General features: G+C 38.8%; 1 protein-coding gene across 4 annotated transcripts; it reads left to right on the top strand.

Moving 5' to 3' along the window:
- The first annotated feature begins 43,246 nt into the window (after positions 1-43,246).
- Positions 43,247-63,733, top strand: pik3r1 (phosphoinositide-3-kinase, regulatory subunit 1 (alpha)). 4 transcript variants are annotated; one of them, XM_017714131.2, is made up of 15 exons: positions 43,247-43,556; positions 44,961-45,621; positions 54,261-54,356; positions 54,465-54,539; positions 54,627-54,758; positions 55,748-55,949; positions 56,216-56,298; positions 61,290-61,392; positions 61,500-61,598; positions 61,740-61,920; positions 62,031-62,299; positions 62,407-62,583; positions 62,678-62,752; positions 62,857-63,027; positions 63,317-63,733. In XM_017714131.2, the coding sequence occupies exons 2-15, from the start codon at positions 45,288-45,290 to the stop codon at positions 63,504-63,506; spliced, it is 2,187 nt and encodes a 728-aa protein (XP_017569620.1). In that variant the 5' UTR covers positions 43,247-43,556; positions 44,961-45,287; the 3' UTR covers positions 63,507-63,733. The 4 variants fall into 4 exon arrangements, with proteins under 4 accessions (XP_017569620.1, XP_037389280.1, XP_037389281.1 ...); XM_037533383.1 differs by lacking the exons at positions 43,247-43,556; positions 44,961-45,621; positions 54,261-54,356; ... (2 more) ...; positions 55,748-55,949; positions 56,216-56,298 and adding an exon at positions 58,225-58,414; XM_037533384.1 differs by lacking the exons at positions 43,247-43,556; positions 44,961-45,621; positions 54,261-54,356; ... (2 more) ...; positions 55,748-55,949; positions 56,216-56,298 and adding an exon at positions 59,530-59,825.
- The last annotated feature ends 8,356 nt before the right edge of the window (positions 63,734-72,089 follow it).

The following is a 72,089-nucleotide window of genomic DNA, read 5'->3' as shown; positions in this document are numbered from 1 at the left end:
TATTAAAAATACTACCTAACAGTGGAGAACCATGACTTTTACAGCTTGCTTTCAGGTTGGACCACAGTTGGTACAATTCAATAAAAAATTAGCAAAAAATTATTGCTTATGGCCTGAGTCACACTGCTCTTCAGTATTAGTGGTTGGTAGTTACTTTGTCTTTATGTAATGCTTCTGGATGTAGAGCTGAGTCTTTGCATAGGATGGCCAGGAATCTTCCTGAATGGACTGGAGACTAGCTGTTTAACGCAACTCTTCTTATACTGGACCATTATCACTTCTGCCATTATAGATGAGGAAAACCTGTATCAAAACTGTGGTATGTTTATACAGGTGATATCTTATATGCTTTTTTAATTGAATAAAAATGAATAAAGTACCCGTATTTACCTTTTTAAAATAAATTTGAAATCAAAATTGAGCTTCTTTCACCTTGTTATCACTTGTTCTTGTTGATGTTGAACACCATTCATCATATCATACCAATTAGAAGACAAAGTTCTCATTTTCCAGTAATCTTTGACTGAAGTGCAGTGGCTTTTGCCTGCCTCGAAAATGTTACGTCACAAGTGGGTGAGGAAAACTGATAATAATATTAATAAATAATATACGTGTCAATAATATCATAATATCAACACCAACCCCTCCTCCCACTCCCCACACCTATCACCTTGAGAACCGGTTCATCCTCCATAATACTGTTTCATGATACGATACAGAAGAAAAACATGTAATGATTTCCGATTCACTTTGACTTTAAAACATATTGAGGGCCGTATACTTACTGCTGTTGTTCTGTTACAGCCCAACCTTTGTACTGCATATAAAGTCCAGCCCTCTAAAGTAACAACTCTTTTTAAATGGCTTAATGTAGATACAGTGTCCATTACATATTAAAAGTATTTTATGGTTTAAACAATATCAGTGCATTCTCTGTTGCTTCTATCATTTGTTCCCCAAACCAAGCAGAATGAGGAAAAAAACATCCACCTCTACATTAATGGTCATTTCAACTAGATTCTGTTTATGTTAGCATTAAGCTAATACCGATTCACATAAACATTTTTGGCCATCATAGATTAAGCACTGACATTGGAAGGTTGTAAAATACATTCTAACATGATTGAAATGCATTGATCAGACCTGTACTCACAGTCACTGACATATCTAGGACTGTCAGAAGACCTAGAGCAGCTTTTTCATATTAAATTGGTTCTACCCGTTTTAAAATAGAATGATTGCTTGATTGGAAGTTTCCATTGTCTACATGATGATAGTTCTAAAAAAATGAACTAAAAATGATAAAATTAGTTTTCACAGAAATAAAAAAGAAGGCCTAGAGGTTTCCCCACTGCTAACTAATAACCTTGCTAACTATAGCAAAACCCAAATGTGTTGCATGTACTTTCTTTTTATTTTTTTTATTGCTTGCCTGAAAGTGTAACCATGTAAATTGTAATTACGAATAACTTTTTTACATTTTTTCGACCTCCACATAATGTAAAAGTGCTGCCACAGTTAAATGTTTTCCTAGAACTGTATATGCAAGGCAAAAACCATTTAGGGACCTTGTTTTTGCAGAGTACATAGTAAAATCTCTTGTTCCATGGATTGTTGTTTTCCAAAAGTAAGGAGCTTCCATTCTGTACGTCTAATAAGACTTCTTGAAGTTAACCAGTTTCTAAAAGATCAAATGTATGGTTGCTCATGTAAAGTTTGGCAAAGGGCAGCTGCTATTAGGTCACTAACAAAGGATACATTCAGGAGAAATGACGCTTTACTGTAGCTAGGAGCCATCCTGCAGAGTGTTAATCTAATCTGGCCCTGGGCATGTCACTCACACTCAAGTCAAGCACTTTTCATTCGATTTTCATTACTAATTACATTTCCGTTGACTTGCAGGAGAGGGCATGAGGAAAGAACAGTATTCTCAGTTCTTAGAAGAGGCTGAAGTATTCACAGAACTGCAATGAGGGTACATGTATTGCAACATGTACAATATCCATGCATTCTCTGTTGCTTCTATCATTTGCTTCCCAAAACATAGCAGAACACTATAACACTGTAACACTCATAAAAGTCACATTTATCTGCTTTTGGAGTTCTGAAGCACAACTAACGTTATAAAGTCTTCTTCCACATATTGCATGCAATTAAATATTTGCACCAGAGAGATCCCCAAATTTTTAATGTCAAATGGCTACAAAACCTTAGACACACTTGACTGATGAGTGATGACATAATGTAGGTTTGAGCAACATTAACATCAGTCTCAAACATTAAAATTTTAATCATTTGTCCCACAACTGAATCATTACTGCACTCCATAAGTGGCGATAAAACTTCCTACAGAAAATTCTGAAACCACTTTAATTAACACTCTGAACATTTACATCTGAAATACTGAGTGATGCAGAATTTGTTTTATAGATCACTAGAATTCCTCATTAACAGTTTAACGTGAACGTGTTGGGCTAAACTGCTGTAGTGTGTATCAGCATATATATATATATATATATATATATATATATATATATATATATATATATATATATATATATATATATATATATATGCCCTTGTTTTTGTGACATCCCATTAAAAAATGGAATGGGTTTTCTGCAGCTCAGATTCCATACATGGACCATGTAGTGTAACGTACAGAAAACCCAGAATCTCAGACGAGAGAGATGAGAGAATATGGTTTAATACTAAACCACGCATCCAAAGCCAAAAAGGGACAAAACACAGAGCAGTCAGAGTTTGGCCAATTGGTCAAAGCACAAGTCAAAACAATGAGCAGAAGTACCAAAACGGACAGGCAAAAGACGTAGTCAAAATAACGAAACAAGAGTCGCGCAAAGAGTCGCGCAAAGAGTCGCGCAAAGAGTCGCGCAAAGAGTCGCGCAAAGAGTCGCGCAAAGAGTCGCGCAAAGAGTCGCGCAAAGAGTCGCGCAAAGAGTCTTCAGGAGGTACAACTGCTCGCACTGACAGTGCCTAAAGCCCGGGCTTTTGTACTAAACTAAAATTAGACACAGGTGTAGACAGTTAGAATTCGGGAGACTGAGAACGCTGATAGGAGCGCAAGCTGGAGTCCAGAGTCACATGATCTCCCAGCGCATTCTGGGAACTGGAATTTGTGTCCGAATGAGGAGCAGAATGCATGACGCGTAGACTACGGAATTAATACTATGTTTTCGTGCTACATGCCGAAAAAAGATAGGACATTTTCTAATTTAGGTCCTTTCAGGTGGGGATAAATGTATATTTATGTTTGGTACTGCCAACAGCCAAAGGTAAATCTGTCTATACATTCATGCCTTTTCAGGTGAAGTGGAACACTAAAAAGTTTGCCATGTGTTCTGCTATTTGCACATTTCGGATGTGCCTTTGATGTCACTTTTATGAATATTCAGCAGTGTCAGAAATCTGCACAAAGAGATGTTATTTATCTCTGGATGAGCACCGCAGAAACAGGAAACCACAATGTGACACAAAAAACACATAAACGTGCATTCATACACATTCTCATGAAATGGTTCTTGAAATAAGGGCTTCATTTGCTCTTTCTCTGTCGACTGCAGAGTTGATATGCTTTTGAAGTACAGAATGAAGATGACATGCAATCAGTAAAAGTGCAGAACGCAATCATTGCTGACTCCTTCTCAGTGGAGGCAACATGCTTTATTAGTTCATTCTCTTCACAGTCACAACCTCAAGGGTTTTATAAGAGTAAATTAAGTCTCTCTCTCTCTCTCTCTCTCTCTCTCTCTCTCTCTCTCTCTCTCTCTCTCTCTCCACATGATCTACCACTGGCCTCTTTATAAGGGTGTTGGAGTGAGTTTCAGAGATACCATATCTCTGTGTTGTTTTGACTGTGTGTGTGTGTGTAGGGATACAAATGCAATCTTTGCACAGCAGAAACAGGTCAGCCCCCCTTGCTGCACTAGAGGAGTTACCCAGGAGTGTCTTGACAAACCAATCAGGACACAGCTCAGTTTTATGTTTATATGTGGAAAATTGTGCATGCTCAAGCCAAATGCCACATGAAGTGTAAAACGCATTACAATGCAATGTATATTTGTGCCATGCAATTCATTTGAGTACAATTTTTAAGCCCATGTCATGGAAAAACATTTTTGAATGCAATCAAATCCTCACAGTAGTGTTCCAACATCTAACATAAAGCCTTCACAGAAGACTAGAGGGGACAAATGCCCTATGAAATCCTTTGATTTCCAAAGAAACGTTTGGACAATATAGTGTATATTGCCAAATGTACTTGCAATGCTAATGCATTAAGGAAGTGTATAACTGTATCACGGCTTTTGGTAGCTTAGCTTGCCTCATTCTCTACACCTCCCCCTAAAGCACAGTGAGGCACCCATATTTGGACCTTTTGAAGTCTACAGCTAGGCCAGCGCACTCTTCATTTGAAAGGGATTAAGATAAGCAGTGGAGCTGACGTTTCCCCTCCCACCAAAGGCAGTGGCCCAGTTGGGTTCTGAGGAGAACCATGAAAGTGGTGTCACTTTTCAGGCCACCTCATGCTGCCTAGTTACGAAGGTGCTAAAATAATCAGGTTTTTAACGGCATATATTCAGCAACCAAACAACCCGACTGTCTCAGTCATTCCTCGGCATGTGGGCTGGGTGGTGGTGGAGCCCTCAGGCATGCATGTCACACAAGGCCGGGTCACACATGATGCAATACGATGAAACCTGTCTGTCAAGACGAACAGTCACCTAAGTCTCCATCAGCACTTAATATTCACAGTCTACATTTCAAGAAGAGAACCAGTCTACTGTTTGCCTATGCTTGCCTTAGTACATAAAGCCATCATATACTTGCATGAATATTTCAGCAATGTTCTGGGACATTGTCAAAGCTGAATTAGGTCATTGTTCCTGATTCCAGAGACTGTTTCTTCCTGGTATGTGAAACAGTAGGCCAGTTCCCTCCTTGATTAGGACATTTTACATGTTTTTTTTCCTGAAATGTGCCAGTAAATTGGTTACTGATTGTTCATTCATACAAGATACAAATTATTGTATGTGTGTCGTTTGTCAGTAATTAGATTCTTAAAGGAAATGCTTTATCAATGAACAACACTGGACCCCATCAAGTAACAAGAGCACTGAAAATATCCAGGTGCTTAATAATACATTCACAGCTTTTGACTATGTACTGTAGCAGTGATTCTCAGTTTAATCATTGCTACTATTGCCCAGTGTTCTCTGAAGCAAGTAATCTAGGGCCGTCAGTTGCGTGTAGTTAGATTATTCATCAATGCTCAGTACAGAGCCTAGAGAGGCAACATGCCTGCAACTACACAAATTGCCTTTTTCCCCTTCCTGTTGCCCATTCTTCCTGTTTCTACTGAACGTTTAATGCATGAATTGTTGAAGGTGCATGAATCATTGAAAAACACATCTGCATTCCCCAGCACATTGCATGTTTCTCAAGGTAGCACTGTTTTAGTTAGTTATAACTAAATAAATAGTTTTCTGGAATTCTGTGAAGCTGCTTTGTGACAACATCCGTTGTAAAAAAACACTATACCAATAAATGTGATTTGATTTGATTTATAAGGGATTAAGTTGTGGGGAGGGGTACAGGGTGTAGGCACACACGGCTGGATATTTTATGAGTAGAATGAATCATATTCCGCATCGTTTGGAGCTGAACCACCACATCTTATTTAGCACGCAATTTTGACCACAGTTAGTCAGATTTGTCAGTGACTATACACTCTGGTTCTGTAGTGCTTCTGTTGCCAGGGTTTTTTTATGGGCCCAGATGGCCGTCCTCACAAACGCACATACATAAACTCTCTGAGAGCATGGCCACTAAATTATGTCAAACTCTACTTTAGTCTGTGTAACTTTTCTTCTAAGAGCTAGTCAGTTTAACCAGAAGTGGAAAAAGTACTGAACATTCATAATGAGTAAAAGTACAGCTAGTGTAGTTATCACAAAAATGACTAGTAAGAACTGAGAGTAAATAAGTACATAAAATAAAGAAAATAAATAAAGGAAAAGTTGTTTGTTTAAGTACTTAGAATTGTCTAAATGTAATATTCTCCTTACAGAAAGAAGGTCCAGTGCTCAAGGTTTCATTATGTTTATAGGTTAGTGAACCCATTAGCACATGTTAGCTCACCAAACTAAATTAGCTAGCTAAAAAGTACTTGCAGTAGAACGTACAGTATAAGTTAACCAACAGCTTTAGGCTCAGTAAAGAGGTGTCATGCGTCTTATTGTAAAATGATAAAAAAAAAAAAAAAACACTGTAGCTATTTGGCTAAGATTAGTTATCCAGCCAGTTAAGTGCTTCCTGAGATTGGAAGTAATTTTTTAAAGTGAAAACAACACACCTGAAAACTTTACTGAAAATAAACACAAACAAATCTAAAATTAATTTAATTATATTCAAGAAAATGAGGGAAAATATGTGCTGATAAAACTGATCGTTTTCACATGAATAAAATCATAATACAAGATATGTTACATCAGCACTATTTGGCCTTTGTGTTTGCTTAATTTTAATAATGTTGATGCAATATATTTTATTTGTGTGAATATATTGTATGTATCTGAATAAAGCAAATTCAATCACTGTAGCACAGTAATTTGTTACTTTTTGCTAAGTCAAAACAACAGGTTTCAGAATTGCCCAGCCAATCAGTTTCTTCTTACAACAGCTGCAACAACTTTTATTGGGATCTTTCTGGTGGCTGGCAGTAGCGGGAAACACGTAAGTCGGCTAACAAGAATTTTTTTTCTTCTTCTTTTTCTTTTTCATTGGTAAATTTCAGTTTCACCTCTCCATTTCTCTGGTTTGTCGTGGTTCCTATTTTCTTTCATTCACATCAGAAGCACGTCTCAGTTCCCCTGATCATCTGCTCACAAATCAGAGTCAGAATGTGCCAGTGGTGTCCAGCCATGTGGTCGGCTTCCTCTGAGCTAGAGGTCAGGAAGTGAGAGTGTCGAGTGTGTGAGCTGCACATTCAGCTTTAGCTTCAGAATCAGTCCATATAAACAACAGGAGGAAGAGGAGGTGTAAGATTTGACCCTATTTTAGGACTATTGCACAGATTAGTTTATTAGCACAGACAACACATATCATCACTGTCAAATCTTGTATCTCCAAAATGGGAACTTTATAGGAAAAGGGAAAAAAATTCTTACATTCTTACATCTAAAATATACATTTATTTTGTATCATTACTTTTTATCCATTCATCATGAAATATTCACCAAATGAATATAATGCATATAACTTTTATCTTATACTCAAAATGCCATAATGTTCCATACTCAGTATCTATTTTTCTTTTTTCAATGACTTTTCTTCTCTTAGTATTTCAGTTCAGCAGAAACAACTGTTGCTCTGTACTTTGACAGCTGCAAAGAAAAAGTCGGTCAATCGATGGAGTCCTCACTGCATCTCAAGATGGCAATGGATTTTGTTTGCGCCTGATGTTATTTCTTTGGAGCTTTAAGTTGCTCATGTACATGGTGCTCAGTCAAGAACTATTAATGCTTGGAAAAAGGCACTCCAATCAGTGGAATGTTTACTAGGCCCTTGCTAGAGTTATCCATTTGGTTTTGTATTTTAGGAGAAGTCCCGTTATTTAACCCACACATATATTTATGTATAGTTATTTATTTATTTCTTTACTTATTTATTTTCTCACTTTTGTTTTCATGAAGCTATGTTCTGATACATGTATGTGTATGTAGGTGTACCTATGTAGGTATACCTTTTAAATGTACTGTATGAAACACATTGGGGAGGTGGGGAGGGTAAGGGAATGTTATGTGTTCTTATGTTATATGTATGCCAATATACAACCCCAATTCCAATGAAGTTGGGACGTTGTGTAAAACATAAATAAAAACAGAATACAATGATTTGCAAATCCTTTTCAACCTCTATTCAATTGAATACACTACAAAGACAAGATATTTAATGTTCAAACCGATAAACTTTATTGTTTTTTGCAAATATTCACTCATTTTGAATTTGATGCCTGGTTGTGAAGCTGAAGACTTTAAGAATGGAAAAAAATTCCACTTTAAAAATGAATCAGTTAGTGTCTTCAGTCCTCAAATAATTATTTAGTGTTGTTAAGCTGTAAAACTACTTTGGAACTTGTTGTAGACAAAGTTCATATCATGTTTTATATTGTTTTCAATTGAATATACGTCAAACATGATTTAGTAATCAATGGCTTTCCATTGTGGGTTTTTTTTTTATTTCACATACTGTGCCAACTTTTTTGTATTGAAGTTTGTAAAACAACATTGTTCACAAAAGCATTTGGGCTTTCCTCACTGTTGCTGCTTCTTGGTAAGTTCTTTGTAACACATGTTGTGGCCATACCCTGTGACCCCCCACCCGAGAATAGCTGTGGTCTCCTGTCTATTGTGTCCTAAACGCACTGTCAGCATTGTTCCCAGGGGAATTTGATCCCTGGGGGTAATGCTATCTGCCCCTTATGAAACGATTCCACTGCTTTTACTCAACACCCATTGGGCTGTCGTGACACAGGGCACTGATCACTTACCCAGTAGCATGCTATATTTAGACCCAGTTACATTGTGTGTGGCGAGTAGTTATAAGAGGAATTGTGTCACGCAAACTAAAAGAAAGAGAAAGCATATAAGTATAGAATGTTTTTCACCCTGATGTTTTTTTTTGCCACATCTGTAGCGTATGGTTGATATGGTCATTTTGACACATTTCCCTGTACTTAGAAAAGAATTGAAAATTTATTGACTCAAAACACAATAGTAGAAGTTAACGGGCAGCTGCTGAAGCAAACACGTTGAAGATGCTGAAATGCTCTTTTAAGCAAATGTAAATATTTGGTGTCATAGAGATGTCTCTAGATGCAGTGGTCTAATACTCTAACAATGGTCTCAAAGCTAAATCACACAGATTTTTCATAATTTGATTGTTGAGGTTTATTAAGTGTATTAAGCCATTCAGATGATTTTGATGGGAAATGGTGCATTGCAGAGAAACTTTCTTTACAATGATGATAATAAGAACCATGGGTTGTAATGTCTGTTGCCCAAATTAAGCCATTTTGTTTGCTATTTACTAGTGAAACTACATGCATCTTCAGAGTTTGATATGTAATGTGTAATGTAATATGTACAAATGTAATGGTAAATTTACAGTAAATCCAAAAAAAATCCAAAAATTATATTTTCTCTATATACTATTTTGCAGTGCCAAACTATGACTATTAGGTCTTCAATTCAGGATAGAAATCTCAGAACATTATCTCTACATTACATGCACAGCACCCTAGCAACAGTTGGCATTAATTTTTTTTCCATTCTTACAGTCCTGCTTCCAAAAATGTTGGGATGCTGTGTGTTACAGAATGCAATGATGTGCAAATCATTTAAACCCTATATTAAATTGAGAGTAGTTGTCACGGTTGGCCCCTCCCAGTCCTCTCCACGTGTGTTTGTTTTAGTTTTCTAGTCCTGCCCCCTCGTTTCATGACTCCACCCCTGATTGTCTCCACCTGTGTTTGCACCTGTCCCTTGTTACCCTCATGTATTTAAGCCCAATGTTTGCGCCTTGTCTTGGCCGTTCTTTGTTTGCTTTGTTTGAAACTCTGTCTGTGTTGTTGGTTGTACTGGTGTTGTTTGTTTGATTCTGGTTTATGTCATGTCTGGTCCCTGATCTATCCGTGTTGGTTCATTGACCCTGGACCGTTTTGACTGTGACCCTGGATTTGCCCTTAATAAATCTCGCTTATCTCAGCATGTGCGTCTGCCTCCTTGCTCCTCGTTACAATAATACAGACAGCATATCAAATGTTGAAACTACATTGTTTTTTTTTCTGTTTCAACATTTGAATGTCTTTTTACTATTTTTATTTACAGTTTGTACCACATCTCAACTTTTTTGGAAATGGGATTATAGATTATTTTGAAGCTTCTATGACATTCCTTGTTTTATTTGTAGCTTCTCTTCAGCTCTTGAAGTCCTAACCAATAGGCATCCATTTAGATGTGTCTACTTATATACCATGGACAAAAACAATTCCTGATTGGATTCTCTGGGTTTTCTGATGGATGTTTAAAAAATTCAGAATATTTCCAGATGTTTGTCCAGCAACCTGACATGCATACATTTCACCTTTCCATATGGCTCACAAAGTGTAGTAAACCTAGACACAAAAGTGGTGCTATTCACATTTGTGTGCAGTCTGACATAACTGGGGATGGGGTCAGATTTCCAAGCCTTTTTTCATGCGCTCAGCTGTTGTTGTCATCTTTCATGTTTTGTCCATCTTTCACATGTCATTACAAGTATATTAAGTAACATTCATGCAGGGACACATTAAGAGGAGACATGTTCTGATCATTACCAAAGACTGTGCCTGTCTTTTTAAATTTGTTCTTTCTCTTCTCAAAAGCCAGCGCCTTTCCAAGTATTGTGTTCCCTCTGCAGTTCTGACATTCCAGCAAGACATGCCTTTAGTTGTCTGCTCTTAGGCGAAACTGACAGCCCTAAATTGCTAATGCTTGGAACTGGAATTCCATGTATCAATAAAACATGTTTTTGCATCATAAATAGAAAATACAATCTGTCATAGCGAGTGTGTTTTTGGCCATTAGAGATATACATGAAGGGTCAGGAACCTACGTTTGACCTTTTGAGGCGACGTCAAAGTTTTGAGCACCACCATCTCAACCTCAGTGCTGAGTAGAGCCATCTGCATGGCAGGCAGATTTATCTTGCGAGCAATTTGCCCCTCACATTGTCCAATATGCAATTAAAATGATTGATGGAGGCCTTTGGACAGAGGAGATGTGCAATGGCTCATAAACCCCACCACCCCCCTTATCCTGTTCTTGGATGCCTGAAAGAAGATGAGCAAGAGCCAACAATGTGTAAATGGGGCTAAAGGTGTTGGGGAGTTTTTACTACACATATCAGTACCATCATATGGACACAGTGGCTTCTGGTTTCATGGCAGCAGGTTACTTTTTCACTTTCATCTGCCAAACATCCTCCCTTTCTCATGTTGCCCAGGCACACAATGCTTCTCAGGCTGTGTCTCACAAAAGGAGATGAACACTCATCTTTCCCTCAAGCTGTAACTAAAATAAGCTGACCTGTGTGGCATTGTGGCAAGTGGAGGTGGACTTTGTGTACAGAGGAAAGTGAGCTTGGAGCACAGGCCTAGCCTTGCATTGGTGTAATCCCACCAGCAGGAAACATCAGGGGGGCCCCCATGGGCATAAGCAAACCGCCATCTGCAGGCAGCTTCTCCTGTACACAATGTGCAGTGACATGAGGCTTCGCTCTCTCACACACAGTTAACCACTTAAAGGAATACTCCACCATTTTTCAAAATTGTTCACTCTGTCTGCCACATCTGTATGTACTGTTGATTAATACAGAACATTAATTTCAATGAGTTTCTCTGAACAAGCAATTAATCAGAATTAATTCATAAGAGAAGCCAAATGGCAGATGCTGACTTTTGTGACTGCATATTTGAAATAATGCAAATTTGAAATTATAACCTTTACAACACTCTGAAAGTTTGGATTATGTGATGAGACAGACATAAGGAAGTGTTTAACCAAAGCGGTTCTTATGAAGTTTTTCCATGGCATATTACCACAAATCTGGAAAACTAGTACCATACCCAAATTATATGCAGTATCGTGCAAAAGTCAGACCACCCCAATTTTAATTAATTTCCAGTCAGAATTGCCTTTAAGAACAAGTTCTTTATTTTTCATAATGAGAAAAATACATTTTTGCACAGTGTCTTCATATCTTTTACCATATTTTAGTAATTTCTGTTTTTCTCTCTTACTTTCTCACAGCTTACTCTCTCCACCTATGCAAATCTCCTCAGAAATATAATAAATGAAGAAATTGAATAAATAGCTTGTCCTTAATGGACTGTTTTGACTGGAAATCAAATAAATTCAGCTTTAGCTGGTTTCTGATGTTTGCGCGGTAAAAGATTTTAAAAGTTTTTGTAGCTTGAATATGAACTGAGAGAATTCAGCAACTGCCTGTTGGCTTCTAATCCAAGTGCGTTTTTTTGAGTTAACCAGTTTTCTATTCTTTTTTTAAATAGAGGAACTTGCAGGGACCATTGCAATTTACAGGGTTAACTGAACTGCATTGATACATAGTTTCTGCCACTCAATCCTGTATTCTCTGTAGCAGGCATGCATACATGCTCATTCTGCCATTTTTCTGCCACACACACATACACACACACACACACAAACTCACTGGACTTCTTATCTGAACTGTGATTACACCCTTGCCATCACTTTGTATCTTAGTTTCTCTGTCTTTCTCTCTCTCTCTCTCTCTCTCTCTCACACACACACACACACAGACACTAGCTCTTAGTACACTTTCTTACAGTGCCAGTTCATACAAAATGACCCTTCGTTTGGCCAACATGTGTATCATCTGATTTGTTCAATGTGGGAAGAAAAGAAAAGAAAAGCCTGCATACAACACCACAACGCAACACAGTTAATAAGCCTTTTTGATGTGTGCTCAAACTATTTCCTATGTAAAATCCTTTACAGGGACTAATTAGAATCATACTTTGTGGGTCGCATTGGCGCTTGCTGTATAATGAGTCTAAATGGTCACAGTAATCATATGTCTACGTCTGCAACGTGTGTGCTGCTTACAGGAAGGCATCCCCCATAATTATATTTTCCTGCCCAGATGTTTAGGCTTGAGCTGAGAAAAGCATAACATTTTGTGAGTAGATACTTTAGTGATAACTTAGTGATAATTACTGTTACATGGAGTCTGTTAGAAAAATCAGAGGAAAATATGAAATGGATTTAAGACATAAAAACATAGTAATGTGTTTTATAATATGCAATAACACACATTAACTTAGACACCCATGAGCACACACCCAAGTAACTGGTTAATCTAAAGAAAGTATAGCCAAAAATGAAAGTCCTACAATCTGACCATTATCCTAAATGTAGTTGACCAGACAGGCCATGTTTATTGTCTAAAGTTTTTTTTTTAGCTTTACACTGCAGTTATTACAGATGTAGCTACGGTAATGAAAGCTAAACTTCATGCCTAAATCATCCCACACTGTGTTGTTAAGAAATCTCAAAAAGACTTTGACACTGTATGGCACATTTTTGACACTGTTATCTATTTAAAATTGGTCAAAAGTATGTGACAGCCCTAAAAATGAAATCTTGCAACAAGCAGTAATAGCCATCTTGATACCTGAATGTTGTCCATGCATTTTCCACCATTTTTATGAAACAAAGAAAAAGAAAACTGTAAATTTGATACTGAGATGATTTACTCTTGAATTCTTAATGTTATTATAATATTTTTCTATAGGCTCTTCTTTGCCCTACTGTAAAATACATTATTAAGTATGATACATTTGTGAGGAAAGAAAATGAAAGATCTTACCAGCACATACGTGTTAACATTGTGAAACAGACCTACATACCAAGTGTACAGACGTAAGGGCTACACTCAAATTCAACTACACTAATGCTACTTGTTAATGACAAATACAGCGGAGAAAACTGTAATAGACACTCTAGAAAAAAAGAAAAGTTTAGATTTGAAAATGGTTTTATAATCACATTTTGGCACCCTGAACTGAAATCAAATAATGAGATGCCAAGAGATTCCCACCTTATTTAGCCAAACTATTGCTTTACGGGAAATCAGCAATTACCTGTTGGCCACTCTGTGCACCTATATTAGCTACATTTTTCTTACTAAACCACCTTTTTAAGAGTGAAGGCACAATTTTTTGAACAGGTGCGCTGTTGATGACATGTTTAGGCACTGTAGGCAGCATTGCAGCATGAAAACTAAGATTAGCTTCAATTGCTGAACTGACATTTATTTAACTTAGACCGAATTGTGGGCATAGACACCCGGCACCGAATTTAGCAGAAAAGAGGGGTGTCCAGGAATTTTATAGAGCCAAGGTGACAAATCTAGTGAAGCCTTGACCATTAATTTTGTTTCTATAAAGCAAATTGTAACTTACTCAAAGTAATTACTCTAGCAGTTTTTCAAAAAACTTATGCACTCATGATTTTATAATTTATATTTGTATTGAAGTAAATTAGCTCTAAAGCAGCAGTTGCTCTAATTTAAGGAAGGATTTTAGGTGAGTACTCTTTCAGTCTCTGCTGGAAGGTCCAGCTGTTAGTATGAGACTGCAGGCCGATGACATAGCTGAGACTGGGGTGAGAAATGCTTTGCTTGTGCAGGAGGCTTTTGGTTTAGCAAAGCAATGTGGTATGTTAGTTCAGATTCTCTTGCTCTCTCCCTCTTTCTCTGAGCTGAAGCAGGCTCCATCAGTAAACCACTTAGTGACTATCCAGGTCAAGCAAGAGGAGGACAAGCTGCGTCATAAGCAGAGACTGGCCCAGAACCAGCTTGGTTGGCTGGCTTTACTGCCCAAAGGTCAAATAATTCCTGGATCACCTCTCTCCCCATGTCTGGCTCAAGCATTGGAGAAGACCCTCACACTCTCCAGGTGAACATGTTCATGTAAACTGTAAATCTTTCATTGTGACACCGCACTGGAAAGTCTCAGGAGTTTCAGGAGAAGTGATAGGGCCTTTACAGTGAACATGTAAGCCATGCAGACTCTTCAGTACAGTACGTTTTCAGCTCTTAAAACAAGGTGCATGTTGACTTGCGTGTACATTTGACTTGAGGGGAGCCATTACCAGGCATTTGTAGGTCAGCTACCCTAGAAGTATGCAGCATGCCTTTTGCTGAGGGCTGAGTCTACTGGCTGTGTTCCAGGTGTTGCTTAAAATCCCTGTTCCTTCCGAATATGTTCTTCTGGTGAAAGGCAATTACTTGCGGCTGTGGTGTTTACATCGAGTTTTGGAGGACCACTTACCATACGGACAAAAACAACTGTCCAGAAAAGACTCATAGTGTGCATCAAAACCGGGGTGTTAGCTGACACCAGCTCGTATTTTCCAGTGAACCCGAGATAAAGTGGCCACATAACAAGTTGACAGTGGTAGCTAGAGTATGTGAGTGATTTTAGGAAATGAAGAGAGGGAAGACTGGTGGCCTTTTGGTGGAGTGATTCAGGGAGGGGGGGCACGTCGGAATCTAGTTCTTTTACTTGCGGTCTGAGACTTTGATCCGTGCAGAGGCCTGTGAACCTCTGAACCACTCAGGCGCTTTCTGGGGGATCTGAGTCGTGATAAACACTCAACCACACATACATAGAGGTTGTTCCGGTAAACAGGAGGAGCTATATTTACCCCCCGTGTGAGACATGTTTGATTCCTGGTTGCCTTGGTTACATAATGAACACAGTGAATGGACCAGGAGTTGTCTGTAATTACAAAATGATTTATCTCTTAGGCTTAAATCTAGGGGATGGTTAGATCTTCCCAACGTTTTGGCTGTAGTTTTCCCCCTAGCATCTGTGACAGTTACACGTCATATGCATGCCACCTATTCTCTCAGAGTCCCCCTAAAAAGAACATGGAAATGGCTGGGATAGGGAAAACATCTTCTCAGGCTGCAATTTTAAGATTCTTATTTATTTGGCAACAAGGGATATCCCCTTTTCTCCAGTGCAATGTATTGTATTTGCATGTGAAAGCGTTTGACTGGGGAACTTTATCCTTGGGCACAGTCAATGCCAACAATAGGGCTTGTGAAAGGGGCTAGAATAAGCTAGAAAAAAAATCTGTAAAGGCTTAACAGAGTGCACCCCTCCATCTCCAGCTCCAGCCTTAGTGCCCTCCGTTTACCCCACGGTAGACTGCCCTCCTAGGGCAAAATACCAAGAACAGTATATTTAGTTTATAGCATGCTACAGTGGCCATTTACAATATTAAGAAGAACCAGAGAAACTATGCTATAGAAGAAACACCTTTGGGTCCCTAAAGAACCTTTCAGTGGGTGGTTCTTCAAAGGAACACTCAAACAATTTTCAACTTAATTTCTATCTGCTGCATATATAGCCTATGGTCACTTACCACAGACAATTATTTATACACTTTTCATGTACTTAGTAAAAATACTTGGCTCACTGGCTTCTATTATAAGTGCATTTTGAGTTAAGTGTCAGTTGCCCATGGTAATCAGCTTTACGCTAAATTTGAAACACATATAGATAGGACTGAAAAATCATGCTGTGTCCCTTTAAAGAACCATTTTTTGAATGTTTTTTTAGGGAACCAAAGGTGATTCTTCTATAGAATTGTGTAGGCATCTCCTTTCCATCGTAGTAAAAATCTCAAACATTAAATCTTAATCAAAGTATTAGCAATGCATTCAGTGATTTAGACTTTTTATCCTCATTAAAACTCATTAAAATCATTAAAAGTAGAGTCTGCGGCCAGAGCAGTTGGGATGCATGTATGTCAACAATGAATCATATGAATTGATATGATTGTATAGTGAAATGTGAAATTGTGATATGAAATGTATAGTGAATCATATGAATTGATCAAAAAGCAGATTATAGCTGTTTTTGCCTCAGCATTAAAGAGTTAATATGATTAAGCTGTCCTGAAAAATCTCTTCCTTGGCCATGTGAATAGCAAGTTAACAACTTATTTGGACAACACAGGCACTGGCCCTGCAAGCCATCCATACCCATTTTTTCAGTTTTGAATTTACCCTTTTTCATGTCTCTCTCCAGGCCCACAAACTGGTGAGCAGAGATAAAAAAGAAAAAAAGCGAAAGCTGCTCTCAGGGGGTTGCCAGCTATTTGACGTCATCAGTGCATTAGCCTTTAATACAGTAACGATTAGTTTTAATTAGACTTCGAGAGGATTGGATCATGAAGCAAATATGCAAATTAATCTGCTTTTTGGCTGTTTGTCATTCTCATTGCAATAATGATTTCACAGGTCTCGTATGCTTTTTCAAACATAGTGAACTGACTACCTCGTTCAAATCAATTGAATAATTGATTAGCAGTGTCGCCTGTGCCTAACAACTCGCTGCCTGCATTGCCAAGGTCAGCATCTCCACACAAGCCTTTAATAGGCTCTTATACATCACGTAGCTTAAATGAAATGAAACAAAATAAAATATGAAATAAAAACTACCAGATGTCTCTGAATGCAAATTAAATGCAATTTGAGTCTAAAATAAAAACTGGCAGTGATGTCACTGAATGCAAATAATAAAAATGGGTCTTGAACTCTTATTTACATGACTGATTTTGTTAATTGAATCCTCAGCTCAGTCCAGAGAATCCAAAGAAATCTCAGTGCGTCAAGGGCCAAAAACTAGAACTGAAAACCCATGACCTTTAGTACTTCAGACGGCACTGTATTTAAATCTGGAATGCTTCTGTGATGGATATTACCTCATGGGGTTGATTGACAAATCATTATCAGTAAAAACCCCTTGCCAGTTAATAGTGGAAGACCTATGTCAACGATGTCCAGAAATGCAGCTGTCTTCTTGGGGCTCATGTTCATCTGAAATGGACTGATGCACAATGAAAAGGTGTACTAATGATTCAACCATTCAGATCGGATGTAATGGACATTGTGCTCTTTGGGCCAAAGAAAAAAACATCCAGATTATTACCAACATAAAGTTTAATAGTTAGGGCCTGTCATGGAATGATCATGTATTAATGGGTAACTTGCAGATCTGTGAAGGCACCATTAATAGATATATTGTATATAATATACAGTGCTCAAAAAAATAAAGGGAACACTTAAACAACACAGTATAACTCCAAGTAAATCAAACTTCTGTGAAATCAAACTGTCCACTTAGGAAGCAACACGGACTGACAATCAATTTCACTTGCTGTTGTGCAAATGGAATAGAGAACAGGTGGAAATTATTGGCAATTAGCAAGACACACTCAATAAAGGAGTGGTTCTGCAGGTGGGGACCACAGACCAATTCTCAGTACCTATGCTTTCTGGCTGATGTTTTGGTCACTATTGAATGTTGGTGGTGCTTTCACACTCGTGGTAGCATGAGACAGACTCTACAACCCACACAAGTGGCTCAGGTAGTGCAGCTCATCAAGGATGGCACATCAATGCGAGCTGTGGCAAGAAGGTTTGCTGTGTCTGTCAGTGTAGTGTCCAGAGGCTGGAGGCGCCACCAGGAGACAGGCAATACACCAGAAGACGTAGGAGGGCAACAACCCAGCAGCAGGACCACTACCTCTGCCTTTGTGCAAGGAGGAACAGGAGGAGCACTGCCAGAGCCCTGCAAAATGACCTCCAGCAGGCCACAAATGTGCATGTGTCTGCACAAACGGTTAGAAACCGACTCCATGAGGATGGTATGAGGGCCTGACGTCCACAGATGGGGGTTGTGCTCACAGTAACATCCTTCAACATGACCGCTTTGGCAGTGGGTCAGTAATGGTGTGGGGTGGCATTTTAGCTGGCAGGTATCGACAGGCCAAGCGATCTGCGGCTTCAGTCGTCGCCAAGGCAAAAACCCGGGTGTGGGAGGAGTTTGGTGAGGCCTTGGAAAGTGACTTTAAGTTGGCTCTGAAAAGATTCTGGCAAACTGTCAGACGACTCAGAAGGGGGAACAGTATGCCACTAGCACTGTATACAGTGGAGATGATGTGCTGCTGACTTTGACTGAAGACGTAATTGGGCGGTGGAATACTATATAATATTGAGGACCTTCTCAATCCCACCAACACATTCTCCAGTTAGGAGGCAGAGTATGGGGACACAGGAATATGCTTGTCCATTACTGAGGCCGAAGTTGCTAAGGTAGTTAAAAAGCTCCTTGGTGGCAAGGCTCCAGGGGTGGATGAGATCCGTCCTGAATTCCTCAAGGCTCTGGATGTTGTGGGGCTGTCTTGGCTGACACGCCTTTTCAACATTGCGTGGACATCGTGGGCGGTGCCACTGGACTGGCAGACTGGGGTGGTGGTGCCTCTTTTTAAAAAGGGGGACCGGAGGGTGTGTTCCAACTACAGGGGAATCACACTCCTCAGCCTCCCTGGTCCTTGTAATATTACCTATGTGTTAAATAAATGTTAGATCTGAATCAATCATCACACCAAGATTTTTAGCTACTGAACCAGGTATTACAGAGAAGTCAGCAAAATTTAACATTAAATCTGAGCATTTATTCTGAGTAGCCATTGGACCAAGAAGGAGAACTTTCGTTCTATCTGGGTTTAAAAGAAGGAAATTCTGCAGCATCCAGTTTCTTATATCAATCTTCTATTTTATTTAATTTGGATTTATCATCTCGTTTGGCTGATATGTACAGCTGTGTATCATCAGCATAGCAGTGGAAACTAATTCCATATCTATTTATAACTAAGCCTAATGGTAACATGTATAATGTGAATAACAGAGGGCCTAAAACAGAACCTTGTGGAACTCCATATTTCACTTTTGTATAATTAGATGATAAATTATTTAATTTTATGAACTGAAACTGGTCAGTGAGGTAGGATGTGAACCAGGATAACGCTATTCCTCTAATTCCAACCATGTTTTATAGTTGTTCTAAGAGAATAGAATGGTCTATAATGTCAAAAGCTGCACTTAGATCGAGTAGTACCAGCAGAGATACATAGCCTTGATCAGAGGCAAGAAGAAGATAATTTGTTATCTTAACTAGAGCCGTCTCTGTGTTATGGTGGGGCCTAAGGCCAGATTGGAATTTTTCATATATGTTGTTCTTATGTAGATAGGAACAGAGTTGCTGGGGTACAGCTTTTTCTAAAGTCTTAGAAATAAATGATAAGCTGGAAATTGGTCTGTAGCTTGACAATTCGCTGGGGTCAAGATTTGACTTCTTTATCAAAGGTTTAATCACTGCTAGTTTGAATGATTTGAGTACATGACCTAGGCTAAGAGAAGAATTCATTATTGTTAAAATGGGTTGTATTATAGCTGGTAGTACCTGTTTAAATAAGTTTGTTGGAATCATGTCAAGTGTGCATGTTGCAGAATTTGAGGAAGATATTATTTTTTCTAGTTCGGACTGCTGAAGTGGACAAAAAGTTTCCAGTCTCTCTTCTATAACTACATTTTTTGTTGTTTTAGCAAAACCAGATGATGGGTAGGTTACTGGTATTGGTTGAACTTTTTGTCTAATATTCTCAATTTTGTTATTTAAAAGTCCATGAAATCATTGCTGCTATAGTTGGCAGGTATTTGAGGTTCAGATCCTGCCTGGTTTTTGGTAAGTTTTGTGATTGCACTAAATAAGTCTCTAGGATTGTTTTTGTTCATTTCGATAAGTGAGGACAGGTATGCTGAGCGTGTTTTGATAAGTGCTTTTCTGTGCCTGCTAAGGCTGTCCTTCCAAGCAGAGTGAAATACTTCCAGCTTGGTTAGTCAGTATTTGTGCTCCAATTTCGAGCTTTTTCTGTTGTATCATTTAAATTTTTATAGGTGCAGTGTTATCTAAGGTTGATCGGAACATATTTTCTAGGCAGTCTGTTAAACTGTCTAGCTCTGTTGGGTATGATGAAGGAAAAGCTACGGTTGATAAGTCTGGAATGATTTCAATAAAGTGTTGAGCTGTATCTGGTGTTATTGAACACTTTATGCAATAACGGGGTGATGTATATACATTTTCACTAAGACCTAGTTCATATGAAATTAAGTAATGATCTGAAACTACTGAAGTTTGTGGAAGAACAGTTAGATGATGTATGTCAAGACCTAGAGTCAAAACTAAATCTAAAGTGTGATTACAGTAATGTGTAGGCCCTATTACATTTTGAGTAAGGCCTATAGAGTCTAAGAGATGGGAATGCCTTTTTTAATGGATCTGCTGTGTTCTCAAAGTGAATATTAAAATCTTCTGCAATTATTACTCCTGCCATTATTACTCAATGCTAGGTCTGCAACAAAGTCATTGAATTCTTTTAAGAATTCTGAATAAGGTCCTGGTGGCCTATACATTCTAATTAGGTTAAGTACGCTATTATTTGTGGTTGGATTGGTTATGTTTATGAAAAAGAATTTTAAAAGAATTGAAAGTGAGACTGTATTTCTGATTTATGCCTAATGAATTTTTTATAAATGACACATATACCATCTCCTTTGCCAGATAGTCTAGGGCTGTGTACATAATTATAACCTACAGGGGTGGCTTCATTTAATGAGAAATATTCATCAGGTTTAATCTATGTTTCTGTGAGACATAATACATCAATTTTATGATAAATTATTGTATAGTTTACAATGAGAGTCTTAGAGTTGAGTGATCTTATATTAAACAAACCAAACCTTAGTTCAGAGATGCTGCAGTTAGACACTGGATCTGATATTTTTATATTAATTAAGTTATTTTAACAAACTGATGGAAATTTTCTAAGTTTGTGTTTAATTTGGGGCAGTGAAACAGCCTCGATATAGTTGTACCTAAGTGACATCTCAAGGCAGCGAGCAGACGATCGGTTTAGCCTGTTTGTCTGCTGCCTGGTCCCGGCTCTGGACAGTCAGCAACTATCTATCCTGCTCTGCCAACTAACTAACAGACTAGAGGCTATGCTGTAGGATAGCAGAGTGGCACCCTCCCGCGTGGGGTGAACACCAGTTATCTATAAAGCCCACATCATTTTCTGCACACCACTTCCGGCAGTGTAGTGCCCAAAGCCTGCTGTAAGCTTCAGTGCCCCGTCGTCTTGAAATAGGGCCAGAGCATATTATAACATTGGACATTGTATGGGCTATTTTGACCACCTCTTACTCTTAGTGACTTCAGACTGCCGCATACGAATATCATTGCCACCTACATGAACCACTATCCTCGAATATCTATTCTTTGTTAATAGCTTAAGGCTGCTGCTAATGTCTGGCGCCCTGACTCCTGGTAAGCAGATAACTCTAGCTGCTGGTGCCCCTAAATGAGTAGCTAGTTTCACATGTTGCACAATAGAACGTCCTATAACCAGAACACCTCTGACAGGCTCCTCAGTGGGTGTTTCACCGAGTGGAGAAAACCTGTTTGACACGTGAATAGGTGGAGTGTGGTGCTCAGGTGGGCTAGCTTTAGCTTTATCGTTAGCTTTAGCTTTGTTACTATGCCGTCAAGACGTCACCCATTCGCCCTGCTGTGGGGGCTCTAATGCCAGAGTCAGTGGGGCACTAACTCTACTTGAGGCGAGTATACTGAAGACCTGTGTAACAGAGGAATGGCATAAATTGAATTAGTGGCTTTTTTTCAATCCCCAAGTGATTATTAAGTGTTAATTAAGGATTAATTAAAATAATTAATATTAAGGAAATATGATGTATGTAGTGGTAAATGCTCCTGTACCAACATGTTTAGAACATGTTGCAGGCTTCAAATTTCCAAAAAAAAAATTTTTTCAGTTTATTACAGGTCAAAATGATTAATCACTGCTTTCTGTTTTTATTAGCATTTCATCTGCTCTCTCAACTTTGTACAGTGAAAGTTTGCAAGTTACAACATTTTTACAAAATTACCTGAGTAGTTTTTTTAATGTAGAATTTATTTACTCTTGTATTCCTGTAAGTACATTATCATTACAGCATCAGTTACTCTTGCTTAAGTAAGTATTTTAGCTGTTCTTTCCACTCCTATGTTATATGTAATATGTAAGCTGAGCATGTTAGTTGCAGAATAATTCATGTTACTAATAATAATTAATAATAATAATGTTATAATATGTTATAATTAATCTATAGATTAATAACTTAATCATTTGAATGCATTTTACAGGGAAAATGTATGACAAGGATAGCATTTGAGAACGTAAACCAACTACCCCTACCTTTGTCCCTTTTGGCATCTTCTTTACGTTGAATACAATTGATTTGTCCTGTTTTTGGAGATTCCACCTCACAGACAATAACATGCTGGGCCCCACAGTAAATTGGCCTGTGGGAGACAGGCAGAAGGATATGTGTACTCTGATTGGTCCGTGGTCTGCCTATGCAGTTTGCAAGATTGTGTCGTCTCAGGCACCACCTCCCACCATTTTTCGTGGGCAGCAGGCCTGGAGCAAGGCTATAATTTCTGCTGGAGGAATCACTGGTCTGTGCCCATCACCCATAGACATGTCAGCGGGGAAAAACTAGGTCAGCTCTCTTCATTCTGTCTCCGTAGATTGAGCGGCCAGATCACTCCAGCAAGCCACAAAAGGCTGCATCCTCTCAGGACCCAGGCAGCTTTGACCTCAGCTTTGTTTGTCCTTTGTCCTTCTCCTCCCGACACACAGCAGTCATCTATGTCTAACATCCACTGAACTCTCTGTCTCTGGCTCTCTGGCTCTCTCTCTCTCTCTCTCTCTCTCTCTCTTTTTTTTCTTATTGTCAAAGAGAAAGACTGAAATTACAATTGTAAACCATTTATAATTTAAGAAGGAACAAGCTAAAGAATAGACCTTTTTAAATTTTCATGTTTTATAAAGATATGAACCATATAGAAATGTTTTAATGACAACGTTCCCATGAAGATCATATTTGGCACTTTGGTAGAGGAAGCAGGGCATGAGTTCATGGTTTGATGGGGGATCTGTAAACCTTAATTAAGATTTGAATCCCACCCCAGGGGTTCTTAAAACTCACATAAACTCTATAACTTAAAACACTTTAATATCTTCCCACTTGTGTCTCATGCTTGCAGCAGGTTATACAGTACAACATACGTACACCCTCAGTCTATATTAAGTCATTGTGAGAACAAATGCATTTTTTATGCATTAGCAAGCTGCCCTAGTGTATATAAATAGACATGTGTTATCTGCTGAATGAGTCTTTCTGAGTGATAGTCTAAAGCAGTTGACATTGCTTGTGGTGAATCAGGAAATATGTATAGTGCTGTGCTGATGAAATTAATTTTTATTGAATTATTAAATTGAATTATTTAAACAAGTTAAATTATGTTAATGAAAAATAACAAAATTAAAATCTCTTTTCCCCTTTTCATCACTGCTGCTGATGTTTATTTCTCTCTTATTTACCTCAGGCATTCCTGTCCAACTGCAGGTTGAGACACTGGTATGGCTGGGGATAATTGTGTGAAGGAAGGCAATGGCATATAGTAGGCCTGTATTTATCAAAAAGGATGCCGAGCAAGAGTGTTGATCTTTGCTCTGCTACCTTCAGTGTGATTTATGCAAGATAAAAAAGACAAGAAAATGCTTTTAGATCAGCACTGAATATTAGGTTCTGCTCAAAGCAAAACCACTTAAAACAAGCATGTACAGTAGGCAGAACTCATTATGCAGTACCGTGACAAATCTCTGAGTAAAACAGAATAAGCAACGGTGTTTATGATTTTATACAACCAGAACAATTTGAAAAATACTATTTACTAATCTTGTTAAGAAGTAGAATAATTAAGTTGGAAAAAGCACTAAATTAAGATAACAGTACTAAATTAGGGAGGCACAGAATTCAAGGTGGAACTCTCTTTAAGGCAGCACTAAAATTAAGATGGCACAGAATTTAAGGTGGAACTTCAATAAACATTGCAATAAAATTAATGTGGCTCAGAATTTAAGGTAAATAAACACACAACACACAGTCAACACACCACATACAATAATCACACCACACACACTCAATACAGACAACTCACCACACACAATAAACACACAACACACCCTACACCACACACACTCAACACAGCCCACACCACACATACACGTAATACCCCCGACAGACAACACACATTCAACATAGCCCACACCACACACACTCAACACACCCAACACCACACACAATTAACTCACCTCATAAACTCAACACACCACACACAATAAACACACAACACACCCCACACCACACACAATCCACATAATAAACAAACAGCACACACTCAGCACACTACACAAAATTAACACACAGCACACACTCAACACACCTCACATCACACATACACACTGTTTCTTGTTTTAATGTAATTAACTGGCTTTTTCAAGGAAACTTAAAATTCATTCACGAACTTTCACTTTCTAGTTAAATTTGCATTTGCTTGAATTTGCTTTGTCTAACAAACTGCAATGAGCTGCATGAATGTTCCACCATGAAAAGCCAGCCTAATACTTTGACAATTTTTGAGCAGTAACATGAAAGTTTACCTTTGTTGTATGGAACTACAGATTTTGTTGTTGTTGTTGTTGTTGTTCCTGTACCTTTTCCAGATCCTGTTTTCTCATGAGCTGCTCCAAAAAGCCTTTTCCACTGGTTTGGTAAAATATTTTCCCAGAAGCTCAGTGATCTATAAATCATGGTAAAGGTCTCTTTAACTCTATAAATCTAGCCCAGAGGTGGATGTAGCAGGATTTAGTGGGAAGGCTGAACATGTGGCCTGATACAGTACCAAAAGTCTTTTTATCTTATTAGGTTCTTATTAGGCAAGTGCGTTATTAGGTACCTTTTGATAGATCAGAGAAGAATTATGATGCCCCCTTAACCTCTCTACACAACATGACGTTTAGCTCTAACAAGATGCAGTTATTCCTGGCGATAACACAAGCTTGTAATAATATTACATTCATTTTTTGTCACATGCATCTTATTACAATAAGAAAAGTGTGTATAGTACAAAAATAACAAAACATTGTGCACTTTTTCTGTGCCATTTTTTGGCAACAAAATGTATAGAAAAAAGTAAGACTCACACCTATCAATATAGAATATAAATTGAGTATGAATGTAATTTGTTACGTAACTAACAATACAATTACATTAAACTGTATAACAAAATGACACTGATAAATTGACTTCTAAGAGCTAGTTTAGAGCCCAAACTTTAGCCCTGGACCATCATGGTCCTGCAGCTTTTAATGATTTCTCTTCATTGCTCATTGGCTTATAGTTTTTTTTTTCTAAATTCAGAACTAAAAACAGTATGACTGAAATTACACACCCAAACATTTAGTGTTCAGTTAGTGTAGATACATTCCTTTCAGACTATATATTAGAAAGCAAACAAATGCTAGCTACAGACTTCCCATTAGCCTTTGAGGTTTGGCCTCTTCATTATGTACATGTGTGCTGATTTGAGCAGACAGCAATTTGCATGTACAGTTTGTGCCCTGCATTTCAAAAGAGCTGACATTTCATTACAGCAAAGGCATTTCTGGGAAAGAGAATTTTTCAACAGAACAGAAGGCAAATATATATCAGAAACATATTTGCAAAGGTAAGACCACAGAACAGATTATATTGTATCTTTGACACCAAAGCAAATTAAGATCTGCAGTACAATATATTTATTTATTGGAATTTATGGAAATGTACCAGTAAAGGGCTTGGTCCTTGTCAGGAGCAGCCAGGCTTCTCAATGATTTGTTTTAGAAGTACTGATATGCCTACATGTACACAGACAGCCAGATGCACGAATTGTGAGAAGACGCAGTTTCTTGATGTGGCTGTAATATGTGCTTGCAATGCTTCTGAAATTTACATTCAGTTTACTAAGGCTGTAGCTAACAATGCAAACTACACATTGGACTGCCTGCCACAAGGGAACTGTCTGGTCCTTCTAGGCCTTTAAGGACAGGCCTAATGATTTTTGCTAAATAAAAAATATTGGTTAGTAATTTTTAGTTCATTTTTATTCAATAGACTCAAGCTTGTATTTAAACACTGCAAGTATCACAGTAGTACTCTTGTTTCATTGTTTTTTTATGACACATGTTTTTTAAAACATCAAGCAGAAATTTGGCCAGTCAGGAATTTCTTTTCTCTGTGCTATCTAGGTGAATATAGCCAAGCAAGCTCTTCTATTGGTTAGGACTTCAGAAACTGAAGAAGTCATAATTCTTTACAAACTGTCAGTATAATTTCTAATGTCTGTCACAAGCCTCAATGAAAACATAGTGTGTCTTTTAGAAGCTTAAAATATCTGTATTTAATCTAGAATAGCTGAAAGTGTTAACGTGATTTGCCACAGGGATGCTAGCATCCTACAGGGATGCTAGCAGAAATTAGCATTGTCGTAGAACTGTGTTATCCTTTTCTGTTTAAAAGCTGCATGAAATAGTGGCCCCAAAAAGAAGCTGAAAAAGAACATGCAGGTTCAATGACTAAAAGAAAGCTGAGATAGGTAATAATAAATGAAGTTCAGTCCCACTAAAACATTGTATAGAGATGTAATTCCAATTTTACCTCTGATTGCAAGTACATTTTTGCAAGACATATTTTGTGCTGTGTCATGGTACCAGTCAAAGGTTCGGACACACCTACTCGTGGAAGCATTTTCCTTGAGTTTACTGTGTACGACATTTTAGAAGAGAAGATGTCAAAACTTCACTCTATAAATGCTGGGTTGAAAACAGCCTGAACACATGCTGGGTTAATCTCATCCTGTAAGAGGGGTAAGTCATTTAACCTGGCAAGTTGGGTTAACTGTTCCACTTGTATTTTAGTTTCATATTAACCAGATTACTTGTTTTGTTTCCACATTTATAGGTTCTTATCACAAAGCTTCTTTATAGTAATTCCTGTAAATGTATTAACTAAATAAACCTCATTTAGACAAAAGCAATTGACTATAGATATGCCCACTTCTCTATGTAAGATGTATATGTAAATTGAAATCATGTCGATTATCTCCCATAACCAAATTTGAATTTTTTTGTATAGAATATTTTGCTTAAGAATATATTTTGTACACATAGAACCAAGGAATATAATTCTATCGCCTTTGTGTCTCTGTGACGTTTATGGTATTTTTCTTGAGCAGGGCAATTTGACATGAGATAAGGACTTGTTTGTGGCCATCTCCAGGCTATCTATTGTATAATTGGGTGATAGGTGACCATTCTGGAACCTTCAATGTCTTGGGCCTGAGTGAGAGCAATTCTGTCACAAGAAGAATACAATCTAGATGAACTGAATATTATCCATGACTGTGTTCAACTTCGTTTGTGCACCAGTGCAACACTCCATTACAATAGTTTTGATTTGTAATGATCAATCACCAACTGTATGTGTAATCTTCAAATTTACATATAATTTGCATAAAGTTATAACTGATTTGACTAAATCTGTCTTACCTGGGGAAGAAACTTTTCAGATTCAGATTCAGATTCAGATTCCTTTATTGATCCCAGGGGGAAATTGCAGTTGTTACAGTTGCAGCCATTTATGTAAAAATAAACACTTTACTAATAATTTAAGACAATATGGAGAATTTACTTGCACGTGCTTGCAGCATTTTCAAGTCCCCCTCAAATCAATAGTGCAATAAAAAGTAAAAAAATTCAGCTAGTTGAATGTAGTATACTTATAGGCAGTTATGCTGCTTAGGCTCATATTCACAGCTTGCTGCATGCAAGTAACATTTTATTACAATATATAAAAAGCAATGTATGCACAAGTCCCTGCGTTCCTGTCTTTTGGGCTCCAGAATCACTAAATCCGCCCATGCTCTTTCATCATCTCATTTCCCTTAGCAGAACTTGCCACAACATTAAATTTTCACAACCCTACTATTCCAACTTCAAGTCTTACTTAGCATGCAGCAAACTGTGAATATGAGCCTAAGTAGCATAACTGCCTATAAGTATACTACATTCAACTAGCTGAATTTTTTACTTTTTATTGCATTATTGATTTGAGGGGGACTTGAAAATGCTGTAAACTTGCATTTAGAAATGAGCTTGTGTTTACATACATCATGTTGCATCATTTCTTTTTGACAACTGCAGTCACTATGGCATATTACAGCAAAGCAAAGCTTTTTTTCACTTCATCTCTCATTCATGCCATCTCATCTCCTCATGCACAAATGCTGCATCTCCATACAAGAAAAGGTATATACTAAATGCACCCACTGGGCATGCATGCTCACATTACATTGTGCAAGCAGTCAGAGGCGAACAAAGCGTCATCTACTGAAGTAGCAATTTCACCATCTGACAGACAACTTAGCAATCATCCATGAAAAAAAAAAACAGTCGATAGCAAGAAGAGTTATGTTCATTTGTAGTCATTACAAATCAACGTGGCGACAGAGTACCAGATGCTTGCAGATGTTAAGAGAAGGTTTTTTAATAAACACCAACCAACTGTAGTCAAAAAGGGGCAAATCACAGTCCAACTTTTAACCTATTTTACATTTTGTAATCCTTACTAGTTTACATTTTATTCAATATTACATTTCAATGTTTACTACTCTTTTCATGTTCTTTTTTGCCATCTGTTCTAAAGCTCAACTATACTGCAACTGAGGGTCACCCTCAATGTACTCCAGGTTTAATTAAATGTTGACTGACTGATTAATTGATTGATATGCCTATTTTTTCATTTTTAAAACAAAAAAAGATGAAAATTTGCGCTGCTGATAAACACAAAGTATTGTTTAATGTCATGTTTCAGGTTATTTATTTGTTTATTTTAATGCAATGGTTAGAGTCCAGTGGGTCTGCAAAGATTCTGGTGCCCAGGCGGCCTCACAAAACCGTGATCCGTCTCTGGGTACAGTGACTAGAATGCTTTTAATGCCACTGTTAAAATATAGCTGAATATGGTGTGATATTTAGTGTCAATTTAATATAGTAACTAGAAGAAGAGAAAAGGCTGCAGCATTCACTCGTATCTTTAAATTGAATTGTTACAGGTGGAGAGCTTATGAGTCTTACCTGTTTTATTCAGTGTAAGATTTATCATCATCAACAGTAACTTGCAAATATTGGATACCTGGATAGCATTAAATTCCAAGGAACAAGTTGCCAGGTTAGTACAGAATAAATTAGACATTAACAGCTCTGAAAGTCTTTTGAACCATTTTATTAAAATTCAGACCACAGTGGCATAACACAAAATGTAAGATTAAAGATAATAACTTTGCAAAATAAGGTCACTCTAGCCATGTGCTGGCTAGTTCAAAGAATACAGTTTGCTAAAACCCCTGAGTAGTCCACATATGTGTACATATGAAAGAGTTTTCATCACTAACCTAAGGCAGAAGTGGAAATCCACCATTTTGACTTCACAGTTCCTTTTTAGCTTGCACAGCACTGGGAATAAAAAATGTTTTTTTAGCATGATAGCCATAAACAGCAGATAGCATTTGAGACTGCTACAGTTATGTAATAGTTCTGCTATTTTCACAAAACAATTCAGCTTTACTTTGTTATCAACAAATGCAGGGTTGTGGCTGGATTTGAGCAATATTGAATTTAGCACGTAATAAGTGGAACTTTGTTCAAATTTAGTTCCATAAGTTCCTTTTTGAAGTTTATTACATCATGTTTGGGCCGATAAAATCTGTTGCACAAAAGACTCTGTAATTCTTCTACAAACTGTGTGTTAGTGGGATCACTACCTACACTCATCTGGCATGAACATATATTTTGAGTGATCTGATACAGTACTGTCAAGAAAAGTCAGAGACCACCTTTCGTTTAAGTAACTTTAAGTAAAAAAAATTGCACTGTGAACAATTCTGCCTCTATAACTTTCTCTAGAACAACCCAGTTCACATCAAACCCATCTAATTATGCAAACAAATTGGCAAAGCAATGAGAAGTAATGGTTCTTTAGGAGATATTTCTAAGACAATTAGATATATTAGATAATCCACTTGCATAAAGAATGGAAAGGCAAAGATAATAACTGAAAAACAAGAAGAGGCAATTGGTCTTCTATGCAAGACCTTGTGGACGATATAGCCTTTAAATAAACAGTAAAGCAAGGGATCTCAGGATTGAATGTGTTTGGGATCATTTGGATGAGAAGCACATGCTTCTAATACTAAACTTTGGAGGTGTGTAAAATTTAGTGATGGTGAGTTGCTTCCAAAAACTTCTTCAACTTCTTCAAATTCTTCAACTCTTAACATGTCTGGGAGTCGGGGTCGTCGCTTGGAAATGACTCTCACAGTCAAAAAGCTAGAAGTCGACCATTCAACTCTTTTTATCCTGTGTTTTTCCAGTGTAATTAGCTCAAATGACATTTTGATGAGGGTGTGTATCTATCTAGCTATCTAGCTATCTATCTAGCTATCTATCTAGCAATCTATCTAGTGATCTCCAGTGATTCCAATCTCTAGTGATTCCAATTTTCTGTTCCACTTTAAATGGTGTTGCAGTTATTTGGCACAGTTGCACCATAAAATTAATTGGTCTACCATTTAAAGTAGAGTGGTAAAGTGGATCAAAAACTGGCAAATAAGATAACTTCAGCCTCATTGAAAGAGGAATAAGAAAACAGCCAACCGCTCCAGAATGAACATGTGGTTCCTTTTTAAAAAGAATTGAAAAAGAACTTGAAATAGGTTCCTTTTCTAGGAATTATGACTACAGTGGTGTACATTCCTGTACATTATCCCTCATTATGTGTAATAGGCTGATAGTAAGATGTGATGAAACATTAGTCAGCTGTAATCATTTCTCAAGCTACCAGTCATTAAATCACACATTTTCATCACTACAATCTGTAGCTACTCCAGAAGTTGGATGAACTATGTTTAGAATGGTTTAATCTGTGCTGCAGCAAGATTTGAAAGTCAAAGTTGAAACCTCCAGAATACCCAGAGTCGTGCATCACTGCAGATTTCTTTGATACACGGACACCAAGTCTCCTGAACATTATAATATATTTGATATTATATTTAGTTGTTGAGGTTTTTGTGTAATTTTCTATCAGCCATGGTTTCTGCTTTTTCCTGATGCAGAACTTGGCTGTTTTGACAGGAAATTATATAAACTGAATTTAATGATTGTGCAAGGTTCCCTTCCTCAAGTTACAAAATCTCAATGCAAGTGGTCATTGGAGACACCTTTGAGACAGATTGCAATGTCAAGCCTCAAAATGGTCCTAGATTTGGAAAAAATACCATGATGTTTAACAAGTTTTTTGATGCATTTATCCTGTCTGTTCACTTAAAGGAGGACAACCACAACAAATGACGGATAGTCCAACCATACAATGCAGGATGCCACACAGTCCATTACTGAAATTCAGGCGCCATTTAAAACTCATTGTGAGCTTGTGGGGAATAGTGTGGACAAGAGACATCCAACCACCATGGGTGGTCTGTAGACAGCTATGAGGAATGTTTGAGAAGCTGTTCTTTTAAATCATTTTTAACAAAGATTATGTAAATATAACAAAGGAGTTTAAGGTTGTTTTCACAGCTAGGGGACCTGCAAAATGCTGATAAATACTACACTGTCAAAAAGAACTGAAATGTTGCTTTTCGTAATGATGACTGATAAAAAATTTAAAATGCAAAATAGGAAAAAGACTCTAAACTTGATAGTCTTTATCACAGTTTAGGTCCTCTTGAAGACAATCTCTTATTGCATTTTTGTATTTTCCTGAAAAAAAAAAAAAAATATATATATATATATATATATATAAAGTATACAATAACTTACCATAAATGCTATACAGTGGTGAACTATGACTGACTTCTTTGACAATGCTAATTTTTGCCCTATAGGATTATACTAATATGTTAGCTCTAAGCTAATGTTCTTATTTACATTAACATTTACATTTTTGGTAAAAAATAATAAAAAAATAATCCATGTTTTTTTAAGCTGGTAACATGTAGGGACATAGGAAAGTGTTTTAAATTGGGGGTGCTGAAAATTATATAGGTAACGTACATGGCACATACTGTGTGTGATTTTTTTGCATTTGAGTTGTTTGGATATTTTGCATAAAACAGGCCATATCATGAAATGTTTGATTGTGATGAGAGACACAACAGCTTTTGCACAACTTTTTACAAATGAACTGCTTACCAATCAGTTTATCAATAAGATGCACTGAACCATTTGTGTCACATCCACAGTCAAGATTTACACGCACATCAAGCCATTTCCTGCTTCTATATTTGTTGACAAAATATGGATGAGAGTGGGAAATAACTACATTGGCTGAAATTTATAAATTTTTATATGATAATCCTGCTTATATTTTAGTAGCATATCACCACAGAAGCAAGCAGGTGAGGGAAGCAATTCACTAACTGGCTGCTGCAGATTAAAATAAACAAAAAGAACTAAATAAAAATTCTAACTTTGGACCAACAGAATTCACACATGGGTCTTTGTTATGACCACAATATTTTAAAGCACTACTCTTTTGTTATTTTTAAGTTATTGTTTTAGCAGTTTCAGTTAAACATAAATGTGGGAGTGTTGCAGCATCCTTAGCATCTCCATTTCCCACATCCCTGCTAACATATATTTTACCTTGTAGCAGCTTTACATTGATTCAGTAAAGAGTTCTGGGATGGAGCTGCAGCTCTTTTCTGACATCTGAAGGAAATGCATGTCAGGCTACTACGCACACTCACAGTTATAAACATATCTTCCACAAAGGACTTCCAGAAGACCTAGAGTGACATTTTTACTCATTTTTTAATATGGTCTCACCCAATGCAGATCAAAATTGCAGATTCTCATGACACTTCCTAATTATGTTAGTGATTTTAGCAGTTCAGCTCCTGAAGTCCTAATCAATAGCAGAGCTGGTTGAGCTTTGTCTACCTAGATGCCACAGAAAAAAAATCTGGATTGGATCATTTTCCATTGAGCATTTAAAAAATATAACCTCTTTGCTTCCAACGTAACAATGAAACTAGAGAATTACTACAACATTTGATGTAATTTGAGTTTAAATAAAAAATTAAATTTAAATATATTTTATTTATTTCACAGAAATATTTAGGCCTTCTGTGAAGCTAGAAGACCTTGTGGGTCCCCCCACTGACTTTACACATTGTGACATAAAGCAATGTACAGTAATTGATTATTCTTTCATAGCTGTTACAGAATTGTCTAAACTGTGTTTCACTCATTCTATAGATTTTTGTCATGAACATAACACAGCATAATAGTATTTTATTACAGCATTTGTCCAAAGCTAAACTCACTTTTGCTTGCTAATAGGTAACATCTCAAAGGTTGTAGTGGTCAGAATCTGTTATTGATCTTTTTTAATATGCACTCTTTGAGCACATTGTAAGTGATACGTCATAAGTGGAGTCATACATCATGGCCGAAGGCTGGCCTTCGGGGTGACTCGTGCTTGGCCTCATAGATCAATTGTACAGATTTAATGCACAACTGACAGAGCATCTGATGAAATGCTTACATGCTGAATTTCTTATGTTGGAACATATTTGGCAAATACATTTTTTTTACCATTTCAGTTTCAGTGTCAGTACAATGAAGGCTCTCACACTTCCTCTACTAGGTTAACACCTGCTGCTGGATTTTTAACACTTCAATCAAGAGTTGCTATATTTGTTGTGCTATACTTTATTACAGTTATGGTGAATTCATCACCGTACCCATGTGCAATGTAATCAGTACTTCATGTGCAATACTCCATGTGCAATAGTCCATGTGCAATAGTCCATGTGCAATACATGTAAAATATCCTTATAATGTACAGATTTTTTTGATCTTTCATTTATAATGTTCATATTGTTAATTTTGTGTGAAGGACAGAATATGTTTTTACCTTTAGTATTATGTATATTGTCTATACCATAATAAGTAATAAACTGTAAGCTTGTAAAGTAATTAATAAGGTTAATAGTTCCTTTGTGAATTCTCTTCTTGATACTTCTTTATCTTGAGTGTTTTGATATTCCTTTGCTACAGTCTTATATTTTGTATTTATATTAGAATATTACAACATTCTTATAATAAAATAGTTATTATAATATTAGTATAGCATTTTATTTTTCCACACCTTAACAGTTCAGTCTTGCCTTTTTTGCTTCTCACAATCCATGTAATCACAAACACATTGAAGAATAATAATAATTCTGAGAACACCAGCACTGTCCCCGTTTGATCTGCAAATGTTTTTCTATTTTTCAGTAATGGCCTCTTGGCACCTACACATCCTTTCAGACTCATAGCACAGTGTTATCTACTCACAGTGGAGGAAAGGACAGAGATAGATCAAGAGTAAATTGATTTTCTCCTCTCTCTCAAAGATTGAGAACTTTAAGTATTGTTTGTCTGATGCTGACAGTGCTGGTATTGTCTGATGACACCAGGTCTGGTATGGTTGTTAGGAGTCCCGTTTTCTTTATATCCTGATTGATTGTTTTCATTTGACTTTCTCCTTCTTTATGCAAGTGGATTATCTTACATTGAATCTCTTTAGAAATATCTCCTGGAAAATAGACAACCTGTACTTAATGGCTGTTTTAAGCAGAAATTAAGTAAATGAGGTGTCTTTGACATTTGCACATTACTTTTGCACAGAGTATTAACATGTTTGAATAACATTTCCAGCTTTTTCTGATTGTTTTGATATGACAAAAACATGGACTCAAACAAGACTGAATGCCCATCAGTAAACTTAAATTAAATTAAATTAAAGCTTCCAACTGCATAGCTTTGCTAAACAGCTCTCCATGTATTTTTTATTGTACAGGCTTAAGCAATCATGTGGCTAACGTGTGTCTGTGTGTGTGTGTGTGTGTGTGTGTGTGAGTGTGTGTGTGTATGTGTGTATATAATATTATATATATATATATATATATATATATATATATATATATATATATATATATATATATATATATATACACATACGCACACTTGTCATATCATGTCCACCACGTGTTTTTGTCATATCAAAACAATCAGAAAAAGCTGGAAATGTTATTCAAACATATTAATACTCTGTGCAAAAGTCAAAGACCCCTCATTTACTTAATTTCTTCTTAAAACAGCCATTAAGTACAGGTTGTCTATTTTCCAGGAGATATTTCTAAAGAGATTCAATGTAAGATAATATATCTATATCTATATCTATATCTATCTCTCTCTCTCTCTCTCTCTCTCTCTCTCTATATATATATATATATATATATATATATATATATATATATATATATATATATATATATATGATAACATATCTACACACAGTATGTACATGAATTATTGTTGTTTGTGCTGTCTATAAACTATCCAAAGAACTTACCCTCCTCTAGCAAAATTACAAGTTTTCCCTGTAGGATTAAAGTAGATGACATATCTTTTCTCCATTTCTTGCCATGCTGATTGCTCTTAACTGCACTAGTGTACTTTACTGTATATTTCATTTTACCCAACTGCTTAACCTAATGAATAAATACTGATGGCTGTTATTTAATCCATCAAAGGACCAATTCAAATTTATCCTCTTCAGTTGTTGTACAGTAGGTGTGCCTAACAAGCAAGAGATTAATGAATAAAACTATAACTCTATGCTCTATGCTCCACCACTGTGAGACTCACTGTTCAAGCTATTTCGAGTTTTTGCTATGCCGATTGCATCAAACAGTTGTAATATGTAAACATACAAAACAGAGCATTCACTGTCAAGTCCATACAGTCTATTTATGTAAACTAAGCTGTGACCAGCTGATTATGAATAGATTAAATTGATTTGAACAGTTTCTGTGATAATCGGTTATACCACCCCATTTTCACTCTGCAGCAGTTTAGCCTGCCTATAATGAAGTAATAAAGAGTGTTTCAGCTTGGACTGTTTTTTGTATGAGGCACAATAAATGGCAGGCAATCAGAACAGGGAACTGTCTTTAAGACTGATAACTGACATGTCTTAAATATCGAGAAACAAAAACAAACTGTTTAATTCTAAGGGACAATAATATGTAGGAAGTAGTCATGTTAAAATGAACTCTTTTAGGAACGTAAAATGTACGTACCATAAGTTGATTTCGGGAGGAAAAGACACTGCAAAAAAATTGGATATGGCTCATTTAATAGAAAGAATTGCTTAATGATCTATGTTATTCTTGAGAACGTTTGCATGGCAGTGTAGATTATCATCATGCACTATGAAGAAATATGACTAAAACTGCATGGTTTCATCATTAGCTTGACTTATAGCGATGCCTTTGTAAAACACTCTGTGAGTTGAGAAACATGGACAGTTGTAATATGATCTCATGGAACATTCATTCCTTGAGATATATAGTGTGCAAATGGTTACAATGGGTTAAAAGCAATACATTAGCTTTTATGGTAATGCAATAAGGAGGTTGCAGACTGGGCACACTGAAAAGATTATATGTTACAATTGGATTAATTTAAGCAAATTCTTGGCTGTGGTATATCTTGTGGATAGGGGATTGATGATGCTAATACATGAATTAGACTTTATTACAATAGTTTTTAAAAATTGATGTGAGTTTTTATGTTGTGCATTCAAAGTGGATAGAAAGAGAGAGCGATCAAGAGAGAGTGGAAAGTGGCAGTGAAAAAGAGTTGAAGTGCATTAGAGCAACTTTCTGTCCATTTTTAGTTTTGCTTAAATAAACATTGGTGGGTGATGCATTTCACAATTTCCTCTTATGTTACCAGGCATTATGGGACAGAGTGTGTAAGAATTCTCAGCTTGCTCACAAAAAGTAGTCAAATTGGTGAATAGCAGACAGAAAAAAGAGTGGAGTCAAGGGCCTTCGCTGCAGCAATGGAGCTTGTCTTTATAAGATGGGACGCTCAGTTTAATGGCTTAGGGGGCCTAAGTGAATTCTTAAAAGGGAAATTAGATATTCACAGGAAGGGTGTAGAGAGAGCGAGAGAGAGAGAGAGAAAGAAAGAGAGAGACAGAGAGAGAGGCCTTTTGTCTCATACCTGGGTTGATCACTGAACTCTGGAGTGTCGTAGGGGGTGGGGGGGTTGAGAGGGGCATACACTAGCAATATTAACAATGAGTCTACCACTGAATCTGTTGCAACACTGTATCTTTTTAGTTTCATCTAATGGAACTAACTGGAAAAACAAACAAATTGGGTGGAGATTTTAATGTAACTGTGAGACAAGAAACCCCTTCTGCTATTCATGCTAACCTCGTGTTAACTCCCATTTCTATTTTTAGCCTTTCAGTTTACTTAACTTTGCCAGTTATTTTGTACATGTTTTACATTTTATTCATGTAAAAATAAAGTACATGTTTGAATCAAGTCAATCCATAGCAACTCTTAGTGCAGCTTTTAATACTGTTGAGCGAAGATTCTAATACACTGCCTTGAATTTTGGGTAGGCCTCTCAGGTATATTTTTAGAATGGTTTAAATCATTTTAATGCATAGACAATTCATGATTTCACTGTGAAATCATTCATCAAAGAGATTTAACATTTTTTGGAGTCCCACAGGGTTCAGTTTTAGGGTGATTGCTCTTTTCTTTGTACATGTTACCTCTAGGACAGAGGTGTTCAAATCTGATTCTGGAGATCTACCACCCTGGATATTTCAGATCCAACAGACTTGGCTCTAACATTCAGATGCAGTTGGAGCTAAAGTCTGCAGGCTGGTGGATCTCCAGGACCAGGACTGAGCACCCCTGCTCCAGGTGATATAATTTTTCATAGCTGTGCAATTATACATTTCAATTCCTTCTCATGATCAAGACACTGTAGACATGCTTACCAGCTGTGTTTCAGATAGTTCTCAGTGGAAGTCACAAAATGTATTACAACTTAATAACAACAAAACTGAAATACTGATACTTGGTACCAAAATTTTAGAGTAAAATGCTTTGTGAGAAGCTTGGTTCTTTAGCCTTGTATACCAAACCTGGAGTACAAAACTTGTGTGAGCTTTTGTGTAACTTTTTAAATGTCAGAAATATCACGTTCAGCCTTTTCTATTTCAGAGTGACACAGAGAAACTTGTTAATGCATTTGTTACAAGCAGAGTTGATTACTGTAATGCTCTTCTTACTGGATTTAGTAAGAAAACAATAAATCCTCTACAACGTGCACAAAATGTGTCAGCACAGATTCTAAAAAAAGATCATATCACTCTCATTTTGAAAAAAAACTATTATTATTATTATTATTACAAAGGGAAATTGTTTATTCTGTGTTGTGTACAATTAATTGTCCAGTCTCAATCTAATTTCATGACTGAGATTATTGATCATCATCTGCAAGTCAGTGGTCCATGAGGAGCCCCATGTTTATAACCATATTTGATTAGCATGATAATGGCCATCTCTACAGTAATTCCTGGTAAGATGGACCTCTGTCTTCTTCCATGGTCATACACACAGAATGCTAGCATGACTAATCTTCACCACGTATTTAACAAGAACAAAGGGCAAACTGACAGCCATGATCATTTGGGTTTTGGACCCCTACTTGGCACTGTTTGAAATGTGTAAAGTGTCATACAGTGACAGACCATTGTCACAAGGGATGCACTGATCTCTGGGCCTGGATTTCACCAGTTATGCATAAATGTTTTCACTTTAAGTCCTTACTTAACACTAGTCAGTTTCAAATTACCATTGTAGTTTTAACATGGCAAAGATAAATTCAGAGCTAATCAAAAACATGCTGCCAGGGAAGCTCAGGGAAATTTAAGCTGATTTTATTTTTTTTTTGCATTTTTTTCACCAAAAGTGTATGTGTTTCAAATAGATTTGAATTGAACTGAATACCAATAGCTTTTGTTTGTTTGTTTGTTTGATTTTATATGTTCTTGTGACAACTGAATGTGCAGCTATTTTAAACAACAATTTCAGTTTGATTTGCATAAACATTCATCACAAATTAATACTAGATTACATGTGAACCAGTGATGGGGTGATGTGCTACAAAGTAAACTGTTACAGTAATATGATAACTTTTTCCTATAACATAAGTTATATAAGTGGTGTAGCATATTACGATGTCAATTCTTGTTATCACATTACAGTTACTGACTTAACAAGAATTTTGTTCCCTTTGTTACTCATGTTTCTAAGAAATATTATTTATATTATTATTACTGTAAATAATATCTTTTATTATTATAAGAGATATTATTTGTAATATTATTTATATGATGTGGATTTAAACCATATATGTTTTGTCAATTTTTTTTCCTGTCTGAAGCTTGTCTGATCTTGCTCAAGGAGGCAGTGAGGCCTGTTTGAGCTAAAACTCTGATGTGCCTTTGATGCATAATAAGCAAAAGCACATGAAAGCAAAAATAACCATCTCTGGTTTGAAGGCAACCAGACGAAATTGCTAAGAACCTTCTCTTGCACTGAGCACCTTCAGAAGTGAACAAAGTGTGCTAATGGTGCTTGACCTGGGGCGGAAGGAACGTTATATATTAGAGACAAGATTCACAGAAGTGGCGCTTTGCAATCCTGTGAAAAGGGTAGGTCCAAATACTATGTAAGTATAAGGTTTCAAACACAGGCCTGTAATATGAGTGAAATGGTAAGAAAACAATCATCTAGCATTGAATATGTCCTGCAGGTCTGTCTGCAGGGTAATTCACCTTGTGCCCAGATCAGTACACAGTGAGTATACAGCATGTCCTATTAACATGTTCTGTGAACGGCAGTGAACTTGCCACTCTCTTATGTTGCATAATCTGAGTAGCGTGGCTGGAACAGTCGAAAATGCAACCGGCACGGCAGTAATACAGGACAAACTGTGACACAGCTCTTTACCTTCATAATAAACAGTCTCCAGCAACACTGCTGTTTTGGCTCATAACTCAGTTAATATGAACAGAATATTTATGCAACACCATATTGAGGCCCTACAGCCGCTGACTTGGACCGCAGCCAACATCAGCTTTGCTGCTAAGGGGAGAGCTAGGCCCCCTTTGTCTGCCTTTTCAGAATATTCATACAGCACAATGAATTGGCTAATTTATGGTCATGGGATATGTGTGGGGTTCTTTCAGCCCCTTGCTGTGTACAGTCTTTTTGGAAGTGCTGCGTCTGGCAGATGAGAACAATTGAGATATAGTGGCATCGCTAGATCAAAGATAAACTGTCAAGCACATATTCAGTGTAATTATTTTATGATGTGTTTATCTTGCTTGTCCAGCATATGGCTTGAACTTTTGTAGGTTATACTTTCAAAGCTCATGTACTTCAAAATTCCAAAGGTTATAAACAATTTACTTTTTTACAAACTGAAGATAGACCTAACAAGACTGTGGAAGCACTCAATGGCAAAAATATGCACTGATATTAAAGTACAGATATAATAAACACTCTGAGCTACTAAACTAAGATATGCAAAAGGACTGAAATACAAATAAATCTGTGTGTTTTATACATATACTAAATTATTTTTTTCCATTAGTTTTAGTTTGGAAGAGCCAATGGAAAAATGCCCGTGTCTGTGTGTTTCAGACATAGCCTCAGTCAGTTTCAGGCATGGCAGATGGGTAAGCAGGGGCTGATCAGCTCTTTAATCAGGGGGTTGGATGTACTGTCGGATTTTATGGTCTGGTGCCTCAGTTTTTCATTTCCATTACCAATGGCCCTGTTTCCAGTGCTTCAAGTATTTTAAAATCAGACAAATATTGGGAGTTTACTGTCATGTATTCTGGCCAGACAGATGCATTGCATTAATTTCAGTGGAAATACATTCTAATTGAATTTTCATTATATAGTATTTTGCATTCTAATTGTATTGATTATGTGCAGTACCTTTTCCCATTAGTGTATTTGGGTGTATGTTTAGATAAGTTATCAGAGCAGATTAGAACAGTAGGCTCTGTCACTGTTCAGCTGGGCGGCTACGTGCAAAGTTCTGCTTTTCAATACACACACCATGCACACCCAAACACTTGACATCCAATCTGCCCTCTTAGGAGACAGAAAACTCCCCTTTCAGCCTTGTAAAGCTGTTTCTTGCTTTCTACTGAGAACTTTTTTGCTTGGACAGTAGGACTGCACAGCCGGGGGATTTCTAGCAGCTAACCTGCCCTGTAATTAGGCCACCCGCATTCACAATCATGTGCCTGGGATTGGCTATTATAAAGGAGCCCTCTCTGCTCCATATTGAATTTTGACTAACGGGGGTTAATAGAGCACAGGAAACAACCCTCGCTACCTGAACATGACAGCACTTCAAAGCATTTCTTTTCACTGATTTTGGTATCTTTTTATTAAAAGATACAGCAGGGCAATTCCTAAATGGGAAAACGTTTCAATTGTTCTGTAACTTACATTCATTGGAACAGTTTTATTCTGAGTTGGGTGAATGGTCTAGATTATTTATTCACTTCAGCGTGATATTGATGGTGGATTAAAAAAAAGAACCTTTGCATTAAGAAGGAATTAGAGTAAAAACAAAATCATGATGTTGTTTCTTATTCAAAAAATGTGTCAGGTTTAAGATGAATTTGATCTTGTTTAAATCTGAGGCAACACTCTGTCAAAAGCCTTTTTAGATGCCTGCTGGCTTTCTCAATCTTAATGTTAAGGTGAAGGCTTTTGGATATTAGGCTGCTTTATATGAGCTGATGATGACATTACACACTCCTTTCTGAGAAGACTTAGTGTTACAATTCTGAGAAGGAGTCCTGAACGAAGCCATTAAACTTCATCTAATTAGGAAAGCCGAGGGGGTGGGTTGATACTGCCTATAATTACAATGCTGCCTGTACATGCCTGATATTTCTTTTCCATTGGAATAATGGCCATGTATGAGGTATAAAGGAGTAATTAATGAGTAATTTTAAAAACAAACAAAAAACAAACAAATTAATCAACAACAACAACAACAACAACAATACATTTGAAACAGGACGGCGTGGTGGGTAGCGCTGTCGCCTCACAGCAAGGAAGGCCTGGGTTCGATTCCCCAGCCAGGTGGCCAGGGTCCTCTCTGTGTGGATTTTGCATGTTCTCTCTGTGTGGGTTTCCTCTGGGTTCTCTGGTTTCCTCCCACTGTCCAAAGACATGCAATCAGGTCATTTGGACATGCTTCATTGCCCCTAGGTGTGATTGTGTGTCTGCCCTGCGTTGGACTGGCAACCTGTCCAGGGTGTATCCTGCCTTCCCCTGATGACTGCTGGGATAGGCTCCAGCACTCCCCCTCGACCCTGAGGGAGAAGCGGCTTAGAAAATGTGTGTGTGATATGAAACAATGCATGTGCAAATAATGAAATTAAAAATCGATCTTTCCTCCTAAACACTGTTGCATCAGCAAATCCATTGATCAGTGTCTTAATTGCACTATAACATGTTACACAATGGACTGTTTTCTTATTACTGCGCTTTTTCACTGCATTTTTCCAAGTGGCCTACCACTTGCTTAGATCAGAATCAACGCACACAAAATGTAAAATTCTGCTACCTAACATGTGGAAGTTACGTAACTTCTTAGGGACGGTTCCTGCAAGCCAGTTGCGTGGCCTGCAAAAGCGGCAGTCCGTGTTGCAGCCAATCACGAAGAGGCAGAGGCGGAGACAGGCCCTCTGAGGGCGGAGCCAGCATGGATTCGGATCTTGACGCGAGTTGATTGACGTGGCTGGGTTTCGGTGCGCCTGAGAACGAGTCCGGTCTTTACAGTCGCTCGGGCGGAGTCGTCAGGATTATACAGTGCTATATCCTCTTCTTTAAGTTTTAAAACCGAGTATAAAATATTGTTTCGGAGCGAAATGAATTCAACCATTTGAAATTCTTATTTTCGTCGTTTTAAACGTCGTTTGAAGAGGATCTGGTTAAAGCTTGCCATTTGTTCGTTTGTCGAAAAAGCTATCTTTTTGAGCTAACGCTGCTAACTTAGCCGCAGTTTTCACGGAAAGGGAAGATTTTTACGGCCCAGCGTTGACGGGACCCCATGCAAGTTGCCGAAGTGAGTATAGCTGCCGTTTTCGCTTCTTTGTATAACTATATTGCGCATATTCTAGTGCGGTTCGTTGCACTTAGTATTATCCAATGCATCACAGCTTCGATAGCTGATGTTTGCGAATCCTTTTTAAAACTAAGTCGCCTGTTTTTTCATGGCAAGTCCGGTCGTTCAGTTTGTCTGGAACAGCTTGTTCCATTGGCGAAGCGGAGCAGTGGGAGTACATTAGCTCCCGAGTACCGCTTTGCATCCTTGATGTACGATTGTTTCGCAAACAACATTGAAAACATTGTCCAAAAGGCTATTTTCTGCGTCAGTTTCGCTTATGTGTAACATTGTTCAGTTGGTTGTCCCCATGGCTTGGTGTACTCTAGCTTTAACCAGCCTGTAGTTAACGCTAAAGTTCTTACGAAGCTTGAGCTAGGTTAGCTTTTTTCGCTAACGTTAGCTACCATAAAAGCCTGCTAACGCTAGCACTGTGTGTAAAGCTAAGTGAGCATGTGGCTAGGTTAGCTCAGCAGTCTCGGTCTTGAAAACTAGTCAAGTTTTTCATTTATAAAATTTCAGCTAACTAAAACTGCGTCGTGCTGTTTATTTTAAGTATAATGTTTTGATTATTATGTTAGGTATGTTAAAGTATTCTAGCGGTAAAAATGACTGAGGTCCTAACCACGCTAAGCCTGCATAATAAGGAGTAGCTAAGCTTCTCAGATGTCTCCGTTAGCTAACCTAGCTAGCTTAGATTTCCTAGGCGTCATTTGCTGTATCTCGTTACACAGTCCAAGTAGTCCGGTTAGTTCCATACATATTAACAGGAGAGAAGGTCTCTGCTAACAAAGACTGCAAAGTGTAACAGAGCTGTAGTCTGTCCCACCAGATAGAATAGACTAAATTCAAAGTAGGAGGTGAATTAATTCGCTAACCGCATGAGCAGATGGCACAATGAACTTATGACTTTTCCCCCAGGTTTCTGATTGAAATAAATTTGGCTCCAGCCCGTCGTTGCATTGCATTTCGTTTTCATTTTCTTTGCAGCATGTTGTTCTGCAAACATGCTGTGTTACATATCACTGTAGTTCAGAGCAGCGCGAACTGGGACGTCGATAATGTGTGCTTTTTGCAAGGCATTTTTATGTTTTGTAGCTTATTCCACAGTGCATGTTAATGTAATGCCTTCAGCTTTCTAGGACTTCTCACCAGAAAAGACAGTGACGTCTGGTTACTGTTTTACTTGTTTATGGAAGTAATCTAGAATTCTGATAACAAAATGTTTAAAGTATTTATCTTTTACTATTTTTACTATTTTTAGCTATATTGTTTTCATGTTGAGGTGATTTGCTTTACAGAACTGTATTAGTCGCACTGATAAAATGTGAGCTGTGCTTAGAAAATGGCTTCTCTCTGTTGCAGGTCTTGGTTACATTAGCCAAAGTACTGGAGCAGACCTTTCACAGATGGGAAAATTGTGTCTGAAGCACCGTGAAGGTGTTCTAGATCACTGGAGAATCAGTTTCACTTAAAGGACAACCTACTGAGTGAGAGACTACAGCATGATACAATACTTGACTGTATAGGTTTCACAAAAGACATTTTTGACTGTCAGTAGATGCTTTGTCATACCCCAAGAGTGTTTTGTCAAGAAAAAAAACAAGGGACTGATAGGGGCAAAAGAAAAAAAACCTGGCCATTTTGAGAAATATCCTGGCACAAAAGCATAAGGAATACTAAGAAATCAAGATGAGCGCAGAAGGATATCAGTACAGAGCACTATATGACTACAAGAAGGAGAGAGAGGAGGACATTGACCTTCATGTTGGGGACATACTCCTAGTGAGTAAAGGTGCTCTATTAGCACTTGGCTATAGTGAAGGTCTGGAAGAGAGACCAGAGGAGATAGGCTGGCTGCCTGGTTATAATGAAATGACTCAGGAAAAAGGGGACTTCCCTGGTACTTATGTGGAGTTCATTGGCAAAAAGAAGATTTCTCCTCCGACCCCCAAACCAAGACCCCCCAGGCCTCTGCCCATGGCTCCGGGACCAGCCAAGAATGACTCGGACTCCGAACAAGGAGGTGAGTGGGGTCTTTAAGCTATAAGCTACTTCTGCCTTAAACTGCAGCTGTCCACCATTTTGTGCAGCTGTGGGGAATTGTTGGTTTGGTGCCCAGGAAACCCTGAGGTTCATTTTAGTTAGGCTACTCTTTAAAACAAAATTGAACAAGTCTACAGTTGTTTTATTTGTGTTAGTTATGACATTGATTGAAAGGTGCACAGTTTTAACACTGTGTGCCTCAGTTAAATCCGTTCATCCCCAAATCAAACGCCATTAAACGTGTGTGCCTGCTTAAAAATACCCACTCTGAACTCCCTTATAGAAACTAGTGAGTGACCAGTTATTTATACAAATCTTCTCTGATTATGTTGGGATGTTTAGTTACTGTGACAGGCATGGTTCATAATTGCAAACATGACCGGAAGCCCAGTTTTAGAGGAAGGCCTATACACATTTGCGAATGCTGTATAGTTATCAGGGATCCTTTTTGGATATTTTATTTTCCCACAACACCGCGGCTGTGAGCTGACCATTTAGAGCCTCACATGGCCACACCATCACACCTCCATGAGCAGTTTCTCACTTTGTGAGAGATTGCAAGATTAGCAGAAAAAACTTCACACAGTTTTTGATTGTTGCTTGTGAACTTCATGGCACAGATTTAGATAAGAAACTGATCGCTGAAGAGCATAATTGGGTAAGGTGTTCTTCAGCCTTCTTTTTTTTCAGGAGAACTGTAATATTCTGTGTGTAGTTGGTAGTGGTGGTTACTGTTTCTAAAAGTGTTTTTGGGGCCATAGTGGTTTCCACTCATGCATAAGGGGAAATTGACGGATTGAACAAATTAAGGCTCATACACCATGCCTGGCCAATGCTGTGCATAGTGCGTCACAGTTTTTTTTATTCGTGTGTTGCATTAGGTTCTGATTAAGACATGCTGGGAGAAACATTTGTTGCCATGGTGGCAAAGTGAGTGGATGTGTTTTCATTGGTACATAGAACATTAGATTATAAGTGAGATTTGCTGCTCTGTTATCGTTGGTGGTAAAATCAGTATGCCACAAGTTATCATCTACTTCCTGATCCTGTGTGGTTTATCGCCAGTGTAATTTTTTTGTGCAATTTCTTGCTAAAAAAAACAACTAAAAAAAACTTGCACACTCAACCTGAAGCACAATCAGTTGTATGTTGTTGCCAGAAATACAAAAATAAACATGCAGGCATTTTCTGACAGTTTGCTCTTGCCTAAGTGCCACAGACACTGTGTGCAAATCTTAGCAATTTTAGCTTTGGATGGGCTGTCAGGTTTGGTCCATATTAACTGGCCTAAGCAGAATCCATTAGTGGAGGGAGACGTTAACATGAACTACATTTGTAGCCTTGATAACAGAGCCTGAGCTCTTGGAGCTGTCCTGAATGGAAAACCAGAACAAGTAGACAGCGGAAGAAGACTGGCTGTCTGCCAGGGCCTAGTGCATTTGTGGGGACAGGGAACCAGTTACCAGTAACAGGTCTTGATGTGAATTTTAAAAATCTGTAGTTGGTGTCTTGCACGGTTGTCTACATGGAATAGATATAGATATGAATGGATTTGTTTGTTTCAATTTGATCTGCAAAATATTCATTTAACTATTAAGAACAGAATTTTTGATATTGAAGGATGGTGTGAAAATCTTGCCTCCACTTAGCGACAGGTTTGTATGGGGTCCTCAAGTCTCTATGAGAACTGATTGTGAAATTCCTGCAAAGTCTGGCATGACTTACTCTCCACATTGAAGTCCAGCAGTGTTGAGTGGCAGCCCCAGAGTTCTGTGTGAGGGTGAATGTGGCACCAGGAGAAGAAAAGTCTCTGTGTTTGTATGGGTGGGTGGGTGGTGGAGAGAGAGAGAGGAGCTGGGTTCTGCAGCGGTGGGGCTGGGGCCTGCAGCCTGGATTCTTGTTGCTTCATGGTGCTTGTGATTTATTGCCTGCCACTGAAGGATCTGGCAGATCTCTCCTGCTCGCATTTCCTTTTTGTCCCTCCCTCTCTTCTCTTCTCCTCTCCTCTCCTCCTCCTTTTAATGTTTTGATAATGTTACTGGGGCTGGGCTCAGCTCATGCAGAGAGGGAAAAGTTGGAGAGGGGCAAGGAGTGGATAGAAAGAGGGAGGCAGTAAGGGGAAGGGTCAAAAGTGGGGGCCTTTCCTTTTTTTCTCGTTTTTGTTCTCGCTCTCTCTCGCTCTCTCTAAGCCACATGGGCTTACTTCAGAGAGCAGCAGATGTGGAATTTCAGTCTGTTCCGGCTCCCGAGCTTTTAAAAACACTAATGTGCTCCTTTTTGTGGGCCTCTAGAGTGAGAGGAGCTCTACACGGCCAGGCCAGGAGAACCCAGCCCTACACTGGATTTACTAAAATCAGAACTGCTGTCTTTCTCGTCCTACTTTATTTTCAGAGCCAGACAGTTGTAATCTGCATCCACCATTTTTGTTGTTCACACTTAAAAATGAACAGTTAATTTAACAGCACTATTTGTACTATATGTACTTTTTTTTTCTCAAGTTCCTTCATGCAAGATGTTTTGCAAATTCTTCTATTATTATAATATGAAGTAAACATGTACAAAAACAGACCTTGATTAAAGGCTGATTTGTTGTATTAGGGAAAACTCTGCTGAACAGCACCATGTGAAATTCTTGCCTTTTCCCCATTAGGAGAACATGTGTGAATAGAATGTGTGTGATGGCACCTTGACGTTAGTACAGTGTGCTGTTAATGGCTGAGCTGTTTTGATTTCTATCTTTATTCCAGTATAAGGGACAAGGGAAACGTTTGTTGCAACCTACTGTAATACCTGCTATTTTCCCATGTTGTGGAGTTGCTCTTCACTGTTTATCCCTTTTTGAGTAAGGGTAGTGTAGCACTAGGACAGGAACTTATTTTAACATGAAAGTTGTAGATGTCCATATTCTGCTGAGAGTGCTTAAGGTGAAAACTTCTACTTTGTTAGAGTAGAACTGGTTAATCTGTGCAAGCCCATGCAAGGCCTACGTGCTTTGTTTTGCACAGAAATCTGATGCCCCTACCTTCCTTCTTAAGATACTAGCTGATGAGTGTCTGTGCAAAACCTTTATTCTAAACAGACTGGAGATTAGTTGCCTTAAGGCAAATGTATGAGTGTTAAATCTACCTTTCTTTCCTCGTAGTTTTATCTTAACTGATGGTCTGTTAGTTTTTAATTTGAAGAGGTGGCCTGCACATTTGTTAGACTTTCATGATGTTCTTAATGGAGTTTGTGAGAATTGTTTCTTGCTGCACACTATATTTAGAGCATTTAGGTTTGAGGGAAAAGGAGGGGGAAGGGGAAGAAGCCTGTTCTGCACGCAACCAGACAAACCCCTAGGAGAGTGCCTATAGTCATACCTGAAAAGTGAAAGATAGGCATCAGCAGTTAGGTGGAAAAACCAGAAAAGAGAGATTTGGTTTTGGAGCGGGGTGATCAAGCGCACAAGCGTGTGAGAGAATAGCAGGGTAGAGTACATGCTGCATAGCTGGAGTTTGAGATAATGTAGTTTTCTCCTTTTCTGGGGCCTCTTCAGTGCTCAGCTGAACATCTGCTGTGTGGAGTCGCTCACTGAGGGAGAATTGTTGCTGGGCTTCACAAAGAATGTGCACTTTCCCCTAAACTCAGAGAATAAGCAGCTGGGGGTTGCATGTAACCCCCCCTTCATTTCAAGCCTCCTCCCTGAGCACAGCAATATAGATATTGGGGCCCAACCAATATATCATTTAGCTCATACAGTTGGCTGATATTAGTAACAGACGTGCATGCATGAACATAACCTGTTAATGCGTAAATTATATTAAACACTGTATTAAGAGAACTGATTAAAAATAAGATACTTAACCAACCAAGGAACCTAGAAAGTGCCATGCTTTGCTACAATAGTTTGTGAGCTTCTGCTCTTTGAATTTGAGAAGTGTAATAGTTTATAATTGTCAACTGAATGTCAGTCAACAAAGCAATGTTTAACAAACTTAAAAAAAAAAAGTATTTTATTTAATGAAAGTAAGTTAATTGTTATAAGCTGATATCAATTATTTGAATGTGTTAATTTCCTAAGACACTTACTCTCGTTGTACCCCCACCTTTGATGGTGTTGGGGGGGGGTAACAAATACTTGGTGCAGTGTGTCTGTCCAAAAATGACAATCCCCCCCACTCCATTTTAAGTGCTGACGGTTAGTCCAGGGCCACAGCCAAACTGCAGTTGTGGTCATAATGACGTGCGTTCCTGTGGGCTAGCCTGCTGGACAGCCTGTGCCCAGCAGACAGATTTAGCATTGTGCTGAACCAGTACAATTGTTCCTGTGTGCTGACTGTGTGCAGAGCTGCTGTGGAAGACATGGCCATGCCGAGTGTGCCCAAACGACCACTTGCCGTTGTAAATAAGCAGTGGTTGAAACGAATTGTACAGCGTGTGCCTTGGAACAAGCTCATAAAGCTTTTTATTCCATGGTGTTTCATGTCAAGAGAAATAAATGGGTGTGTTGCTGATAATAGGATGCTATGGTGGAACGACTTCCCAAGCAGTTCCCAGAGAAGCTCCTTCCTCACCACCTTCCCTGTGTTTTTTTTTTTTTTTTTTTTTTTTAATTCTTCACTAGAATGTGCATTCAGACTAGAAGTGGGAATCTCTAGATATCACACAATTCATTAGTTTTGATGCCAAAATGTGATAATTTTTTTCATACAGATTTATGATATTTTTTTTATCCATGTCTCATTAGCTTAGTTGAACTCTAAACTAAATTACTATTGTTTCTTATTGTTTATTGTGTCACATTGTATTCAGTGGTGTGATGTTTTTTGCTTCAGTTTTTTGGCCCTGTTAACATTTTATGCATAGATCTGTGTAAAGTTTGACATTTTGTAACATCAGTGTAGATTCTGAGAGAGAATCATTGCATTGAAGATTTTTTTTTTCTTTTTCAGAATTACAGATGTCTTTTATTGTAGTATACAACAACCAAAAGGAATTTCCTAAACTAGATTTGAAGTGAATTATAAGAAAGGCTCTAATATGATGGTATATCCAGAATTAACATCTAGAATGCCTTGTTTGAAAAGTGGTGTTTGGGTCTTGAGGCAGATAACTTATCAAGTATTTAGTAGTGTCATTTGATTACTCACAAAAAAATAAATCTTTTCTGTGGTATCTAGCTGAGTGTTTTTTAGATATAAATAAATATACACCCGTTTTACCTGCTTCCCTGAATATGCATTTGGGCCATGGCTTATGGGAGCTGCAGTAAAACCCTTGTGTTTATGGGGCCCTGTGCGTGAGAGCATGCACATGTGCCTTTCATTACTGATCGCCTCCAGAGACGCAGGGCTGAATTGGCAAATCTTCTTACTGGAGGCCGAGCATGTCTGCTCTCCGGATTAGCAACACGTTGCAGAGAAGGGAGAGAGAGGGAACAAAAAAAGGAGAACTGAAATATGCACTTGGATAACTGCATTTAACAGCATGATGAACCTTTTTTTTCTTTTCTTTACTTGGATACTGAAGAAAATTGTATATGGATCTTAAAGAACTGTGTACTAAAGACATTTTGCAGAAGAACATGAAATGCTGGGGCAAAGACTGATGTATTAATAATAATAAAAATCATAATAAACAGATGTCACTCTGTTATGAAACTGCTACATTTACTATTGATTTTCCAAGAATAGCCATGTTCATACTAGTTCAGGCCATGTCAAAGTTTAGTAAGGAATTATGTTTTCAGGTGTGCTCATTTGTAGATGAGATGAGGGCTGTTCTTGTTTGTGGGGTTAATGACATGGTCACTGAACTTGTTTCACACCATGGTTTTGCATTGTTAAGAACATGCATTTACAATGCCCCTTTTCTCTCATTTTCGCTCCCTTAAGCTAGGCTATAGGTTAGTGTCATAGTAGAAAATATGATTAGTGGCTTGACACATCAAAGTTTAAAATGTAGCGCAACAGCTGGAAGGAGATCCATCCTATAATAGCTTTTTTTGTTTTGTTTTTTAGAAAGTTATGCTTTTTGTCTTCCCTTTTCTGCCTATAGAGGGCGACATTGTCATTTTTCAAATGGCTGGTGAATGTGACACTGTGGTTTGGTCTGTCCTAACTTTCTCTCTCTCTCTCACACACACACACACACGGTCACTTTGTGGTTAACTCACCTAAAGACCTTTGTACTCTGCTTAAATATATAAATATGCTTAAAAAGGCAGTTACAGCAGTTAATTTGAAAGCTAAAAAATTATTTATTTTCACTTCACCCCATCGTTGGACCCTTGCTGTCGGTTTGAGCCATGACAAAATGATCATCTAAGAGAAGTGAGCAGGCCCTAATTTTAACTTCTGGGCCAGTTATCTTTAGCTCTGTGTAGGGCTTCTCTAGCCACATTGTGCAGTTCAGTCATTTCAGGCACACTGTCTGAGCAAGACTTTGCTATACAACATTGCTACCTCTTGACTTCCGCTAATCTCGGTTCTTCTTTCCCTGAACCTTATGGGATGGAAATGAGAGCGCTGTGTTGCATACAGCCTGATGCCTGTGTGGACTTGCTCTTGGGGCCCTATTCCTCCTCCTAGTGTTACCTTGGTAACCAAAGTCTGAGCAGCTGTTCCTATTGGTCAGATGAAATAGACCTCATGCCACATCACATGTTGGCTGTATGATTGTTCCCTTAAACACAAGCACCTTCTTTTTCTGCTAGGTGGCAGTTGGCTAGTTCCAAATATTAAAGTTTTTGTTTTTGGCTTTAAATGCAGTAATTTCTCTGACTTTCTTTATCTCCTCAACTTGAGAATTGATTTGACACAGATAATTTAAACGGATGCTGTTTTCAACTTGGGCTTTCTAGAAACTCTGGATGCATGTTGGAGTGTTGTACACCCTAACCTCAAGGAAGCCTGCTGTGTGCAAGCCTGATAGTTTTACAATGTCAGCAAGCTGAGCAAAGCCGAGGATCAGGGTGGTGTGAGCACACAAACTACTGTTGGGCTGGGAGAGGGTTGGGTAACCTCCTGCAGGCATTAGGATTAATGACTTTCTTGCCCCGAGTCCTGCACGACTGACTCTGTCCTTTAGCGTCACTTTCTTTGTCCACCTGATCGCTGGTCTGGCCAAAGGCGTTTCGGAGAACCGCCGGCACGATGAGCTGAAACATTTCAAGTATTTTTCTTGCTGTCATTTAATCTGAACACCCTGAGGGCCAGCACTATCGGGTCACTCTTAGTTCCCGGGAAGCAACACAATCCTCTCTCTTTAACCAGTGCCTCTGTAGCCATGCTTCTTCCACTGGTGTAAATAAACGTGAGATGATCAGGAATCTGCTTTTTACTGAATATGATATTTTGGGCTGGAGATTATTGCTTTGATTATTTGGTGGTTGTGTATGGGTTTGTGCTTAAGTAAATGATGCAACTGAAACAGTTGTGAGTGAGCTGTTTTGGTATTTATGTAGTAGTTCCTAGTTTAGTAGTTCCTCCTGATAACTGATTTCAGGTGGACTTCTGTCTTTATTCATTTATTTATTTTAGGTTATTTTTTTTAAATTTCTTTACAAGTATAAGGGTCAGTGTCACAGGTGAAGAGTGAGCTTCAGTAAAAGAAGACTCATGTTGGTCATTTGTGAAGAACACCTTAAGTGGAGCAGGGAGAGGGTAAAATTAGCCTAGCTTTTGCGAATCCGGCTTCTGTGAATTAGCTGGCTGGTTCTGGCCATACATCAGCCATGGATAGGATGTCTGTCCATGCTAAGGGTTACACCTTGGACGCATGTGGGAACAGCACTCATCTCTGAATCTCTATATGAGGAAGAGCTCTGTATCTTAGTGTTTCCATACTTCTTAGAAAATGAACACATACTTCTGGTTGCTATGAGAGGAAGATGTGGTGCAACATGTTCTCTTCTGTTGATGTGCTACTTGGTCATGCCCTTTTCCTGAACCAATAGACCTGTACCTAAGAATTATTTTTAACAACCTAAAATGACTAGGTTTCTATGCATGGCCATTTTTCTTTACTAGATCATTCATCAGCTCTACCAGTCACTGTGGATAAGCTATTAGGGGAAAGGGATCATTTTAGTGTGAAAATGGAATGAACTGCAAAGAGGGTTCATTCATGACCGCTCGTGTTTAACTCTGCCACCTCCCAACACCACGAACAGCCGGGCCTTTGAGAAATATTGGCTTTCTGAAATGCTGGGCCGCAAATCCAAATAAAGCAGCCCGCTGGCCCCATAGCCCTTTCAAGTGCACACCTGTGTTGCTAGATCAGAGCATAATCTGCCCGTTCGCTACTGTTTACTTAGCCTCCCTGGCCACCTCCACTGCTCATTTAATCACATTCACAGTCAGCAATGACTATTTTCTTCTTTTTTTATTTTTTAAAGGGTGGGGGGTGTGGGGGGATTGGGTGTCTTGTCAAAGTTACTTGTGCACTGACTTACTCAGGTATGCCTTCCAAAACCTGCATCCTGCTCGTTCTTGATATGGTACCTAAACCCATAAAAGTGCATTGGTCAAAGACTGCTTCACTGTATTTTTGGTCTCCTCTGGTGGACCCAATATTGCATATTGACAATTTGATATACAAGGCTGTGTTAAGGGTTTTTTTATGCTCTTTTTCCTACAGGTTCCAGCACTCTGCTGGATCTGACAGAGCAGTTTGCCCCTCCAGAAATGGCCCCACCCATGCTGCTCAAACTGTTGGATGCAATTGAGAGAAAAGGTGAGTGCTTCTCTGGTTCTGTCTCTCTGTGTCTGTCTGTCTCTATAATTTTGCTTCCATTTCCTCCCCTTTTTCTCTCCTTCCAATGTATAATCCTTGTCTCTGCAGGTCTGGACAACCCTACCCTTTACAGGAATTTCACTGCTGGAGGAGGTCTGGATGTCAGACAATGCTTCGATGGTGGTGAGTGGCCTTGTGTTTTATTCCCGGCTGTGACCCACAATTTTTTTCGTGTTTTTCTCTGGGTCTCTGATGGTATGTTCTATTTAGACCCCCCTTCCGTGGACTTGGAGCAGCTGGATCTGCAGATGTTGTGTGATGGTCTCAGACGATACCTGCTGGACCTGCCTCAGCCTGTCATCCACTCTGCAGTTTACAGCGAGATGGTACACATTGTCCAAGGTAAACACACTGTGCCCTTCAGTCTATAAAAAACAGAATACATTTTCTACAGACCATTCTTATTTTGCATTTTTTATGTGCATCTTGGTGTTCGAAAAGATATTACCAGTTAAATCTTTTGGCAATATATTCTCATAAGTATTTAGTATTTTAAGAGAACCTTGTTGAAATTACTATAATGCAGGTACCACATGGTGGAGCTCTTGTTCTGAAATTTGATTAGTCTGTTTGTTACAACCACAACCATTCTTCCTTGTCAATGCTGCTGTTAATCTGCTACTTTTTGTTTGCTCTTAAGTTTTTGCATATTGGCCTAACTCTCCTCAGTCTAAAGATAGGCCCCAACTGATAACTCATGTACGTTGGTAGCCGTTTTACTGTACTGTTATGCATCTGTGTTTCAACAGTTATGTAAATACAGTTAGCATAAACCTTCTTCAACTCTGTTTGAGGGTTTGAAATTAGCCTGGAGCAGAGATGACCTAATCTGCTTTTTCTGTACAACTGAACAATATGTTGCTCAAAGATGTCAAACTTGTGGCAGTAATAGGACTGTAGTTATCATTGCAGACAGAGTAAGAGCAGCTTTTTTTCTTTTCGCTCTGTTAGCTACTTACAGCTGGTTATCATGCAGTCATGTTGCACAGAACAGGATATCTGTGGTTAATAGGACCTAAAAGAAGGCTGAAAACTTATCTGCTGCATCAGGCTTGTCAGCCAATCAACTCTCAGTGTACCAGAGTCTTCTCCAACATTGTCACACTTATGATCTTTGTGTGGTTTGAAACCGTCTGAGCAGAATTTTCCATCTGACTGCCGAAACACTTCATTCTTTATCTCTGCCCTCTCTTTCTCTGCTTACATTTTGGTGTTTAGCTCATGCTTTGTACAGTGAAACTTTTTCAAAATTATTTTTCTTTTCACCCCACTATTTTCTAAAAGTTCAGTGTATATGTGTTCTTATGTGTCTCCATATCTGTGGGCTACAGAGGTACAGGGTTCGGAGGAGTGTGTACAGCACCTGCGGAGGATTGCCAGTTCCTCAGCGCTGCCACCCCAGTACTGGCTGACACTGCAGTGCTTGCTGAGGCACCTCGCTCGTGTGTGCCAGGCGTCAGCTGCCAACCTGCTGAACGCTCGTGCCCTCGCTGAAATCTTCAGCCCCATGCTGTTTAGGCAGCAGGCTGCCAGGTGCTGTCTTACTCAGCACATGAATCCTCAAATCACGCATTCTTTCACATTTACATTTGCACATAGACCCAAGACAGAGAGACAGACTTGAAAGTAGCTTTAAGGACTTCTTAGCTTTAAGTATTTTAAATTTAGATAAATCCTACACTTAATACACTACTACATACACTAAATATCTCATTTTCTGAAAATATGTAATCTACCAAGTTGTAATGCAGGTACTTGGACCTTCACTGACTTCCCCTCCTCTCTTTTTCTGTCCTTAGCTGTGAGCCGAGCCCTGAATCCCACATAAAGATTGTTGAAGTCCTGGTGACCAGTGAATGGAGCAGCAGCCAGGCAGCTCCAGGTAGATGCCACTTTCTTTCCCAGTAATCAGCAGCCATATTAGAAGTAATGGGTGTTTTGTAATGGCTTTGCATTGACTGTTCACTCATTCACTTTTGCTATGGATTTGGTTCTCCCTTACATAAGAAAGGGGGGGGGGGGGTAAAAACCCATAAAATGAATGCTAGGCTTGTGCATGTGGTGAGAGAAAGTGAGCAGTATGTTAGGGTAGCATTAAGGAGACTGCGGATGGGAGGAATAGCAGGCGACCTATTGCTATTATTAGCCCGTCAGACGGGTTGAATGTGAAAGCAGTGGCACTGCAGCAGCGGCGGCCTCTGCACCACAGCTCCCAGCTCTCTGCTGCACAAGCCTCCATTTGTTCCAGTGCCCTTTCATAGACCCTCCATCAGCATTCCTCATGTTAGATTTGACCATAAGCATGAATGAAAATAGAGAGCCTGCTCTCAGATCAGCACCTACTCAAGTAGACTGCTGCCACATCCTGAAGCCACCCTTGCGTTATCGCTGCCCAAGCCACATTACAGGGGTCATCATGTGATTCCACTTTGGCAAGGGGGTGCTGTCCCCACAAAGATCCTTTCATAACAACTTTAAAGAGGATTGAGGAAGTAAGCCAAGTTTGAATGGTTTTTTGAGTTGCTGGAAGTTGCATGCAGCATTGGTAGGTTTGTCATGGAGTGCAAAACCTGCGTGCTGATGTAAATCTTTAATGACTCAAGGCGCATTGCAAAAAATTAGTATTCCACTCCCCTGCCTTCTGTAGGTCAAGATGAGTAAGAGAACTAAGGCTAAGCTTAACAAAATGCAAGTTATGACTTTTTTTTTTCTTTTCCTCTTCTTTGATTATTGATACAGTGGGGCAGCCCATTGAGAGCTCTAAGAAGTGTGTATACTGTGTATGTATATATAGTGTATATATGTGTGTGTGTGTGTGTGTGTGTGGGGACTGTTCTGTACACGGTCTGTTTAAAGGTTTTATTACCTGTTAGGACCTATTTATACCCCTTCCAAGTGTGGCTCCTGCTCAGCTGTCAGTAATTTGCACCTGCAGGAGCCAGGGCAGGGCCAGACGAGTCTGATCTCAAATGCACACTTTCACTCCCCTTCTTTCTGTTTGGGGAGCCCAGTTCCTTCCTGTGTTTTTTTTTGGTTTTTTTTTTTTTTTCCCTCTCTCTCTCTCATACACTCACACACACTTTTACACCTGTGGAAGTAACTTAAGAGCTGCTTCAGTTTCACATTTGCTGTGTCTCATTTACTTGCCCATACAAGACTTGATGTCTGCACATGTGGCAGTGGAGACTGTTGCATATGTTACAGTGGGCAAGAGGGTGCATACATTTTTGGTTTGTGTGTGTGTATGTGTGTGTGTTTCTTTCTGTCTGTTCATGTGTGTCTGTTCACTCCTAGTTACAGGCGGGCTATTTTAAGCCAGTGGCTAAAGGCCCACTTAGATTTGGTTGGCTAGAGACTCCGTCTACTCCACAGAGAACTCTTGTTAGCTTGCAAGTAGTGGCTGCTGTTTCACACACACACTCACAAAAATACACACACTTCCTAGGACTTCACTCCACCCTCCTTCCCCCTCCTGCCCCTGTCCTGCCTGCACCACATGCCCCTCCCAAAACACAAAGTGCCAAGCTCAGCAAGTATTTGAACCTGAGAGAGTTAATCATAAGACTGAAGGCTGTGAGCCAGTGCAGTGGTGAGAGCATGAGCACACAGCAGGGCTGGCTTTTGGAGAGGGTCAGAGCCAGGGCCAGCTACCCCGGCAATCATTAACCAGCTGCCTCAGGCCTGTTTTCCCTCCCACACCGTTTAGCCTACCATTGCTTGCACTCAAGCTCCAGTACTGGGAGGCACCAACCTGTTGCACCTGCCTCAGTAAGGATTTGCCTGGATTTTTTTTTTTTTTTTTTTTGCTTCTACCTTGTTGCCTTTTTAAAGAGCTACATGAAAGCTTCCAGTTGCTAAATCTACAGAATGGGACAACTCTTGGAGACTTGAGAAGAGGCCATTTTGGATTTACAGCACAGGGAATCTTGAATGGGCTTATTCTACTGAACAGACAGCTGGTTTACTTGAACATCTCCAGAACATGCACAATTTGCAGCGTAAGTGTGCTGTTTGAAAACTTCAGAACTTTTGGTCTTGGAAATAAACCTCTAGACAAAGCTAGACAAAAAGTGGGTACAAATTGCTATGTGGATAAAAAGGTGTGTTTTGTGTATGATTTGGTTGTGGACCAAGTTGCGTTGTGATGGAGTTAGAAAGGAGATGTGAATGGAGTTAGACTGGTTTTTGAAAGTGCTTGTTTAGTGGAGCAGTCAGACTAGGTTCTTTTCCTAGCGACTTTGTTCTTTAGCCCCCCCCCCCATCACCCCCCCACCCCACCACCACCACTCGGCAGGGCCCCATATCTCATCGGTTTTTGCCTCTTGGTGTCTTTCTTTCACAGATGGTCGATAAGTGCAGACTCTGACAGCAAAGTTCAGAGCACGACATGCCAATAAAAGTGGGCTAACCAGTTTGACTCAGCTTGGCCTTGCCTTGACACGACTGAGCATGTGTGTGTAACAAGTCACATTATTCATTGACTCAATCAATCAATGCATTTTCAACACTGATAGCAAATATGGAGTTGCAAGGGGATGTATTGCTGCATTCCTTTTGACAAGCTTTTATTAGGGAATTTGAATTTGGCCTATGGGGTGAAGATGCATCATTCATAGTTTTAGATTTCTAGTATTGTTCAGACTTCTCTGAAGTTTGCAGCTACACTTGACCCACTTTGTAGCTGCTAGGAAGCTGCTTCTTTCACCTGTCATGTGATGGGGACAATATGCCATGTTCCTGGGGCTTCTTTTAACCCTACTGAGAATTGTAACTATTTCAGGTGTCAGTCCGGTCTCAGTCAGCTTTATTCACCCCTACCCCCGCCCTTGTGCAAGTATTGCGTTTGGGGGATTATGAGCGGTATTTGTGAGCACTTGCCTGCCTGTGACCCGGCCATGTGCTTGACGTAGCAGCTGCCTACGTGCCGCTGCAGAAGCGATCGGCGCGCAGAGCCTTTGTCTGCCTGCCAGCAGAGAGGCCGGTCTCAACCACCCCACTAGCTGAGAGGAGGAGCCAAGGAGACCTGCAACAGACAGCGAAGAGGGGAGGGAGGGGAGAGAGAGAGAGAGAGAGAGAGAGAGAGAAAGAGACTGAAACATCAGATCCCCTTTTCATTTGAAAGATGCTGTGCTACCATGCACTTCATGTGTAAGTGTTGCATGTGATTGCTGATAGCTTGGAGAATCTGGTCTGCTATTGACCCTGCGTGTTCCTTTAGGCAGTTGGATACTACTGAATGAAGCAGCGGTGTTCTTTTATTTTTTAATTTTTTTAAAAACCTTTTTCTCTGGACTGGAAAATGCCAGTGCATTTTCACAATGACATCATTGCGTTCAGGAAATGAACAACGTAGCGGTGGGCGATGAGGCAGGAGTGGCTAGCAACAGTCCCGCAGTGCCATTGGCTGGGGTAAGTGATGTAATGGCTTCAGCTGACTCCACTCTTCCAGGCTTTTCAAGAAGCAATTTTTAGAGCTGCTTGAGAAGAAATTGGAGTTCATCACAAGGAATGATTTACGCAGGGGAATTTTGCGTCTATTGTAGATGTGCAACTTGGCATTAATTATGACTGATATGGATTGTCCAGGCTTGGCACCAGGCTGCGGGACTGACCTGCTCTTTTACATAGAAGTAGACCCGCCAGGTAAATTCTGAAATTGGTGCATGGTGGTTGTTGATTATTGTATTGGATGTTTTTGTAACAGGTGCATTCATATGAAGAGCAAGTTATTACTGTTGTCTATGCTTGATAAGGATGGTCATTGCAGTTGTATTAGATATTGGTCAGTAGATGTGTAATTTCTTCTTAGCAATTAATGCCTGTTTGTTGTGAGAAGACTGTTTCTGTATTAAAAACATTTCTAGAGGGCTTATCAGCTTTGGTGCATTATTTTGAAACGGATATGCCTACATTAATGTCTACGAGGCTGCTCTGCTGCTACTGCAGTGGGCTTAGTAATGGTTAGTGACTGAAGTGAACAAAGGAGAGAGTGGGTAGATGAGGGGGCATAAAAATAGCCCATCGCTCGAGCTCTGCCTCATGTTCCACGGAGACCACACAGCCCCCGCAGCTACCTGTCACTCAACCCAGCAGCCAATCAGTTTTAGCGTTTGCCTGTTACCAGTGATGCAACATGTTCTCAGTGGCTGGTGAAAGAAAGCAGGATTTTGCCAGAACATGTATATTGCAAGCTTTAAGAAGCCCATCATTATGATTCTACTTATGACTGTGAGGTCACTGGTATTTCTTTGCTTGGTTTTGGCAATGTTGGAGATGGTTGTCATGCTCCCTCCCCATTGAATGTCAGAAAGGGGCTGTGCGGTTTAATCAGGCAGCCGTTCGGCCACATGCCTTGCTCCATTTCTATTTTATTGCACCATCCCTGCAAGCAGTGAAAGAATGGTGAGGGTTTCTTTCTTTTTTTCCTGAATGAAATGCATTCTCCTTGGCTCACCCTCAGTCATGGCCAGCCTCTCTGCTGGAGAGAGAGCAGAGGCATTTTTTTTAGCTCCGCTTAATCAAGTGGAAAGGGAGGGAGGATGAAAAATCTCACAAAATGCAGAACCCTCTGCATGAATTAAAAACATGACTATAATTCTGGCTAAGGTGGGAGATTTTGATTGGGGAAAATGCAGCGATGATTGAAGCTATTTCAGTCCAACCCTCCTGCTTCTATCTGGATGAAACCCTAGAAAAATGTTTTTGTTTTCACGTTATATATTTTCTTCTCTCTACATTGATTGCCTGGACGTGTCCAAATGTATGGGCTGATACTTGCCCAGACATGTTTCATATGTAAATTACTGTGATTAAGCTGGTCCATTTGGATGTAAATCAGTACCATTCTATAATAGCCTGCTGTCCTCTTCACAGCACTACCTCCGAAACCACCCAAACCAACCCCTGTGACTAACAACGGTATGAACAACAACATGGCTCTGCAAGATGCTGAATGGTACTGGGGAGACATCTCAAGGCAAGCACTTTTTCTTTAGCTCGTCTTTCTTTTGCAGCCTTTACACAAAAACAAACTTAAAAGGCTTAATTTTGACATCTCTAATGTGGATGTTTCCTCTCATGCAGGGAGGAGGTCAATGAGAAACTGAGAGACACAGCTGATGGAACGTTTTTGGTTCGTGATGCCTCCACCAAAATGCACGGGGACTACACCCTCACTCTGAGGTAATTTTTTTTACATTTTATCATTACCACAAAGAACCCCTTACTGTCTGCCATGGTGAAAAAGCATTTGAAAAAGCACTGATGTGCATCTCTCATGTATTGTGTGTATTATCAGTTTTTTTTATTTCATTTGGTTTGCAGGAAAGGAGGTAACAACAAGTTGATCAAAATCTTCCATCGCGATGGAAAGTATGGTTTCTCGGATCCTTTGACATTCAGCTCAGTGGTTGAGTTGATCAATCACTACCGGCACGAATCCCTCGCTCAGTACAATCCCAAACTAGATGTGAAACTGCAGTATCCTGTGTCTAAGTACCAACAGGTAATTGTAATCATAGCACATGAAAATGAAAAGCACCTTAATCGAGGAATGTGAAATTTTACTGCAGTGTGGCGTAGAGATCTGAATTTTTTTTTTGTCATCTTTCATAGGATCAAGTGGTGAAAGAGGACAACATTGAGGCAGTGGGCAAGAAATTGCATGAATACCACCTGCAGTACCAAGAGAAAAACAGAGAGTATGACAGACTGTATGAGGAATACACTAGAACGTCGCAGGAAATTCAAATGAAAAGGACTGCTATTGAAGCTTTTAACGAGACCATAAAGATCTTTGAGGAGCAATGTCAGACGCAAGAGCGCTACAGCAAAGAGTACATTGAGAAGTTCAGGAGAGAAGGCAATGAAAAAGAGATCCAGAGGTGAGTTTTAAAGCCCAAATCCAAATGTACTTTTCAGAACCCACCCTTTGGGAAACTTTGTCAGCACCCTTCATGCACATTTGATTATAACAAATGCTTCCTCCCAGGATAATGGTGAACTATGAGAAGCTGAAATCAAGAATCAGTGAAATTGTGGACAGCAAGCGTCGTTTGGAGGAGGACTTGAAGAAGCAGGCAGCAGACTACAGGGAAATTGACAAGAGGATGAACAGCATCAAGCCTGACCTCATCCAGCTCAGGAAGACCAGGGATCAGTACCTCATGTAAGTGCCTTAATCTTAATAGGTTTCTAAATATAAAAATGTTTTCTCATTTTATTGTTGATTTCTGACATTCTCCCATGCTCTTGAACCACAGGTGGTTGACACAGAAAGGAGTCAGGCAAAAGAAGCTCAATGAGTGGCTGGGAATCAAAAACGAGAACCAGGATGAGTGAGTATCTGTTATCTTATATATCATGAAATTCAGGATGTCACATGTTGGCGTTCTAAGAATTTTGACCTCCAATGCTCATCGGTTCTGTTTCTGTCTGGTAGTCAATACTCTATGGTGGATGATGATGAGGATTTGCCACACCATGACGAGCGTTCCTGGAAACTGGGCAACATTAACCGCCTCCAGGCTGAGGCACTGCTGCGGGGCAAAAGAGATGGCACATTCCTGGTCCGCGATAGCAGCAAACCTGGCTGCTATGCCTGCAGTGTTGTGTATGTATTTTTCAGCTGCCTTATAAAGCTATAGAACACATTTTTATCCTTTAAGCCTAAATGATGTTAGCAAAATAAGAATGGTATTCATTAAATATGTAGAGTACAGGTTAATGGAAAGTGTCGTTTCTTAATGCATACCTTCTCTTCTGGAACCTCTCTTTCAGTGGCTAGCATTCAGTTTTTGATTGTTCAGAGGGTACTTCCATGTGACTGCTCTAAATGTTTGGCTTGAAGTCTGAGGTCTAAAACAATGTCTCTTTTTTTTTTTTTTTTTTTTTTTTTGCAGTGTGGATAGCGAGGTCAAGCACTGCGTCATCAACAAAACCCCTACAGGCTATGGCTTTGCAGAGCCCTACAACCTTTACAGCTCGCTGAAGGAACTGGTCTTGCACTACCAGCACACGTCTCTTGTTCAACATAATGACTCTCTGAATGTTACGTTAGCATACCCAGTCTACGCACACCAGAGGCGATGAGGACTAGTGAACACACACTCTTGGGACTCTTTCACAGAAAACGAGAGTTAAAAAGAAGGCCTCTTCTCTCACAGCAATGCCTCCACTTGGGCCTCAGGATGGAGGGCTGTTTTTTTTTTTTCACCTTTGAGCAGCCCTGTTGCAGGTGATAAAACGTGAAAGCCGAAATGGACATTTTATCCACAGAGACTTTGACAGTGGCAGGTTTTGAATGTAGTTTTCTTTAAGTGGAAACTGCTGAACGTTTCTCTTTCTCCCAAAGTGGAGGACTTTGGAGGCCTTTTCCAAATGGTGCTTGTTCATTTCAAAGCTTTACTGCTGCTGGAATGTGGAACGCTGTTGATGATAACCTCTGAAGTGCATCCTTTTTTTATATATATATATATATATATATATATATATATATATATATATATATATATATATATATAAAAATGCAGTACTCAGAGCCCTACTCCTCACCCACATATTAAGTTTGGGTTTACCCTTCCCCGTGTGTGTGTGTGTGTGTGCGTGCGTGTGTGCGTGTGTGTGTGTGTGTGTGTGTGTGTGTGTGTGTGTGCGTGCGTGCGTGCGTATGCGTGTGTTCATGGATGTGATGTGACCAAAATTCACAGTATAAGAAAGCTATTCATGATAGGGGTGTTCAACGTGACAACTTGAGAAACATGAACAGACCATGGAATTAGCTGAACAATGTAGCAAGATGGCACTTTCGAACAGTATATTCTGTATTATCACATTAAGGACTCCTGGATGAACAATTGAAAGAGTGAACATCTCATCTCAAAGGAGCAAAACGAAGATGGCAGGATGTGTGGCATTTCCTTTGTAAGCATTACAATGACTAACTGTTGACTCCATCTCTCCCATTTATGAACTAGCAAAGCAAGTAAATGGACCTGAAATGGACATACTTCATGTTGTACATACGGACATCATAAAAAAAACCCTATGTGATGAAACCATATTGTACCAAAAAATGCTCAGTTCCTTCTCAGTTGTATTCTAATCTGCTATGCAAATTCTGTATCTCCCTTCCTCTCTGCAAAGTTGTGATTTTTATTTTACATGTTGCTACCCATAATATAAAATGTTTTTGTTTTTAGCGCTTGAAGTCTTTTTTTTTTTCTTTTTTTTTGGGTCAGTAAGAGGATATTTTACGTGTCAAAACCGCCAAGAAAGATGGCTTCAGTTTTACAACAGAAATTATACTTTATTACAGATTTCTTTATCAGCAGCTGGTAAAAGATGAGTATTTTATTAGTCTTTTTCACTTCAAGCATTTTCCTAGGCAGAGCCTGGAGGAATTTAGTGCTGCTTCTGTCAGTATATCCAAACATTTTATCAGAGCAAAGAATTATTGACCTTTTCAATCACTGCAGTCTAGTGAATTCATATCAGAAAACGCATTAGCCTATAGTTTACTGTTTTCAAACCAATGACAGAAATTTATTTTGTGATAAATTTTCCACAAATGGAGAGCAAAGCGAATTGATCCTCTGGAATGATGGACATTGTGATGATCCATTTTAGATGGTGAGAGAGTAACACCCCTTCATTCCTTACCAACGTAGTATTTTTTTCTGTATCAGAAAACCCTTACTAGTGTTTACGTGAATGGATCAACTCATTTTGACTTGCACCCAATACTAGGCTGATTGTCATATAATACTGATAAATGCTAGTTCTACCAACTGAAAGATTTTTTTTCAGCTTGATGGCCACATTTGTCATTGCTCTCTTTTAATTACTCATCAGGAATTACAGTATTCTAAGCTTTATGACTGATTAAGTCTGTTTGGCATAGTTTTGCCTCCAGCTTGAGTCGTGTCTATATTGCAGTTATGCATCCAATGATATTTTGCATAAATAAACATTATTGTGACACAAGTAATCAGCTTGATAACTTGTTAATGAGTCTCTTCTGTAGATCACTCTCCTGCTTGCCAGTTTATCACCAAAGTCAGGTCAGCACTAAAGTGATTCGATTCCTTGTTTATAAAGGCCTGATTGCCTTAAAATGAGTTAGTGAACTAACCCTTATGAACTTTTCAGTTAGATTTAAAGATCCCTTGTATGCCCTGATTGTTAATTTGTGCAAATCAGTAATTATGTAGGTTATTCATTCAGTTACTGTAAGCAAACTTTTTTTTTTTTTTTGGGATGGACTGAAATATTATGTTGCACAAAAGTTGCCTTTTTCCATAAGCCTCCTTTTTTTCTGAGCAACTTTTATAAATGAACAGCTGAATTTTTTTTTAAAAAATGTCCGATATGTCTGGCCTAATGACCTTTTATCAGCTGTGTTTGGTCTAGTCATTCTGTTCTGACACCCAAGATCTAATATTCAAAATAAGATGAAGGCCCAGTTTCCTAAAAGCACTGCAGTGATGAACATTATCATTTGGGAGGATGTTCAAAGTGGTACTTGCTTTGTCATCTGGCAGTGATCTTGTGTGCTAGTGTTCCCCACATTTATCTCAAATTCTGCAAGAAATGCATCTTCTGCAAACTGCTCTCAAAAGAATACTTGGTACGAAATCAGGTGATTAAAACGATAACTTCCTTTCATTTGTCAAATAAGATAAGACTTTTCATGTGTTATTTTTTTTTTCCTTCTTCTTCTTCTTCTACCCTTGGCCACAAGGCCTCACATTATCTTGTGTAATGCTGTCTACAACATGGCTGCCATGCTGCAGTTTTTAGAACTTAATTCCCCCCCCTCTGAATCTATAAGGTGTTGATTTACAGACAATTGTAACCACAATACTAACATTGAGATTAACCAGTATGACCTGGTTCTAAAATCTCTTCAGACCTGTAATGGCTTTGTCTTTAAAAAAATAAAATGTGTTTTAAGAAAAAAAAACTCTTGTCAATTTGTTCTTAGCCTGTCACTCTGTACTGTTGGAGGTTCTGAGGTTATGCAAATTTGGTGGTGTGACATGATGGCACGCCATTGATGTCACAGTCGCTATTGGGGACTCAAGGTCATAGCACTCTGTGTTCTTTTGGTCTGTGTGCAGTTTGGACATATGATGTCATTTAGATTCTTATTTTAATACATTTTTAAGATGAGGTTTTGCAGACTGTCCAGCATCAACAGCATCACTGGAGTAGTGTCCAGATTATGCAAATAAACATACCCTACAATGAAAGATGCTTTTTTTTCTTTTTCTTTTTTTTCTAGAAAGAGGAGGACTTTCTGCATAATACGGATGTAAATAAAGTAATTCAGAATGGGTTGATAGGAAATGTGCTGTTGTAAAGAAACTTGCAGTCAGAGTGTGTTACGAGAGTTTGAAGATTAAGTTTTGGCTTAAAGCATTTGTAAAATACATCAATGGCAGGGTGGTACATGCAAGGCAAGATGTAAGGCAAAATAGTATTAGATAGATAGTACCCAAAAAATACCCTTTTAACAATTTTAGTTCTAAAACTAATATTTTATCTTTGCACTACATACAATAACTCAGAAGACACACATAGGTTCATCTCCATTGTAAAGAAAACTTACAAAAAAAATTACTTGACATCTGAACAACTGAATTATGTAGACATTTTTCAATTTCAATGGATGCAGAACACAAACCAATGGCAAGGTTTTTTTTTTAAATCCTGGGCCAATCTTCACACAGTGCCAGAGCTCTGAAAATTACAACAGTACAGATGACATATTTCTGATTAAAAATATTTCCCTAAGTAAATAAATTATAGAAATGTTTTAGAGGTAGAAAAAAATTATTCTTTTTAGTTAATGAATAGCAATATTTTGACTTTTACATTTAGACTTATATCAAAGCCATTGATGCTAACTAGCTAACACAAAATGAGTTTAGATCATGTGTCCTGATGTGGGTGGGGTTGGTTAGCATGTTAAACGCTACACAAATAGCATACTCGATATGTTATATATCATTTGTAAATAATATATACGTTGTAAAAATTGTTCTTCCCTCCAATCCTCATAAGTGAGTATATCTCAAAATGGGGAAAAAAACATATTGGAACCAAAACTATTTATGTATAAGATTTTTACATTAGTAAAGTGGCCCTGTTCTTTTTTTCCTTGTGTTAGCTTTCTTCACTATATGCGAAGAGGTTTTATAAGTTTTATAACGATAAAACTGCAAAGACCGGATGGCAGAAATGCATGTGAATTCAGCCATGAAAGCACATTCTATGCCAGCCAACCTGCTGTCCTCTACATTTTTGTTGGACAACTTTCTTTATATGTGAACTATTAAACCACGCAGAACTTTTTTAAAAAATCGGATTCCCTTTAACAAACAAAGGCAACTCACAAAACGGAATATAGAATTAGAAAAAACACACAAAGCTAGCACATGTCTTTTGACTGTTGGTATACTAATGCTGGTCAACCAGCCTTGAGCATCCTGGGTGACCAGCATAAACCAGTTTAGATCAGCCTGGAGAAATTCGTGCTGGTCTGTGTCGTTTTCTTTCTTTCTTTTTTTTAGCAGGAATAGTCGCATTGTTGCTGACTGTCTTGCGGCGGGTTACTGAAAAGGTTAGCACGCCCACTCTAAAAGAGCCGAGATCTCCGTCTCATACACGAAGTTAAAAAGGCCTAAAGCTCGACCTGTTCTGACAGGTCCTTCCCATACCGGCCAATCTGACTGATCTCCTACTGAAAGGCCACTTAAAGAACTCAAGCGCTGCCTTTATATAGCCTAATATCCTCCCGTCTACAATAGTCTGTTCCTGGTAGGGCTGCACGTTTAAAGTTTCCAAATGTGATGCATCGTTATTCGTAAAACTCCCATGATTTATGGCGACTGCAGCGGCTGCTTTGTCGTTTGTGCCAAAGTAGCAGCTTTTTACGGGATCCACTCTGTCTTCTGACTTCTGTACAAGCACGTTTCAGAAGTAGTGACCTATTTTTTTCCATTGAGCAAGGAGGTTCGGTTGACCGTGGCAAGTTCCTCCAAAAATGCTCAGCCACCGTGTGCTTTAGCAAGAGAGCTGGGGACGGAAATGGTAAGCCACAGACACGCAGAGCACGAAAAGTGCTGTTCTCAAGAACACTGAAGACTCAGATCACCTCTCTGCTTTCTTTGGAGACATTCACACAATGCTCTACATGCACGACCGTACGCACCTCTCGCTATGCTCTGTGTAACACAGTACGAAGGATAAGAATGGCATGCACTGAAGTTATTTAGAGAACGACTGAGCGACTGCACCGATAGTGCCGTTTGCACTCTTCCTCTTGGCACGCATAGGCCTTGCTGCAAATCTGTAAGGTGGAGGAAAATGTCACCTTTGTGGAAGCTCTGTGACTAAGATTAGCTTTGCTTGTCAGCCTGTTAAATAATATTATTGCTCCATAGGCAAGCTCATATCGTTCTCAATGAGACTGCAATGGATGGCATTAATGGTTTAGAAACTCCTGATTAATACTTGTAATCGTTGGAAAATGATTAATGGCACACTTGTCTGACAGCGAGCTTATAAATGAGGGAGAATAGGTCAGTTGCATGACGTTGTGACGGAACCACAAAGTGGGCTTCGAACATCTTTGAACATAGACGCACACATGTTGGCCCCTCCTTCTGGATGGAAAGTCTGTAGTTTGAATCACAGGAACTGCGCATAGCCTTTACTTCTTTGTTGAGCTGATGAAACCGCAAACTGAGCCTTGTATGAACTGAGAATGTGTTCGTGTGAATCTGTCTGTTGTATCTGGCTTTCAGTGTTTTGTTATTTGGCTGGTCTGACCTGACAGTTAAGTGCCATGAAAAGCATGTCTGTACAGTATTTAAGTCTAATATTTATGTGCTATATAAGCTGTACTCAAGTCACTGTCAAATATGCATGAAAAACTTGCTAGTTCAGGCTGCTAGATGTTGACCCACTTTCCTCAGTCAGTTCCTCTTTGCTTACAGAGCCCTATGCTGTATGTACAGAAACATCACAGCCAAAATTAGTGCTCCAATTCATTGCTCCAACCAGATCATATCACTTAAGGGTTTCTGGTTAGGCCAAAGTGCTTAAAATTAAGCCTACATTAGAGTCCTGTACAGCTTGATGTGTATGTAATGGGTTTCAGTTATTTAAAATATTCTGAAACTCTGAAAGTCATGCATGTTATGTATTCAGTTTAGGACATAAATGTCACAAGACCAAAAATGAGGAAAAAAAATACTTCTCTGATGATGCCAATTTCTGCTAGCAAACCTATGGGATTCTAGTAGTATTTCAGGGCCTAGCTAACAGCAGTTTTCATGAACATTTTTTTTCGCCTTTCTAGATTAAACCCAGACAACTGACGTCTATAAAATACATTCTTTGTTTTACTTGAATATAAACATATTTTACCTTCGAGCAGTTTTACAGTGACTTTAGGTAAAGAGCTCTGGCAAAGAGTTGCCACTGTATTTCAATTCTGACAACTGACTGCAGCACAGTGACCAGTGCTACGGCTCATATTTGGCGTCAGTGATGTGTCTAGGATTTCCAGAAGGCCTAGTGTGGCATTCTTTTCACAACGTTGGTCCGAGAATTACATCAATAAAAGATTGATTGCAACCATGGTCAGGTTCCTAATTATGTTAGTGGTTAATCTGACCTTGAGTTCAGGTCCTGAAGTCCTAAAAATGGAAGAGTTAGCTTGGCTGTATATGCACTATATTTCCAAAAGTATTTGCTCGTCTGCCTTCACACACATATGAACATGACATCCCATTCTTAATCAATAGGGATTAATATGATGTCGGCCCACCCTTTGCAGCTATAACACCTTCAACTTTTCTGTGAAGGCTTTCCACAAGGTTTAGGAGTGTGTTTGTGGGAATTTTTGACCATTCTTTCGGAAGCGCGTTTATGAGGTCAGACACTGATGTTGGACGAGAAGGCCTGGCTCAGGTCAGGACTCTGTGCAGGCCAGTCAAGTTTTTCCACACCAAACTCACTCATCCATGTCTTTATGGACAGAAGCGTTATTCATCACTCCAGAGAACACGTCTCCACTGCTCTAGAGTCCAGTGGCGACGCTTTACACCACTGCATCCGATGCTTTGCATTGCGCTTGGTTATGTAAGCCTTGGATGCAGCTGCTTGGCCTTGGGAACTCATTCCATGGAGCTCTCTATGCTGTTCTCGAGCTAATCTGAAGGCCACATGAAGTTTGGAGGTCTGTAGTGATTGACTCTGCAGAAAGTTGGTGACCTCTGTGCACTTTGCGCTTCAGCATCGACTGACCCTGCTGTTTTTTTTGTTTTGTTTTTTTTCACGTGGCCTACCACTTTGTGGCTGAGTTCCTGTCATTCCCAATCGCTTCCACTTTGTTATTATACCACTGACAGTTGTCTGTGGAATATTTAGTAGTGAGAAAATTTTATGACTGGACTTGTTGTACAGGTAGCATCCTATCATGGTACCATGCTGGAATTCACTGAGCTCCTGAGAGCGACTCATTCTTTCATATATGTTGTAGAAGCAGTCTGCAGGCCTAAGTGCTTGGTTTTATACACCTGTGGCCATGAAAGTGATTGGAACACCTGAATTCAATTATTTGGCTTGGTGAATGAATACTTTTGGCAATGTAGTGTACCTATATACCATGGAGAAAAAATTCTTGATTGGATCATTTTCTCTTAGGTATTTCAAAAATGAAATCTTTCCATTTCCAAGTAAAACTTGAAAATAGAAAAAATAATAAATATATGATTATTACTACAATATTTTATTTTAAAATGTTTTGTTGAATATAGTACTACTTGCTTAATATAAATATAACTAGATAATGAAAATAAAAAAGTCACTGATCCTGTACAGTGCATTATTAGCTATAATATTAAAAACGAAAACACACAACTTTTGGTGAACTCTTGTTAGTGAATGGGAAAGTGATGAAGGTTGTTTTTATTTTAATGACTTTTAGATGTTCAAATATAAAAAAAAATGTAATCAATCTTAATATAATAAAATATTACTGAAGATTTGTTAAAGCACTTGCAGAGTAAATGAATGAAGTATATACGTTTTCAACCAGAATATGTTGACCCGTTAATAACATGTTTGGCCAATTTGTTGTTAGTAAAATTTGTGTTTTTTAGAAATACCTTTTCATTTTATTATTAGAATTACTATCTCAATTGAAATGATCTAGTTCTAGAAATGAACAGTTCAGAGACAGAATGTCAAAATTCTTATTTTGAATATGTTGGCAGGAGCTGTCCTGCCTTTGGTTGCTAATAGATCAGTTGCACTCAAGCCTGTTGAAGGACTAGGACATTCAGACAAATGTAATGTGGAGTGTACAAGATAAGATAAGATAAAAGTTCAAAGTGCACCCCTGATACAGTGCAAATGGTAAGTTTGCCATTACACAATGGTCTGTTAATGGTTTGCTAGACCATATCCAGGTGATTGGGCTCTAGTTCTCCAATCTAGCCATGTCTCTGTCTCTGATTTTGAAAGTAAGTGCCACATCCACATACTGGGTAGCAAAGATTCCCTAGTCATTTAGTGCAGTGCCTTAATCTGATCACTGAGCAAGAGACCTTTCTGTTAAACCTTGGTCTTTGTCACTTCTTATGTCATAGTAAAATGGTT

This window comes from Pygocentrus nattereri, chromosome 23 (assembly GCF_015220715.1).
Source record: "Pygocentrus nattereri isolate fPygNat1 chromosome 23, fPygNat1.pri, whole genome shotgun sequence".
In the NCBI taxonomy this organism is placed as follows: Eukaryota; Metazoa; Chordata; class Actinopteri; order Characiformes; family Serrasalmidae; genus Pygocentrus; species Pygocentrus nattereri.
This window is presented reverse-complemented; position numbering and strand designations above follow the sequence as displayed.

Excerpts from the sequence above, each read along its gene's own strand:
- pik3r1 (XM_017714131.2), top strand. The coding sequence starts at position 45,288 with ATGAGCGCAGAAGGATATCAGTACAGAGCACTATATGACTACAAGAAG. Across the intron at positions 61,393-61,499 it reads TACTGGGGAGACATCTCAAG|GGAGGAGGTCAATGAGAAAC; the intron begins GCAAGCACTTTT and ends CCTCTCATGCAG. Across the intron at positions 62,584-62,677 it reads ACCAGGGATCAGTACCTCAT|GTGGTTGACACAGAAAGGAG; the intron begins GTAAGTGCCTTA and ends CTTGAACCACAG.